This window comes from Leptonotus elevatus, chromosome 1 (genome assembly GCF_054856555.1).
Source record: "Leptonotus elevatus isolate MCC_2025b chromosome 1, RoL_Lele_1.0, whole genome shotgun sequence".
NCBI lineage: Eukaryota > Metazoa > Chordata > Actinopteri > Syngnathiformes > Syngnathidae > Leptonotus > Leptonotus elevatus.
This window is the reverse complement of record NC_141239.1, coordinates 24,044,300-24,116,388: the sequence shown is the minus strand read 5'-3', so window position 1 is coordinate 24,116,388 and position 72,089 is coordinate 24,044,300. Positions and strand designations below refer to the sequence as shown.

General features: G+C 39.2%; 4 protein-coding genes across 5 annotated transcripts in view; 2 read left to right on the top strand and 2 right to left on the bottom strand.

The window, feature by feature from the left end:
* vac14 (vac14 homolog (S. cerevisiae)) overlaps positions 1-973 on the top strand; it is a 4,281-nt gene extending 3,308 nt beyond the window's left edge. The window contains exon 1 of the mRNA XM_086057713.1: positions 1-973. This exon is cut by the window's left edge and continues 3,308 nt beyond it. The gene's annotated coding sequence lies outside the window, so the exon portion shown is untranslated.
* Positions 974-6,371: 5,398 nt separating this feature from the next.
* On the top strand, positions 6,372-11,269 carry trim35-13 (tripartite motif containing 35-13). The gene is made up of 6 exons (XM_086083163.1): positions 6,372-6,696; positions 8,218-8,313; positions 9,754-9,984; positions 10,091-10,113; positions 10,193-10,311; positions 10,562-11,269. The coding sequence occupies exons 1-6, from the start codon at positions 6,487-6,489 to the stop codon at positions 11,095-11,097; spliced, it is 1,215 nt and encodes a 404-aa protein (XP_085939289.1). The 5' UTR covers positions 6,372-6,486; the 3' UTR covers positions 11,098-11,269.
* A 1,376-nt stretch (positions 11,270-12,645) lies between these two features.
* On the bottom strand, positions 12,646-28,160 carry slc27a1a (solute carrier family 27 member 1a). Of its 2 annotated transcripts, none has more exons than XM_086086071.1 (13): positions 28,011-28,160; positions 25,465-25,632; positions 23,368-23,762; positions 23,112-23,279; positions 19,195-19,264; positions 19,012-19,103; positions 18,819-18,928; positions 16,567-16,776; positions 16,359-16,485; positions 16,143-16,280; positions 15,867-16,031; positions 14,629-14,775; positions 12,646-14,555 (listed from the first exon to the last, which is right to left on the bottom strand). In XM_086086071.1, the coding sequence occupies exons 2-13, from the start codon at positions 25,629-25,631 to the stop codon at positions 14,398-14,400; spliced, it is 1,947 nt and encodes a 648-aa protein (XP_085942197.1). In that variant the 5' UTR covers position 25,632; positions 28,011-28,160; the 3' UTR covers positions 12,646-14,397. The 2 variants fall into 2 exon arrangements, with proteins under 2 accessions (XP_085942197.1, XP_085942188.1); XM_086086062.1 differs by lacking the exon at positions 28,011-28,160 and adding an exon at positions 26,222-26,669.
* A 1,989-nt stretch (positions 28,161-30,149) lies between these two features.
* adgre5a (adhesion G protein-coupled receptor E5a) lies at positions 30,150-45,166 on the bottom strand. The gene is made up of 19 exons (XM_086078273.1): positions 45,012-45,166; positions 42,130-42,210; positions 40,810-40,971; positions 40,597-40,719; positions 39,176-39,322; positions 38,228-38,353; positions 38,101-38,144; positions 37,922-38,026; positions 37,390-37,543; positions 35,427-35,549; positions 35,150-35,340; positions 33,854-34,018; positions 33,455-33,649; positions 32,744-32,961; positions 32,595-32,655; positions 31,617-31,708; positions 31,322-31,490; positions 31,143-31,235; positions 30,150-30,559 (listed from the first exon to the last, which is right to left on the bottom strand). Exons 1-19 carry the CDS (start codon positions 45,040-45,042, stop codon positions 30,518-30,520), a joined length of 2,322 nt encoding a protein of 773 aa, XP_085934399.1. The 5' UTR covers positions 45,043-45,166; the 3' UTR covers positions 30,150-30,517.
* Between the last annotated feature and the right edge of the window lie 26,923 nt (positions 45,167-72,089).

Sequence of the window (72,089 nt, the reverse complement as noted above, 5' to 3'; positions counted from 1 at the left end):
AAAATATTGTATTTTTTTTTAACAAACAATAATTTATTCTTATCTCCAAACCATACTACTTTAATAAAAAAAAAAAAATTCTTTAAAGTATGACTCTATTCTCCTAATACTACAACGTTCATCTCAGATATGACTAAATCCTCCGAACATTATTGGCAAAAAGAGGAAAAAAATAATGCTTAAAAAAAAAAATATATATATATATATATATATTATTTATTTTTTAAATACAACTTAAGTTAGGTGTAATTTTCCTCTTTTTAGTGTGGCCCTAACACATCTTTGTAATTTTATCTTTTTTTTTGCACTAAATGGCATGTAGAAAACAAAATCACTGGCATTCAACGACTATCAATAATTCAATACATTTGTCAATGTTTGTTTTTGTGTGTTGCAGTGGTGTATTGACTAAAAAATTCAAGTAAGTGGGTTGCCCTAATGTTACAAACTCCTTAATATGACCAAGTCTTACATTGCTACTGTTCGTATTGCGGACAGAATGTCAACTGTCGTAACTAGTCGTAACACAATCATGTGTTTTCCTGTCAGGAGGTACAGAATATATGTATATTTTTTTTCCTTCCTCTAAATTATTGTTCCATTGATTTCAAGTGAAACCAACACACATTTCATTCCAAGTAGTCCACATTGGTTATTTAATGAGCACAATGATGATGATTTATTGTAATGTGAGCTACACACAAAGCGTCACATGTCCAGAGCTGTGACTTTTCCAGTTAAGACGCGGCATATGTTCTTGCTATGCCTTTTGTTGTTACACACACTGCTAGCTTTACAGTTACAGCTGGCATAACATTATTCACTGTTTGTTTTTTTAATCCTAATATATTTCTTGGAGCTTTGCACTCCTTTTGTCGTCATTTGTCACCAATAAAACTGAACCCCACATGATGAGAGACGTGCTCTTCTTAATCAAATAGCAAATAAAACTCTGGAAAGTCAGGTGCAACCAGTTCAGATGTTTCTGTTACTGTACATTTAGTCCTTAACTACTATGTTCATTATTTTCTCATGGATTTAACACCGTGACTAGCGCATCATTAAGAATCAAAAGGGAAGTGAACAATCGAATGCTTTTGATGTTTTTTTTGTTTGTTTTTTTAGTCAGCCAGTAATTAGTTCATACAAATAAGTCTGTTCAAATGCTAGTTGTTGTTGTTTTTAATGGGATAACACATTCAAATGTGTTTTTACCATTTTGAAACCAAGGTCGGACTTTTTGGCCACAATCTCCAAAACAACTTACCTACGGGGAAGAATGGTTGGGGCAGCATTCTGCTTGGGGGGCTGTTTTTCTTTGAGCTGGAATTGAGGCCTTACACAAGGTGGAAGGAATTAGCAGCAGTTTGAAATAGCAGTCAGCACAAAAATTAAGCCAGGAATCTGATACAAAGCAAAAAATGTCAGAAAAAGGCTCACTAGAACATCTGAAATGTATTTGGGGTTACTCAGAAGGGCTTGAATGTGTTCTGTAGTTAGATACAGCTCCATCAAAACAGAGCATGCATGTCTTTGTCAAGGTAGAAATGTGTTCATACATCTCTTGCGTAGATATCATCGTGCAGGTGTACCTAATGAAGTGGCTGGTGAGTGTGAATGTTGCCACTTCTGTATTGAATGTCACAAGTGGACGAGTGTTGCTATACACTTTTCGTATTTATCCATTATGTCCATCCATCCATTTTCAGGGTAAACCCCAGACTGGTCGCCAGCCAACTACAGGGCAGATATTATAGACAAACAAGAATTCACACCTACTTTTTCACATTGCATATATTTAGTGCCATGGAAACCTTTTGTACCCTTTTCTTAAATGAGTGTGGAAAATCTCTGCAGACCATGAGAAATGTCAGGAAAAGCCTTCTAGAACATCTGAACTTTATTTGGTTCTGCACTGTAAATTTTTTAACCCCGCTTAAATAAAATAAAAAAGAGGTCTAGCTGTCACATCTAAAATATTTGACTTCACAGAAACTAAATTGAGTGACTGATCATGTTGATGTAAACAATAATTCTTCACTTTTTTTCCTTGATTCAAATTATTTTCTTAACATTCTAGTTACGGAACCAAATTAATTTATTTACTTTTAACTGAATTAACACATTCACTTTGACACCAGTCAATTAATTTATGTATAACATTTGATCAAGTTAAAGGTTGAAATACCACTGACTGTCACACCCACCTAAGCGGGGTGAAATTCGTTCTCCGCATTTGACCCATCCACTGACGGAGCAGTGAGCAGGAACAGGGGTTTGCGCTCGGGGATCATTTGGTCATCTAACCTCCCAATTCCAACTCGTAATGCTGAGTGTCAAGAAGAGAGGCAAAAGGGTCCCATTTTTTATAGTATTTTAGTCCGACCCAGCCAGGGATTGAACACACGGCTTCCCGGAATCAGGGCGGACGCTCTACCACTAGTCCACTGAGCTTGTTTAATTCATTTGACTAGAAAAAATCATTTGTATTGTCCATCTTATAAACCTGATGCAAAATGACACTTTTAATTGGAAGGCAATCAAAAACTTTATTTGGGGTCCTTTGGACGTATATTTAGTTCCTGTCAATGCAAAATAAATGGTTTTCACAGTCAAATCAATAAATGTATCCTGTTTTGAATGGAAATTATTACTTTCAATGAACAACTGCATGTAACAAATTTTTACAGTGTGTTTAGAAACATTTGAAATGGTGGCACGTATGTGCTGACTCCCATTCAACGACTTTATACTCACACCCCCAGTTATAAGTGTGCGGTAAATTCTGTAGAGTAAATATTACTCTAAACAGAGTCTATTTACACTTGGAAGAGAGTAAATTTTACTCAAAGTATTTTTAGTGTGTACAAGAGAATTTGCCTATCCCATGAAAAAACCTATTACAGTTTTTTTCACTCAGAAATGTCACTAAATTTTACTAGTTTATTTAAATAAATAAAAAGTCACTAAAGGGTTGACGAACAAACCCACAACATCAGGTTGGGAGACAGCCAATCTACTCCCGCTCCTCCTGTGTATTACGTATATCGCTCGTGTCAGCTGGAATCTTTGCACCTCCAAGACCAAAAACATTGTTTTTGATCTCCTTTTGGATATGAACAAACAGTAGGAGTGGCATAATTCAGGTGGTAAAGCGGCAGTCTCCCAATATGAAGGTTGTGAGTTTGTTCCTCAACCCTTGTGTAATATAAAAAAATAAAAAAAATAATAAACTCATAAAATGTAGTTACAAATTCCTTCTAAAATTGACTTTCTGAGTGATTTTTTTTTACTAGGTTGTTGTCATGGGATAAGCCAATTCTCTTGTACCACTAGAAATACTTTAGTAAAATTTACTCTGAATATTTTACTCTTTTCCAAGTATAAATTTTACTTTTACCAAATTTACACTTGGAAGAGAGTCAAATATTCAGAGTAAAATTTGCTCTGTTTAGATTCAAATGCTTTACAGAAGTTACTGTGTGGGTGTGCACACTTTTGCAACCACATTATCTCAGTTATATTTTTACTTCCCCTCTCAAAACGAGTTGTAGGAGTTATAGGTCACATTAACGGTGGCAAAATAAAATAAAATAAAGATTTATCTTGGTTACCTCGTTTTTATGTCAATATATCTTGCTGATTGGCTGAGAGACATCACATGGTTCTACTGCCTCCGTGCGACTCCAACGACTAAATATGGTCCCTCGTTCTATATAAAGGACGAGTGTATCGGAAACACATGAATGCTTGTGTACAGGGCGACCACATGGGGACGTACTGCACCCCTGATCCCGGCATGTACAGTACTGCACGTGTGCGTATGCGGGCATCTGTCGGCTCCCATCAGTTAGCAGCGCCACGACATTAGCTCTGAACTTCTGCCCTGTCACCCGTGCGGACAAGACGACAGACGACTAATTTGGTCGGCAGATTAAGCTTTCACCGGCAGAATGCACCAGAAGTACCCCTATCGGACACATGTAACCTGGAAGGCTTCATCACATTAGCATGCGTTTGGCGCTGACGTCGCCACATTAAAAACAAGCGTGGGTGACCTAAAGTTAGGACTAAATAGTTTATAGACGACACTGCATTGTTTTTGCTTCACCTGCCTGGTTTTAAAGCGGCGGGCAAGTCCTTAAATAGCACTTTGTCGCCGCATGTTCGCGTCCTATTTTAGGTTAGCGCGTCAGTCCCAGTAATTTGCTTCCACAACAAAATACCGGATTACAGTTCGCGTCAATGCAAAAATGCATGAACGAATGTGATCCAATACCAGCACCTTCTGCTCCAAGTGCTATTGCAGAGCGGTAATAACTGAAGAACAGGCTTATTCATTGTCATTGTGGTTTAAAGGTGGAGAATAACTGCACTGTACAATATGTTGTTTCTCATATTTTGTTGACCTCATTTACAGTGGACACAAAAAAGTCTGCACACCCCTGTTCTTGCCATCTTTATGAAACAAGACCTAAAGAAGACATTTGTCAATGTGGGGAGAAATATGAGCAGTTCCAACAAGCATTCAGTGTTGGCTAAAATTATATTCAAATCAGAAATTAGTTTGTTTTGAATGTCATTCTTAATGTTTTAATGTTTTTTAGGAAGGAACCACAAATAGTGATTTTTTTTTTTTACTGGTGCCCATTTTTTCTAAATGAAAATAATATATTTTAAGTATTTAAAAATATATTTTTTAAATGCTCAGCACCAGCAACCATTTATTTCGGCAATTTTTTATTTATTTTTTATTAATAATTTATCAATAAGAGATGGGTGACTACCGATACCAGGTACAGGGAGTCCTCAAGTTCCGAGTTCCGTTCCTACGCTGGCGATGTAACCCAAATTCGCATTTCCCCGTTAAAGTCGACATTTACATCAAAAACTTATTTGTGAGACCCGGAAGACGCCGGAACCAATATTTTGTGTTTCGGCACGGACATTCATTGCTGACAGACGGCAGAGCGGCGCTAATTCAAGCTTCAACACGGAAATGTGACGCGCCTGACGCCGACCTGCTGATGCCCGTCCGTTGCTGGAGGTAACAAAAACACAACTTTAAATCACATTAAAATGAGGTGATTACTGTGGGAAATTAACAAAAAAGAAGGTGCTACAGACAAGGCGCGGGCGCCGTAAAGTCGAAACGACGTAGGTCGCATGCGACGTAGCTTGAGGACTCCCTGTATTGTATTGGGCAGATACTCTGCCTTATTTGAAGGTATCGGTACTCGCGACGACGGCCGATCCCTCATGTGGCAGTTTTATGATGAGGAACTAGAAATTGCAAATGATAGGAATAGAAAATAACCATTAATTCCATCCAATTTTAAGGAAAAATGCTATTCTCTCGTTTATCGGTGGGGTTACGTTCCGGGAAATACCCGCACAGTTGATATCCACATCATAACCAGCTTTATTTGTACATTTATTATATATGTTTAAAGTAGTGCGGTCAAAGTTAAGTCGTTAACTCATTGATTAATCACAAAAAATATCGCATTAATCATGTACTAATACAGATTTATCACATTTTTTATTTTAGTTTGTATGACATTCAAAATATTTGTTCTAGTCAAAATATTGGGGTCATTTTTTTCCTTTTAAATTATGCGAATTATTAACTGATTAGAAAAAGAGGAGGATGAGCGTGTGCAGTGGATCAAAAAATGTTGAAGACGTCCTCATAACATTAAATGTCAAAATAATTCAAACATAACAGGTGCCCTTCAAATTTGGCGGGCAAAAAATGTTGATAAAAAAGGCTTTTTAATTAAGCGATTAATCGTGATTAATCGAAATTCTAAGATGTGACAGCTTGTTGTTTGACAGCTCTAGTTAAAAGGCAGTAAAAACCCTCCCTGCACTATACTTTTCTCAGACAGGCATTAACATTTTCTCACATTTCTCTCTTGTTCAAACACTCACATTTTCAAACCTTCATAGATTAAAAAAAGGTACACTACTGTAAAAATAAATAAATAAATAAATATATATATAAATATGTCTTATATGAGCCACGAGTGGTGTGTTGCGCTCCGCCAGCTTTTTCATGACTCTTCTCAAATATCATAGAAGCAATCATTGCAAATATTCCAGCGTCATCAATTCTTCCCTCTGCTGACATACTCTGACACACTACCTCGTGAGCAAAGCCTCTTTGTTCTATTTGGATGCGTGGTGTTTATTCGAGAACGTGCAACACACATAGTCGAACACCGCTGGCCGACATGAGATATGCCTCCGGTCTTAACACTTATTTCGGGGCTTAAAGATGGAGCTTGTCCAGCATTTCGGTGGGCGTGGTGGCATGGGAGGGGCCATCCCCTGCCTTGCTCATGGCCGCCGGACCGCCTCACCACGAGCGTGACCTCGCCAGTCCAAACTCATAGTGGCCACATTGGCTCTTTTACAGGCAGGCTTCCCACAGAGACAGCTGGGCAGGACGCAAGGCGACAGCCCCAGATTCCCTTTCGGCCCATGGATCAAATGGTGCTGGGGAGGGCCCGTGAGGCCTTCACCACAGACAACAGGGCTAAAAGTGACCCCAATGCGTGCAGCGAGCATGGGGAGAAGCTTACGCTCTTCTGCTTGGATGACCTGGAGCCTATCTGCGGGGTGTGCGGGAAGTCCGCGGCCCATCGAGGACACAGGCTCTATCCCATTGGAGAGGGGGCTAATGACTGTAAGGTGAGTGTGGCCACACTTTGAATACATCAGCAACAATGAAAATGAAATTTCATAATCTGCTCGTATAATATGAAATAAGCAATTTATGCACGCACCGTTGGTTTAGGTTAGGAACATTCATGTTGATTTATTAGATGTGGACTTATTCATTTCTTATTCTGTTCATTATTTGCAATTTTACTCTTTTTGTTTTTGGTAAAGATTATTTCATTTTTTACTTGGATAAAAAAAACTAGTTAAAATAAAATATTCTAAAAAGAAAAAAAGTTAAATAAAAAACAATTTTATTATAATTAAATTTTTACTTGGGTAGTAAAAATAAAATATTCTAAAAAGAAAAAAGTAAAATTAAAAATAATTTATTATAATTTTTACATTTATTTGTTTTATATTTTCATATTTTGTTTTGAATTTTGTTATAGTAATTATTTTTGCTTGTTTGTTAATTGATTACTTTTTATTAAAAAATTATACTATTTGCATTTCTTATATTCATTTTTAGTTTTTAATTTTATTTTTATATTTTCTTATTTTATTTTGAATTTGATTAAAAATAATTACACTTTCTCATTCCTTATTTATCTATAGATATATTTCAAACTTTTAAAAATATTTTATTTATATTATTTTCTTATTGTACTATTATTATTAGTATTGTTATTATTATTATTATTATTAATTATTGTACTATTATTGATATTTTACTATTTATTTTACTTCCTTATTAGATTTGGATTATTATTACTTAATAAAAAAACAATATATATATATATATATATATATATATATATATATATATATAAATCAATTGAATTTACTTAATATTTTTATTAAAATACCTTATTTTACTTGATAATTGAAGTTACCTATTATACAATGGATGCACAGAACTATCCATCATATGTTGGAAAAATGCCTGACATTATTGATTATTTTTCCAACACTTAATATATATATATGACAGAGAGAGAGAGAGAGAGAGAGAGAGAGAGAGTATATATATATGACAGAGAGAGAGCGAGAGAGAGAGAGAGAGAGAGAGAGAGATGAATTATTTTACTCACAGGATTAATATATTAAACTGTATGTATTGTATCATCTGGTGTATCGCTCAATCACACAGCCAAGGCGTTTCTTTAATATGTACGATGATGGTTATCAGGGATTATTGCCATTCTAATAATAGATTGATATTTTTGGGTTTAGCGTGGCTGCTAGTGTCCTGAAACTCGAGCCCCTGTGCACTTTTTTTTTTTAATGATAGCTCATCCCATTCTGCCTGCTGGGCCTCGCTCAAGAATGAGAGACCTGCGCCTACTAATGTGAAAAGAATACGCGCTTGGCCCAAGCAGCGCGAGTTCAGCTTTACGCTTGTCACCAGGCCGTGCTTGAGCCTTCCACACAGATGTGACCCATTTATTTGGCGCCGCCGTCCGCCACCATCCACCATGCGCGTCGACAGCTCTGCCGCCCGCGCCACGTGCCGCATACTGACCTTGCTTTCTACTAACTTCCATATAGGAAGAGCTGAAGGGTGCCCTGCTGCCTTTGAAGGAGAAGTTGCAGCAGTACAAGCAAGTCAAACTTGTGTGCGAGGACATGCAGGAGCATGTCAAGGTAGTTTTCCGACGCACAATCGACACAACACACACGCCAATGGTATCGTGGTCAAAGAAATTGACATGCAATAAGGCTAAGTCCAGGGACGTCCATCTGTCTATACGCCAGCTCAGGACAGAGGACCAAAAAGCAGTCGTCTATAATAGCATCACTTCAAACATCATATGAGTGACCCCGGCTAGTGGACTTGAGATACAGCAACTTAGTTTCACAACAAGCAGCAAGTAAATATTCTCCCAAAAAAAGAGGCATAGAGATGTTTGTTGCCATTCTCATCTGAAAGGTACAGTCACTGACTAAACATAAAGAGGATTAAATGTCATGAAGTCTAAAATTACGACAGAGTGTATATTGGAGTAAGTTTTTTTCTGCATTAAGTTAAGAACAATAAAATAAAAAGTGGATGAAAAATGTAGATGTACTTTGTAACAATTTGCCCCAAAATATCTTTACAATAGCCTTTTTATTTGACCATTTATGACAGAATTTTTTTTTAGTTAGTAGATTAACACATTAGCCGTTCAAAATGGGAACGCCTGCAAGCCTCTAGTCTGGCCAATAGTTTTCAGACAGGATTCAGGTTTGGATTTCCCGCCCTCTGTGGATGTCACATCATGTGTGAGTTGGGAATTTTTCAGCCACAGGTGAAAGTAGCGATTCACAATTCACAGAGCCGTATATAGAGAGAGTTTGGCCAACTGTGTCCGAATGTGCACCCTACTCTCTATATAGTGCCCTACTGAGGGGTCACGCCATTTTGTAGTGGCGGCCGAATAATGTCCAGGGAGCGATCATGTCGGGCACTCAAAATTACCCACAATGCACTCTGAAAAGTAGTGAACATCGATGTTTACTCAACCGGGTTGATATAGACCAGAATGCATTACGAGTATGAAAAAAAAACCATGGTGCGAGCGACAGCACAAGCGATGCATTAATATATACTATGGAAATAATGTATGCGGTTTACTTGAAAATATTTACAACAAAGGAACTAAAGTAGTTTTAAAACATTTTCATTCACAAAAATAGTCGAGAGATTTATGCGCCGGTGCGTCGTAACCGTTACGTTGGTCACGTGATATCCGACAAGGAGAAAGTAGTGAGCTGGCTGTCCGAATCGCCAAACTGAATAAGCCATTATATAGTGAATGAGGGGACCAGGGTGGACATTCGTACACAGCCTCGGTTTCAGCAGGTTTCAGCAGGGTAACAAGACGTCCATATGTCATGTGACCAGCAGTTGACCAATCACATGACATGAGTTGACCAACCTCTCTCTATTTACGACTCAAAACAATTCAATTTTCTGCGTCCATTAGCTTTAAACTGGGCGAATAACAGTTCAATCAGAAATTTGAAGAGGGACATATCATCTTAGTTGCAGTGATCTCCCAAACAGCAAAATAAGAATGAGGCACGTCTCTTGTATTACAGAACCAGCTGGAGCACACGGAAACGCTGATCAAGATGGAATTTGAGGCACTCCACCTCTTCCTGAGAGAGCAGGAGACAGCCAGGCTGTCTGCCCTGAGGGCGGAGGAGGCTCACAAGAGCCTGATAATCCGGCAGCGGATTGACGAGTTGGACCAAGAGTTGGCCTCGCTCTCCAACGTGGTCCACTTTGTGGAGAATCAGATGAAAACGCAAGACATCCCCTTCCTTAAGGTAGGGACAGCCAACATTCAAAACGTAACTTTCCTTCTCTGAATTGCAAAAAAACAAAACAAAATTGAAGATGTGAAGTGACAGCTGTGTTCTTTTTCATTCACAGAATTACAAGGACATAGTAAGGAGGTGAGCCTCACGAAAGAACATAACTACAGTTATGAATAAAACACAACATGTCTGATTCATTTTCAATATGTGTTTGCAGAACCTGGATAAACTCCTGCGAGCCCGAAGACATGTCCGGTGCTCTGATTGACGTGGCCAAGCATATTGGCACTCTCAAGTACCAAGTGTGGGAGAAGATGAAGAAAATAGTCAAATACAGTAAGTTATTCATCGAAAACAGCAAATGAACTCAAGCGGTCAGGACACTTCAACATTTCGGCGACAAAAAGTCGCCACGCTTTCACTTTGTAGCCACAGATACTGAACATGTAAAATCAGGGCTCCACCCATTTGGAAATTTTCAAGGCCAATTCCGATTTTTCCAGTCGGGTGGATCTCACTTTATACTCGGAAATTTAATTTTTGTTGTGACGAGGAAAACTGATTGATGTGTCCTCTCCTCTCCAAGGTCCCGTAATTGTGGATCCCAACACGGCCGCCAACTGTTTCATCCTGTCCGAGGACCTGACGGGGGTGCAGAACTCCACGGAGAACTTCAAACTCCCCAACAACCCGGAGCGCTTCGACATCAGCGCCGAGATGCTGGGTGCCGAGGGCTACGCGGAGGGCCGCCACAGCTGGAGCGTGGAGGTGAAGGACAACACCTACTGGGTGGTGGGCGTGGCCAGCGAGTCCATCAACCGCAAGGGCAAGCACGTGCTGACGCCCGCCGAGGGCTTCTGGACAATACGCTTTCGCAACGGCGAGTATAAGGCGTGCACGGCGCCGTGGGAGCCGCTCAACATGAAGGCCAAGCCGGACGTGATCAAGGTGTTGCTGGACATGGACCGAGGCAAGGTGGCCTTTTACAGCCCCCCAGAAAGGGAGCCGCTCTACACCTTCACCGACATCATCACCCCAAAAGCCTTCCCTTACTTTTGCACGGCCTGCAAAGAATACCCGCTGACAATCCTGCCTGCTCGATTGACTCTTTCGACCGACTGATCCCTCCTCACACACGGCCATCCGCAAAAAGACAGCAGCCGAATCAAGACGAAGAATCGAGTCTTTGTTCTTAAACAAGAGACAATTGTGGGAATCCAGCGTTAGCCACAGTGTGGCATTCACAATAAAGTGAAGAAATGCACTCGTATTGAGTTTGAATTTATGTACAGTAGGTAGGGCTGGGCCACTTTGCCTAAAAAAACAAAAATTCAATTTACAAAAAAAAAAATATATATATATAAAAAAAAAAAAAATATATATATATATATATATATATATATATATATATAAATAATATGCTTTTATTTGATCAGTTAACAAAAGTAACCATATTTCTTCTCTTGGAATTAATGTGCAAAACTTCTACCTTGAATCAAATACTTTTGTAAATGTAAATCTATTGTGTTGATGAAGTAGAAAAGTTTTTTTTTGTCAACTTTGTTTTAAAAACTAAACAGTGCTACTCGTGTCCCTCAATATGACACAAATAAATATCACATTTTGGCTTTAATGTAGTAACCGAGCGTTATTTAGTTAGCGTTATTTGATTGGCCAGTCCCCGACTTCCCGAGTCCCCGAGTAAGAAAGTCTTGGCCTGCCGTAAATCGGCTATTTTACCGTGATTAGTCCGCTTCACCAAGTTCACCCCGTTCACCCCTTCTATAGATATCCTTTCACTTTTCAATTTGTTTTGTCACTGAAAATAGACTTATCGGCATTACCAGCCCACTATGCTACATTTCATAAGGATTTTATGTTGCAGATGATGCAGAGGCTGATAAGCGTCAAGGGCACGGCGAGTGAAAGTAAGCTTGTCTTTCATACCGGCAGGGCTGGCCCTATGTGATTTGGTGCCCTAGGCGGAAGTGTAGATTGTAGGCCCCCCTCAAACAACTACAAGTAATACAAATAAATAGCATAAGTACAGTGCAATACAACTGTTTAGTGCAATTTGTGCTGACATTATTAACTACAAAATGTTTTCAAACTATGTACTATAATATATTATAATAGTAATAAAAATAAAGAGGTCAATGACAGACGCCCATTTTGTTAACAATTGACGGGAAACTTTGAAAAATTGATGAAAAGTAACGCTATTTTGATGTTTATTTTTATAGACAATTGTGATTGACTGACATACATGCCTCTACCCTGGGCCCGTTTTTCCTCCTCCTCCTTTCGCTGCTTTCTTAATGCAGTACCTGAGGGCTTGGACCTTTTCATTGTAAAAGTTTTCTATGTATAGACAACAACATAAGCGAGCCACCCATCTATCAATAGCGCTATCACTCTGAGATGATGCGCGACCCCTCCCCCTACTATTCACTGTAAACAGCAGCAGCAGGTCAGATTCAGGGTGCGAGGTCATGATCTCATATTAATTTGGACTAGAAGTCATCAAAAAATTATTATTATATAAAATATATATGCGGTATAATATAGCATATATAAAAAATGTAATGTAATAATGTAAAATAAATAAAATATATATGCTCTATAACATTTTGTAGTATCCTCGGTTGAAATAAAGGTGGTCTCTCCAACTGATGGTTCACAACTTTTATTGAATCTTCCTTTGTGTGAACACACTGTAAGAGCTACAATACAAATTAAAAAAATTGCCATTAATAACTCAAACGGTATGTTTTGTGTATCCTTTTACCATATTTAAGCCATATACTAGGGTGACCATATTCCCATTTCCAAAAAAAGAGGACACTTGCCCCAGCCTTGAAATTGTGGTACCAGTCACAGTTACACAGTCTACTTCACCTCCTATTAGTCACGCAATGCCAACCGGACATTTTCATGAATTTATAAAATCCCCGGATACCCCAACAGGACGTAAGAAAATGGTCTCTCCATCCAAAAGAGGACACATTTGGTCACGCTACCATATACTATAAATGAATTGCCTTAAATTATGACCTTTTATAGCCTTGACAATCTCTTGAGTACAATTTATATTGTAAATAAACATTTTAACCTTGCCTGTTGCCTTTATAAATACCTTAAAACAAAAAGAAACCATACAGAAATACAGATTATTAGTCAATAAAACAGAATCTTGAGCAATAAATATTTACCAAGGAGCGTTAGCACACTCCAGTGGACGAAAACAGTAACGTTTTATTATGCATTTAATCGGCCACAACAAAACACTCGAATTCATTCAAAAATCGATTTATCGCCCAGCCTTAACAGTAGGCATGGAAATTAATGGGAATGAACAGGAATTTACTAAATTGAAGGTTGGCTCTAAGTCGGGAACTTAAACTGAGCTGGGGAAATGTAGATTTAGGATAATCCTGACTAAAACAACCTGATTTCATACAAGTACAGCAATACCTCAACTTAGTTATTGCTGAGTTTGTGGGCAGAGAGGTATCTATTTTGCATGGCGAACTGCAAGTAAGCGAGTTCCTCAGCAAGTAATATAGGATAGAAAAAAAAGATGAATTGCAAAATATGCAACTGCTGAACCAGGTTCCCCATGAGAACAGAGAAACTTTTTTCAACATTCGAACACCGATTAATAACGTCACCGCATAGTGCTAAAAGCCATGGGAGTTATTTTTTGAACATTTCAACCTAAATATTCATGACCTGTTCTATAGAAATGGTAACAAAGCCAGGGTATGAAGGAGTATAATAAAACAATATTGCTAATTATTTTGCAGACACCCAAGTTACGACGCACGGACCAGTTAAATATACCATAAAACAAACTCGAGGCACGTTTTAGGATAGGATATTTAATTGGAAATCACACAAAAGCTGTCATCTGAAGGATGCATATATTAAATCTTTATCACCTGCGGATGTCAATAAATGTTCTAGACGTGTTACATGAAATGAGAGCGCAAAAAGGCGACAATTTCTTTTAAAATGCTTTTCACATAAAATTCCCTAATAACATTTTTTTTGGGGGGCGTAAGGCACGTTAACGATTGTTGCTTTTGAGTCATGTGGACATGAAGATGGATTAGTTTTTTTTCATCCACGGCACTAAAAATATTAGTATGATTTCGCAACCCCCTCCATGGCATCGCTAAACCCAAATTAGAATAACTTCCCTGTGACAAAGTTACTGTCCTCTTATGTCAGGATGACCATTCAAGTATGTGCGGCGAAGGCTCTGTGAGGTGGAAGAGGTAATAAATGCCCTCCCGTGATGCGGCATCTTACTCCTACTGTGTTAAAACAAACAAACAAAAGGAATCACCTGTAACAGTGCTGCCTCAGTGAGTGGTCACGTCAACTTTTCCTGAAGGGTTAAAATTCCAGAATTCCACTTCATAAATTCACTCGGCCCTCCGTTATGGCAGTAAAGAGCTCGTCGTTGATCGCTACGTAGCGGCCAACTTTTACGTTTAAGAAGTAGATCCGGTCGCTTGTGAGTCGTGGGTCATAGCCCTCCTTCTGCAGCCTGGTTTTCTTGATTTTGAAGGTACCTATGGAGGAACGTGGAAGACATAATGTAAGACGCTGTGATTCAGAAAAGGGAACTCATTAGCGGTGTTTTACCTGTGGTGTCGACAGTCGGTGACAGTCGTAGGAACACCGGTCGTGCATAAGGTGGGAGAGCAGTCTGGACCTTCTGCAGGAATGCACCGCAGTCGAAAGTGCCATTGCCGTCCGCAATGGCGGCCATGCCCGCCTTCCCTTCGACATCTGAGCACACACAGGAGAAGGTCAAGTATTGTGACACCTTAAATTTATTTTAAAAAATTCTCGAGAAAGACCTCTCTCAGTTCATCAAAATTCTCCCCAGTCACTACAGGTGTACCCCAGGGCGCTGTCCCGGGACTCCTGCTCTTCATCATCTACCTCTTAACTGTCCAAACTATGGCCATTTGCAGCCCGCCATCCATTTTTCAGTGGCCATGATCCCACCCCCTCAAAAAACAAACAAAAAAAACAAACAATTATATATATATATATATATATATATATATATATACGACACGGCTTGCAAGGCAGTTAATAGGTTTATGTACTCTAGAGATTTTCAAAATATGTAAAGATGCTAATAAATTATTTATGACTAAAATAACAGAATTTGTTAAAAATAAATAAATAAAGATGATTCAATTTTAGAAGCAAATAGTTTATTCCACTTTCTGATCTGTCTCTGATTTATGAAGATATCATATTAGTGATCCTAAATGAAATAATAAAACTAGTAAAAGTTTTAAAAATTGTCATCTTATAGATTTGTCTGCTGTTCATTGCAGGGGTGGATCTAGTCAAGTGGGGTACAGGGGCGAGGGCCACCCCAAAACCTTGAAAAAATCCTCAATTATTTGCCTTATCACCTTTAACAGAAAGTTGATCAAATTGTGTATGTAATACATAGTCGAATGATTTTACAAGTGGCCATTGCATTCTTCTCTTTGGGGGGGCTCTCAAATGTCCACCTCAGACTCTTTTTCTGTAAAAGTAATTTTCTCTTTCATTGCTTTGTGGATGATACGCAGCTCTACCATTCCTGCAAACCTAACATCTCACGTCCAACAGAAGTGTCGTGACTTGTTATCAAAGATGTTGTGTTTTGTGTTTGCTTTACTCATAACAATTCTTGTCACACTTGAATGACTATGTAGTGGTGTAGAGGCATTTCCTCATCATGTCTGGGGTGTCCCATGTTAAAAAAGAAAAAAAAAGAAAAAAAAAGGTTATGGCGCTGAAAATCCGTATGTGTGTATCCCAATAAAGTGTACATACTGTACACTTAAGCAGGACAAAATATATGTTGTGCTTACCTGGCACCGTAACGCCATACACAGCCACATCAGTCTGATCCAAGAGGCTGCTCAGTATGCCTTCCACTTCCGTGGTAGACACGTTCTCTCCTCGCCAGCGGAACGTGTCGCCACTGCGGTCGCGGAAATACATGTATCCTAATTCATCCATCACCAAAACATCACCTACAGGAGACACAGGAAGATCACGGCCACTGCGCTACCTCAAAATGCAATGTTGTCAGGAATGACTATTAGCTGAGTGTATTTTGCTAGAAACAAAATATGACCGCTAACCTGACAAATAGGCTGAGTCGTTTTTCTTGAATACATTTTGGGCTATTTTCTTGTTTGTAGCTTCGTGGTTAACATAACCGTCAAAGCGTCTCAGTGGATCCTGTTGGTCGATGCGGCCAACCAGGAGGCCTGGCTGACCTGGAAAACACATGGGGGGATCCAGTGGGTTCCTTTCAAGACATTTACCACATTGAGCTGAAGAGTCGTATTAGTCACCAGGTTGACAGGGCACGCAAAGACCCCGGCTATCTCGGACCAGCTCCATTGTGTCCTCGTCCACTTTGACCAGACGGATGGGGTAAATGCTGGGCAGAATGCGACTGTTAAATCCACAGGCACCCACCTAGAAATGGAGACTTATTACCGTACATTCATTCATCCATTCTATCAAATGATATACATAAAGGTCGGCGTGAATGTTGACCTTGCCATCCAAGTTGGCGATGCTACAGTTGCACTCGGTCGCGCCGTAGAACTCGCCAATCTGCGCCACGCCAAAACGCTCGGTGAAGGCTTCCCACACGCTTGGACGCAGACCGTTTCCAAACGCCAAGCGAACCTTGTGGGCCTTTTCTGACGGTCGCACCGGCTGAGACAGCAGGTAGCGGCAAATTTCACCTATATACTGGACCACCTACAAGTGAAATGATTCAATAATTAGTGCTGCAGCTAGCAATTTTTTTTAGAATGAGGTTGTCCACAGGATATCCCATGGATACACTTCAGATAAAAGTTGATTTTGCATTTTAAACACAATAACGTGAACGTGAGGTCAGATAAATGTTTCCACTTGGGGTCGCCATTATCACGTTCCGCTTTAACATCTGTGTTTTTGAGCGTGTATGATGAGCCGAGCCTTGTGACTTATGTGGGTGTCAGTGAATGTTACCTTGTTGCTGTTAACAGGCTAAATCATTAGTCAGTCTGTGTGTTGAGAGACTGACTCATCATCAGGTCATCATTAGCAGCTTGTGTATGAATGTGCTTATTTCATGTCCGTTTTTTTTCTTGTCTCTCTATTCAATCAAGTGGTTGAAAGCTATGTGTCTCTCCTTAACCATTTGCAAGAGCAGTACAATACATTCTAACTACTAGAGATAGTAGGCTATATGTGACCGGCTCTGGCAAAAGGGTCCTCGCGTGCCCAAAAAATCAAAAATGAAATTCTACACGTAATTCCCTTTAAAATGATATATAATATATGGACATACCTCAAAAATGGAGAAAGTTACAGCAATTTTAATGTTGGAAGGTTGAAATCCCTAGTTTAGAGAAAAACGGGTTTAAAGTTTTGGTCCTTGCATCTTTCAAATGTCAATAGCAACCAGTACCTTAGGGAAAAGATATGAACCTGACATTTTCCGGAACTGTTAAAATATCAGTGGAAAGTCAATTCCGATCACAAGTAGAGCCATTTTCCGAGATTTGAACCATTTACAAATCTTTAGGAAGTTTGACCTCTCCACAGATGACATCAGCCTCAACTTTGAAGATCACATTCAGCTTACAATTCATCTTCTGAGGCATCAGCCAAAGTTTGGTTATTTTATTCTTGCTCCTTGTGGTATTTTCTTGCTTAAATGAGGTCATATTACCACAGTGGGAAATTTGATTTCATAATTTTATGTCAGATTATTTGCCATTTGATGTAGTGAGTGAGTAATATGGATGTTATGTCTCAAATGCATTTGGTCACATAAAGAAAATGAAAATGTTTTGATGGTTCAACAGTTTTGTTGTTGTCCCAATTAGTCGAATGCGTAATCAAATACTACAAACTGGGAACAAAATAATTCCCACTCCACTTATTTTGGAAGTGTACAAAAATGTGTCACAACCTGTGTCTGTTGCTCTGTCAGTCGTCTGAGCTTTTTTTCTATGCAAAAAATCATACCGAGCCGTTTTTTACGCCAAAACATCAAGGTATGGTACTGGTACCGGTATCCCGTGCAACACTAGATTGTAGTTAAAAAATGGCAAAAATTAATGGCAACTTTGTATTTATACAATTTCTCATTTCTAGTCCCTGATTGTAAAATGGCTGCAGGACGGCGTGTACCGATACCTTAAAATAAGATGGTATTGGCACCGATATCAATACCTGGTATCGGTAGTCACCTATCGTAGTCAGGATGATAGCACCTCTGTCTCATTTTGAGCCAGGAAAACCCCCTGTATTGGTTGTATTTATATCAATCATTTGTGAAGTTACGTTCGAGGCGAGGAACTCAGTGTTACTCGAGGCAGGTTTTTGAGACGCGTTGCTAGCTAAAGTCGGCTAATAAACATTGACGTTGACTAACGATGCACTTTTCCTAATTATTCTGTATTTTCATACACTTCTACTACAATTTTAACTTTTGTGCTGCTGGGAAGGCTATTTTTGGAGAAATCTCAAAATCAACATTTCCCACCTGCTCTATCTGGGGCAGTTACGCAAATTGTTACTTTCCGACATGCGGACCTTTTTGCCAGAGCGTGTCACATATTAAGTTAGCTAATATCAATACCTTCAGTCGGGATTATCAATGTGTTTTTGTGGTACACGTTGCACTTTATACTTATTCCTCGTTAAGTGTGAAATGATGATGACAGGCACAAAAGCCTCAAGCATCACGGTATAAAAAAATTGACTTTAAATGCAAATTATGACTCCTTAAAATGTAAATCTCTTACAGTGCAGTTGTACTTGATACAATCATCCCAGAAGCGACTCGCAGAGAATTTCTTCTTGACGACAACAGTGAGGCCGTTGATCAGACTCTGACCGACACCCATGATGTTACCTGGAAAAAGAGGAACGTTTTCACATCACTTGCGCACCCTAGTGGTGGGAAATCAAGTGCTGACAAAGAATAATCGATTTAACCTGCAGAGTGATAGAGAGGAAGACAGTCATAGATGATGTCATCCTTACGCATACGAAATGCATAGTAACCGAAAGCAGCGATTCTGTAGTACCTGTAGAACACACACTTGTTTTCAGATGTCCATGAATACACGTGCTACTATTTTTTGGGGAAGGGAGGACATTTTGTAAAGAATAACATACCGACTGTGCACGACAATAGCAGCCTTGGGTAGTCCTGTGGTGCCAGAGGTGTAGATGTAAAACAAACTGTCTGCAGAGGAGAAGAAAACAGAGAACCCAGTTACAAATACTCTTAAGTATGAATATGAGCAACAACGTAAACACTAAGCAAATAAGAGCGTACTTGTAGAGAAAACACAATAAAAGATGTGAAAGTCCCTCTTATGAGATCATTTCTAACTCAATCCAACCCGGTCACTCCTAAAGAGAACCTCAACGTCTTCTTAAACTCTGCCTCCTGTCGTCTCTTCAGTGCCACTGCGTCTAAGCTCTACATCATGGCTGGCTTCTAAACCTTTCCCGGATAATCTTCATGTACACAGATTGTAGAGAAACAGTGGCCCAAAAAAATACAAAATGTGCAGCTTCTTGCAACAACAAGTGGCCTCTAGTCCAGCCGTAACTCATATTGTGATCTTTATTTATAAAAGGTGCTTTTTACTTAGCAACCTACCAGCAGCAAAAATCCTGATATTTTAGTTTTGCAATATCGCCTACCCCCAAGCCGTCCTATCTCAAATTTAGCTTGCAAGTCAAATGGCCCGAGCAATGGTTTGTATCTCAAAATTTTTTAAATCGGGCAGTGTTTTTTCAGCAGAGTGGGCAGGCCAACTTGGGTTGTGAAAAATCGGTAGACTTTTTTTTCACGTCGTGCCCGGCAGAAATAAATTTGTCAAGGAAGTCTGTGGTGTCTGCAGGGATCTACACTAACTTTTTCAGTTGGTCGCACCGCACATGATTTGGTTGCACCATTTTTTGGGGAAGGTGCAGCATGACCATATTTGCTGATGCACAGTCGTCTCAATTTGCATACCGTAGGTTCATATGACGTAAGGATTGGCAGTGACTCAAGATATATATTGCATCGTCCCCTTGGGAAAAGCAAAGCTTCACAACCTGGCTAGCATCCTAACCAATGAAATCAGTGTTTGAATTAAATGTACGTGAGCACATTGTCATTGAAGCTCAGATGACTGATGAAAATGAAACGGTTATACTATGACTTTGACTATTATTTGTATTCAGTGTTTTCCTGCTGTTGAAAGGGGACTAATGTAAAGTCACTCCAGTTTTTGGTGGCAAATGCTGTAAGAATTATATATAAGAAAGGAAGGTTTTTCTTTATTTTTGATTCATTTACATATCAACCACTAGAATGGAGAATTGAAGCCTAACTATTAGATTAGGTATTGTAAACACAAGTGACTAGATGTACTATTGATTGTAATTAGGTAAAAATAGCAAAGTGATTTCGCCCTCGTTATTCCTCTTGATATATGTCAGCTTTTATAGATTGATAGAAAGCCCACATTGTTTACATATTTGCAATTTTTTACATTCAATGCATTGATGGACTTCTTTCTGTGTGCATATGAAATGTTCGAATGCATTTGAATGCACCGCACGTCTTGCAAGAGACGTCAATGTTTACATTCCCATTAGCGGCTAACTGCTAACGCCAGAGACTTGTGTCGTATTATACAATGGCGGCGTAATTAAATAGCGGTTTCTTGGTGTCCTTAATAAGTGGTTGAAAATGATTCCGGAATGGCGTTGTGTTGATCGTCGAGAGGCCCCCACCACACGGAGACTCAAGGACACATCTGTCGAGGAAGGACGCATCTGTACTCGCTCCTGCACTCGCTCGTGACTTCTAACTATTTTGTTGACATTGGGATTTTTAACTACATTGTTGCAACATGCCTGGCTAAAAAAGAGCTGACGAGACTAAGGAGATAAAATCTTCTCTAGCAAAACTCCAATAAATGGTCACCGAAATACTTGAAATTAAAAAGAGCATCGAGCAACTTCTGCAGGAAATTCAGCAGTTGAAGAAAAAGACAAGAAAATGATCAACGCATTGTTGCCTTGGAACAAAAAGTGGATGATTTGGAACAGAATCTTTGAATCAACGATGTGATAGTTACAGGTATCCAGATTAAACCGTGACGCGGCCCTCCGGCTCTCACAAGTGCAGTTGATTCTGACCAAGCTTCAGCGAACGAGACTGTAGAACAGCAAGTAACAACTCGATTTAGAGATTTGCGATTAATTGTGTATCCAGCGCACATTCAGATGTGCTTTTCGCTTTGAACTGGAGGCACACGACCACCGGCAATTCTGATCAGGTTTGTTGACAGGAAGATAAAGATTGCTCTTTTGAGGGATCACTACAAACTTAAAGGTAAACATGTCTACGTCAATGAAAATCTCCCAAAACGAAATGCTGATATTGCCAGAAGGGCGCGACAATTGAGAAAAATTTGATTTATCGAAAACACATGGGCAAAAAACGGTAGTTTCTTCATTCAATCATAGGCGTCCGGGAACCGATTTACCAATTCCAAATGATTGCTAGCTGCAATTTATACACAGACATTACTCAAGATGGACTGAGCGAGGAGTGTGCAGACTCTTCACATGGACAGACCGCATAACACTGGTCATAAAGAAGGACCCAGCAGAGTCTACACTTCCTGAGAGTCCTCAGGAAGAACACCATGGACAAAAAGCTGGCCAACAATCGAGAGCCTGCTCACGTACTGCATCTCCACCTGGTACGGGAGCTGCACTGAGGCAGACAGGCTGAGGCTGCAGAGGACTGTCAAGGCAGCACAGTGGATTGTCGGCTGCCCTCTGCCCACCCTGATGGACATCTACACTACCCGATGCCTCACTAGAGCTAAAAACATTATCAAAGACAGGTCCAACCCTGGCTCTCAGCTGCTTGAGCTGTTGCCCTCTATCTCGTTTAATATTTGTACTGTGCATATTCCCATATTTATTATCCTGGAAAGATACTCCACTTTCAAAACCATTTACTGACCTATGCAATACCTTGTACATAGTTAATCGTGCAATTGCACATATTCCTAATTCCTTGTTTTTTATTTTTATTTTATATTGTTTTTCTACTTATGGCACTGAAAAGTAGCTTACCCTAATCTCATTGTACACTGTATAATGAAAATATAGTGCTTTCTATTCTATTCTCTAGTTAATGTATATGACTGATGCATATAGTAAGAATCGATAGGGACGCATTACTAATAAGCCATGGCTTCTACCCGTCAGCCCTTCTTTCGGATGGCAATGTTGCAAATTATGTAACCTGTAATAATGTGTCCGAAAGGAAAAAATGAATAAAACAAAAAAACAAACGGCCACAAAATATCGTGGACCGTAACGCGTCATATTAGAAGACACGCCACCGTAGGCGTCGAGGGTCAATTTCAAAATAAAAGAATACCAACCCTATTGCATTGACGTCTATGTATTAGTTGGTAGCCATTTATTTTGGTTGGCCTTCAGCAGGCAGCGCGTGGTGGCTATCTTGACTCGTCCTCGCACTTGATCCGAACGAGATCCGTTGCATTACATTAAAACGTGCACTTACGCCCAGTGAACTGATGATTTAAAAAATATATATATATATTTTTTTTTTAACCAGAAAACACTGTAAAGTTGACCGCATTTGTGGTAAATTGGTTGCAGTGCTGTCTGGTCACCTTTTTCACCATCCATCCGGCTGCACTACTCTCCAGCTCCCAACTGCTTTAATTGGAAATTTGAAGGAGCGGCGGCTACGATTTTAGGAATGGTGGGGCGCCGGCTAAAACAAAGTATGCAATTATGATATAAAATGAATTGATGTTTAAAAATTAAAGAAAATATTAATATAAAATAAAAAAATACTGTATAATAAAACTGATTTAATATAACATTTAAATTATAAATACAGATGAATAAATAAAAGTATAAAATATATAAAACAATGAATGAATGAATAAATTAATTAATTAATAAACAGAAAATAATAACCGTCTGATTCAATAATTCTAAAAATTAAAGCCAAAAAGCCATGCTGCGCTACTAACCATTCATGCCTTTATGCTTTATACAAGGTAAAGGGTAGTGCCTCGGTGTGGACGCTAAGATCGGATCCAGGGGTGTCGCACCCAGATAGGCCCCGTGATGAGTGTTGAGGTCTCCGGTACAAAACCTCACCATGGACTGACTGAGGGAGGCGCTGATCTCCGACATGGCTGATATGAAGGATAAAGACCAAAAGAAAAGTTGGTCTCGCTGATTGTTTTTTTTTTTCATGTTAAAGTACATTGTTCTCTTTCTTACCATCTGCAAGCTCAGCTCCAAACACAATAGCCCGAGACTGAGACACCCCGATGCAGTGCAGGAGGGAGTCCTTGCGGAGGTTGAAGTTGATGAGAGCAGCTTCCACGCCAACCTTGGCCAAGCCCAGCCAGAGCGCCACTTGCAACGGTCGACTCTCCATAAAGAGGGCCACCACGTCTCCAGTGATCCAGCCTTGACTTCTGCCCCAGTTGGCCACCGAGTTGGATAGTTGGTCCAGTTGGGTGAACGTCCACGATTCCCCTGTCGCCTCGTAGATCAGCGCAATCTTGTTTGGGTGGCGTTTCACCGTCTGAGCAAAAATGGTGACGATGTTGCTCCCGTCGCGCATGTAGCGCCACAGAGCCAGCTTGACTCTTACCAGCACGCACAGGCCACTGAGAAACAGAACAGATGAGGAATTGCCAATACAGTGGTACCTTGATTTAATGAGCTTTGATGATTTTTTTTATTTGCTTGGTTGATGTTTTTTCTTTGTGTAGTTAAGAGAAAGCTTTGAATGCCAGGCTCTCAGAACAGCGAGTTTTTAATAAACTGATCACCAAACTGATCACAAGATGAACAATATATCAATTAATAACTAGTTATTTACTGTATGTACTGTGGAACCTCAGGTTACTTTACTTAATTGGTTACGTGCGCCCATTTGTAACCAGAAAATTTGGCAAACCAAGGTAATGTTTTCCATTGAAATGTATGGAAAAATTCTCATTCATTTTTATTAATCAGTGTGTGGGTAAAAATAAATGTAGTTCATAAGAATGTGAATAGGGGATATGTCACAAAATTACAGAGGTGGGCAGTTGGTCCGTCGCAGACGGATACCCGTTTTTCTGACGAATGACCAACGGCGAGAAACTTAAATTATGTTTTTTTTAAACGGCAGATGTGGGTTTTCGTCTGTCGTGTAATCAATTAACTTTATTTAATCACAACAAACAGGTATGATTGGCTCAGGAGGCTTTTTCTTTAATATAGTTATACGGCGGACCGACAATGACAGGTTGGTGCGGCTTGGAAAAAAAATGGATTGTAGCCTTTATTTGAATTTCTTCATGGTAATTTTTCTGGTATATTAAATAATATATATAAATGCTATGGTAGTAATAGTATTACATGTAGTGCATACATTTTAGCTTTACAGATGCCATGTACGCTTAATAAATAATAATGTATTAAATAATATATATTTCAATTAGTGCTGTCAAAGTTAAAGCGTTAACTGATTAATTGATCACAAAAAATTATCGCAATAATCATAAATTAACGCAGATTAATCGCACTATTAATTTTGACCATAGATTATCCTTTCGCGCGACAGGTAGCAAAGGTTGTGTTTTAGCAATAAACATAATTACATGCATTAAAGTAAAGCATTTAATACATGTTTGCGTATCACATTTAGAATATTTGTTCATGTCAAAATATTGGGGTCATTGATTAACTGATTAGAAAAAGAGGAGGATGAGCATGTGCAGTGGATCAAAAAATGTTGGAAGACGTCCTCATAACTAATTAAATTAAATTAATTAATTAAATGTCAAAAGAATGAACACATAACCAGTGCTCTTCAAATTTGGCGAAATTTTTGTTGTTGATAACAAAGCCTTTATTTATTAAGCGATTAATCAAAATTCTAAAATGTGATTAATCTGATTTAAAAATGTAATCGTTTGACAGCTAATAATTTCAATATAATATTCAATTGTGCATACTAAACAGAGCAAGCAGCCTTTTCAACAACAATTGTACAAATCCTGAAAATGCTACTTGATTAGATATAGTAAGTATATTACAATACAATATGTATAATTATTATCCATCTGGCGTCGCTTTCTCTTAAACGTCAGCTCTACAGATGCCACGTTCATTGTGCAAGGAGCGAGTATTATGATAATTACGTTATTGGCGAAATGCCGCAAAAGATGTCATACTACAGCTAATTACAGCCATCTAGAGGCACCAACTGATATTGTGTTTCTTGAGACATTTGACGCACGGTGCTTATTTTTCAAGGCAGCAATAAACTACATTTTTTGGCACCTTACGCTTACACTGTACATTAGAAGTTTGACTTACGTGATATCTCTCTTTGCAGTCAGCGCCGCAACATAGAAGTACTTCCAGCTGCTAGTACCAAGGTACACAACGAGTCCCGCCAGAATACTCCAGGGCCAGGACACCCCGAAAAGATGCAGCAGCCCCATTGAGCCCAAAGAGGCTGACACACTCGCTGCATTGTGCATTCTAAAAGTAGATATATACGATTACATTAGATTAGATGAATGGTTGTATTAGATGAATGGTTGTATACATGATAGACTGACAGAGATATTGACATAAAAAAAGACAGTCGGATCCGGCAGGTCATGTGGATCAGGGGTGGGCAATCTCTGTCCTCGAGTCCTGCAGGTTTTGGAGGTTTCCCTTTTCCATCACAAGCTGATTCCAATCAACAGGATCGTTATCAGGCTTACACAGAGTTTGCTGATGAGCTGATCGTATATCAGCTGTGTTGGAGAAGGGAAACATCCAAAACCTGCAGGACTCCGGCCCTCGAGGACCGAGTTTGCCCACCCCTGATGTAGATAGATGGATGCATAGCACAATGAATCAATTTTAGCGCACATTAATGTGATGAATATGTAGAAAATAACACTTGTTTGTGTGAGTCTAGGCAAAATTTAGGATGCATTTTTGCTTTTCCCAAAGTTAACCGTCATTTTGAGGTTTGATCCATGACCAAGCGTACTATATAATATAGTAGTAATACAGGTCACGTGTGTTAGCCTAGCTTGCAAACCCCCCAAAAATCGTGTGCATGAACTTAACTTACCTCAAGTAAACACTCAGCGGTGACACCTTTCACCCAATAACCCTCAACTAACCGAAGAGGGTTCACGTCTACGCTTAACTGCTTCCGATAATTACTTTCGATTTGGCGTGGCCCTCCTCAGCGATAAGTGGTCTTCTTCTGGACGGGCGTTGCTTTTTTTTTTTGCTTTTTAATAGTTGTGACACTTTTGCATGTCGCCGGTTCGCGTGGTTGCAGTACAAAAAAGCCGACTGACAATACAAATGGCGTCCGACCTACGTGAGAGTCCCGGAACCAAGTGTGCCGTTTACAACTAGGCGTCCATCGTTTCGGTATCTGAAAGTTAAACTACATCTAAGTGAGCAACATTTAGTTTTTAGGGTGGTCCTGCCTTCATTTTTTTCTCCCCTCTGTTCTCCATGTTGAACAGGGACGTCTCCGATGAAGCCCCGACCTACCATTCCGTGAGCGCGACATATGGAGCTCATCTATTGGTTAACTAAGGTGCTCGTCAAAGCAATGCTCGGTTACTATTGGATCATATTATCAACGCCCCTTTATCCTCTGCCAGACGATGCTGAATGGTACCAATGGCACAGATTACTAAATACTGCACTGTACTAAAATGTTGCGTAAATCTGCTGTACTCTTCTGAAACATTTGACTCATTTGGCGTATGTGCTTGCTGAATATAAAGAGCACCACTCTTAATGAAATTTAGTGAAATGAATGGCGAGGTATTTATTATCCAAAGTGACTGCAAAAAAACATTTGTGTGTGTGTGCGTGTGTGTGTTCACATTAGAATAACATGGTATTGCTGCGAGAAGGACACGTTTTTTCCCTGGAAAAAAAAAGAGACACAATCTCTTATTTAGAGTAATTTACACTAAAATATCAGATCATAACACTGTAGCACCTATACTATAATAATTGAATATAAAGATCAGAAAGTGTATATGAACTGTTTTAACCCGAATTTTGGGTGAACAAGTATTCATGATAAAAGACAAAATTGCTACTCACACTGGTGTATGGAAGGTGCGAATGTTTGGTGGTGGTCGGAGGGGCGGTAGGCGCACACTGGCAGCCACGCTTCTGTCAGCCTGCCCCAGGGCAACTATGGCTACTTAAGTAGCTTACCGCCACCACGGTGTGAATGTGTGAGTGCAAGAATAATGTATCCATTCCATTATAAAGCGTCTTTGAGTGTCTAGAAAATCGCTCTATAAATCCAATGCATTATTATTATTATTACTACTAAACTTATTGCTGTCAAATATTATGACTGTAAATAGGACACCTAAAATGAACATTCAAAACACTGTAGCACGTAAATATAAAAATCACAAAGTGTACGAACAGTTTTATATTGATTTTTGGGTGAACCAATCAGCATTGAATGATCAAATTGTTGACATTGGCTGCTATAGGCTTACCTCTGAGTTTGACACATTCTTCCCATGAAAAATACGTAATATTTAGCTGAGCAATTTGCACTTAAATGTCAATTTGTCACTAAATATGAACATCACCGTTTATGAATTGTTTTAGAGATTTTGAGTGACATCAATCTTAAACACAGATGATCAAAGTTTTTTGTATGTTTTAAAATGTCATTTCAAAACATTATCACATCCAAAAGCAGTTTGTTGTTCACACTAAAATATCAGAAGCATAGCACAACAATGAAGTGACTCGAGCAAACACAGGAAACCAGTGTGACAGCAACCTGTTGCACCACCATTTCGAAATTACTCTCACATACGCTCACATTTCTTTCCTCGATGCCTGGCAGCTTTGGAACATACCTGTATCCTTGTGGCCCACGAAAACAAACCCCAGAGTCCAAAAATGAGTCCTACGTGGTACATTAGTATACAGTAAATGCCTGTGTTCTCCTACTGCAGAGAACAAAAACAACACTGCAGTACGTATTCCATTTACAAGCTAATTTTCTCTAAACATGGGGCGGTTCTGTAACTGAATAGTAAGCTGCTGCTACGTGTTCCACCAGGTTAACAAGTTCTCCACCCCAAGAATGCCTTTTTTGTACATTGTACAATCACAGTACTGGAAATCACACTGCACAGTTGGCCTGTGTGCATTTCTTCTCCAAGTAGCATAGCCTAGCTTGTTTACTTAGCCCTTTGCTTGGAAGGATCGTGTGTTTTTCTTAATTCTTAAAGTTCATAAAGCAGCTCTTGAGGTACAATAATTTTACCAACTCTAGGAACAATCTCAGTTTTATAATACAATACACAATGTAACGTTTCATGTTTCAGGCTGTGCGTCTGCATGTGGTGAGCAACACTTTCAAAAAGTGTCCCTCCCCAGAGCATGTGCGTGTTTGGAAGACAAGCTTTGGCGCTCGTCTATTGGTTATTATGAAAAAGGAGGCACAGAGTCAAATGTGGAAACATTTTGCTTGCATGGCCGAAAAGATATTACAAAATATAGAAGAATTGAAAGCACGACAGGTTAAAGGGTAACTCAACAGGAAGTCAGACTCTTGCTCCACCTCTCACTAAGATTTGAAATCGGTGCTCAAAGGGGGTGTTGCCTGGGTGACCTTTGGGTTGCGAATGGGGAGAGGGTTGGGCGTGGACTGGCTGTGATTGACAGCAGCAACTCGCCAAGAAGGCGTTTAAGGAGGCGTGTACGAAACTGAGCTGGTGGGTGTCGGGGGCGACTACGTCACGATCCACAAGGCAGTGTGCCGCTTCTCGTGTAATGAGAGGACAAACAGCCAAATTGTGTTAATCGCAGTGTTTAACCTTAACTCATTCACTGCCATTGACGGCTATAGATGTCAAAAATTCATTTGAACTATTTCTGTTAGTTAAATTTTTTTTCCCACTTTTGTTAACAAGAGTAAAAAAAAAAGATTGTACATTTAGACCAGATATAAAATTTGTGATTAATCATGAGCGAACTATTAAAGTCATGCGATTAATTACAATTAAAAAATTTAATCGCCTGACACCTTAATTTTAATCTTTTCTTTTTTTGAAAAAATATTATTTTTAAAACGAAAAGAAAAGATGATTAAAAATTCGGTTTTTGAAAAAAATATTATTTAAAAAAAGAAAAGATTATTAGAAACCAGGTCACCAGGCGATAATTTTTTTTATTAATTGTAATTAATCACATTACTTCAATAGTTAACTCACGATTAATCACACATTTTATATCTGTTCTAAATGTACAATAACAACTTTTTTCTAGGTTTTCATACTCTTGTTAAAAGTGGAAAAATGTTAAACAGAAATAGTTCAAATGAATTTTTGTATCTAAAGCCGTCAATGGCAGTGAATGAGTTAAGATGGCACCAAATACACTTGTCTTTGCCCCCAATTCGAGCTTTCAAAAAACATGCACTAAAATCTCAAAAATAATGACCAAGACATGTAGACAGCATGTAGGCACCAGTTTATCAGCAAAAAAAGTTGATTTAGTGTTGAGTTACCTTTTATCAACGGTGTTATATTTAAACAACTTACCTTCAAGTCTCGTGAGTGCTAATTATTTTGTGACAAGCAAATTTTTGCCCCATTGGTTGCATTTGATGAGGCAAATAATCAATATTGTGTATAGGGAATATAAAATTAGAAATAAAATAACAAACATATTTTTAAAAACTAACACATTTAACCGTTTATATTTGATTCTTTTATTTTGTATTTTTAAACCACCAGGGTAAAAAATACAAAAATAAAACAAATATCATGGATAACGTAACTGTTTTCATACCGTGTAAATAATGTAATTTATCAAAACAAACACAATCCAGAGTAGATTTCAGCACAACATGTGGAGCAGGAAAACAAAATGGACACGACACAGTGAATTGCACTACAGCATAGACAGACAAAGAAATGGTGCAAATATACGTGTTTGCTGTAATTTGGAGGAACATTCATACAGTGTGAGTTAAGTCTGACACGCTATGCATGCAGAAAAAAATAGAAATACTTTTATTTACACATTTTACATCCTCTGGGCACTCTGGGGTAGTCAGACATAGTACCTGGAGTAATTTCTCTGGTTTAAACCCAATTTTCCACATACGTACATGGGAGAAATGTGCATGTTGCGTATTATACCCTGGAATTTGAAACTAGGTCATTTGAACAGATCAATTTCTCAATGTAGGCAACAGAACACTGAATTTAAAAGACATAATAACGCTTAACATGTCAATCGCCTGGAATTCAATAGCATATTCAGAATAAGATGAGTAACCAAACTTGATCAATCAACAGACAGCCGGCCAGTGCTTGTGGAATACACACGACAGCGAAATCAGCTTGCCTCTTCAGATGCGCGACTCTCCTGTATCCTGGCTGCTCTTGGATGCCTTGGGGTGGATGACAGGAAGAAAAGAGACAAGCCAATCAGTCACGACTGGACAACTTTATTGCTCGTTCATTATCAGCAAAGGCTGGGCGACTCTGTCAGCAAGATATGAAACACTTTACCTCCATGAGATCTATCGCTCAGGAGCGTGCTTTGACATTTACAACAGACCACAGATATTTGATTCATGCAGTTTTAAAATAACTTATTCGGTTATTGTAATAATTTGTTTTTTCAGCAGTAAAAGTATACAGTAATAGGAATGCATCTGCATATTCATAGTCATCACAGTGTGAAACCTGGGCTTGTTTTGTTGAACACAAAGCTTGCTTGAAAATGCTTGAAAGTGAATAGGAAGCCAACCATTTTGGTTTGAAGCAGACCAGAATTCAATCTTTAGGGCTAGTACTCCTAAGTCCTACTGTGGGGGATTTGCTCAAATGAGACTCATTCAGAAGCAGCTACGCTAGACACTAAACTGTGAAGCTCAACCGACATGGGCAAAGCAATGTGTCAAAGTTCAATGATCACTTCATTTATAGTCACATTGAAAACGAAAACATATATTATGAATGAGTTCTTACGTGCTGTTTGCTGGAAAATGAGCTGAATTCAGAGTAGTTTTTCTTTGGCGGTGAACCGACTCTGGACAGGAGGTTCCCATACTCGTCCCTCACCTAAAATCCACAACACAAAGTTTGAAAGAAGTTCAAATTTTGCTCTTATTTGGCTTTGAGTGCATCTGAATGATATAGTGACTGACCTGCTTGGAGAACAGACAGTGCATCACAAACAGCATGAGGCCCTGGAGGCTAGCGAAGATGGTGAACAGGTAAGACATGAACATGGTGCTCTCCTCAAGTTGGAAGCAGCCAAAAATCCATGTGGTACCTAGCACGCACAGCTGGGCCACTGCAGTGATGGTGAAAGCTCTGCAGGGGGCGACAAAGGAGCGCGGAGGGAGAATTGAGGGGCGCGTGTGAAGCTTCAATCAACACATATTTTTGCACGTTGTTCAAACGTTTTTAATAACACATCATTTACACATGCTGACTTACTTTATTTTCTGTAAGGTGTTTAAGTCAGGATTTAGACTTGAGAATTTCTGAGCCAACTTCCACACCGTGATGAGAAAGAAGAAAATGTTGATCTGGAAAGCAACAATAATTAGATTTTAGACATTATGGAAATTTGTGTACAAAACATTGTTGCATAACAATTGGACTCATTTACATACCAGTGTTTTAAGTGGGCCGGAACGCACTGGTACGGAGCTCGGCACTTCTAAAAAATCTCCCTTGAGCGTTCATGTACTTCTCAACGTGCAAAATGAACGTACTGTCAGCGTCCCCGTACGATGGACAATGCATGTTTTCGGATCCGAAAAAGTTGTTCTGGTGAGCGCCGTTTATCCACGGATTTAAATATAGTATGGAAGTCCTGCGCTCATCACATCACCACGCGCACGCTTAATCCAGTCCTTGTATAGATCTGTGCTTGACGAGAAAAGAGCGCACATGCCGCTGTAAACGTGATGCTAGCTCAATGCTAGCTGACCCGAACGCGTGTGTACAACCACAGCTCTTGAGTTAAGAAAGTGAAATAAAACGCTACCACGCTGTCCTGGCTCAAAGCTTCAAAAAGACCACGGACTCTGGGGTGGATTCGCAGGCTTGATAAACCACGGATGTAAAAACAAAACAAAACTGTGCTACTCATGCTGAAGGGAGAAGTGAAGCTGGCGGCGGCCATCTTGCGTTGTCAAGCATACATTGACTTTTCTGCTGTGTATTTTTCACTTTTTTTTCTTCCTCTACAGCAAAAGTACCACCGCGTGTGGCGTACGGTTGTACCAATAAGTATAAAATAAGTGCGGCAGAAGCTCTAAATACAGATTTCATCAGTAAGAATGTGTATATAAATTTAGTTAGGGGAGTACTGACACTTATGTTTTTCCACTTAAAACACTGTTACATACTAAAAAAAACTCACACAGTAGGTTTCTCACTGTTTTAATTAATTATTGTGGTACTTACGGCAATAATGACGCAAGCTGGGCCCAAAAAACTCCAGATGAATTTCACATTTAACCAACAACTGCAAACACACATTTAACAGCGAACAATTAGTTGCAAGGTGACCCACTGATAAATTGAAAATCCTCATCATGGATTATAATACTTACTATCTCTGGGTGCCGTATCCTTTGGGGTTGACCAAAGCAGAGATGCCGACGATCAGAGCTGGGACGCCATAGCCGCCCGCCATCATATAGAGGGTCCGGAAGTTGGTGTTGAAAACGAAAATGACCATCCGGAAGAGCTGCACACCTTCCAGACACATCCAGCAGAATGCGGCCAAGAAAAAGAAATGCAGCAGGCCGGCAATCACTGCACAGGCACACTAAAGGATGGACACAGAAGCAGTATTGGTCAAATCAGTTAAGCTCATCATTCACTCAAAAAAAGAAGAAGCTGGGTCAAATATGGCCCAATTTGGGTCAAAGATGGACCAATCCACTACATGGATGTATATGATCCAACTTGCAAAAATTTGGGTCACTTTGTATAAAAAAAAAAAATTGGGTTGTTTTATACAAGCCAGCCCCAAAAATGGGCACAACCCAAAACATTTATGTATAAAAAAAAAATCTGATATTGTTTATTTATGTATACAGATTAATTTACTGCTTGATTGTTAAAAAAAATACAAATGAAAAGTACCTTGAAAAAATAACTGCATATTAAATTGCAATCGCAAAATTGATGACGAAAAACAATTGTAATAAGATTATTTTTCAAAATTATTCAGCCCTAGTCCCGTAAAGTCAATCAATGACAATACAGTGAGGCTGTACATGAAGGCAGGAACTTTTTTTTTTTTTTTTTTTACTCACCTGGTTCTCTGTACGAGAGATCCCCACTAGAAAGATGAGGGCGGCGACAAAGAGGCTGATGCACAGGTGCAAGTGTATAGTTGTCCGGGGGCTTTGGATGGAGCGGATGAGAGTGAATGTCAGGATGCAGATGAGCAGGCAAATCAGTGACAGGGACAATCCCACCCATGTCATGACCTGCAACTCGAACGTGGCCTGTCCAGAGGATGAAGAACATCTCTCAGCCTCATGCTGCTAAGCATCTTGAGAAGAGGCTGACTTTGGAATCATTCACGAATTCCCTATCCTTAATATATACAGTATGGCACTCACTACACATTCAATCACCACTACAAAATGACCAACTGTCTATCAAGGACACTAGTGGCTAGGGACACCGAACACAGCCAGAGTGTTTACCTCCACGTCGTAGAGGGCCATGAGCACGGCAAAGGTGCTCAAGTGGTTGCAGGAACACACGGTGAATTCAGAGTTGGATTCTACTGCCGTGCAGCCGCCAGCTGACCAGCTCCCATTCCCCTGGGAAGCGTTCCAGAACACACACACGTGGCGAGACCCGTTTACCTGGAAGAAAAAAAAAGTGCAGTGTATGTACACTAGGGGTGGGAATATTTGAATGTCTCATGATTCGATTCGATTATGATTTTTGGGTGTGCGATTCGATTCAGAATCGATTTTCGATTAAGAGCGATTTTTGATTCACAATGATTTGATTGACAATGATTTTTGCTTCAATTTATAGATGTTCAAGGAATCGTAACGATCTAATCCAGTCTGACTCGCTAATGCTAATTAGTGCGCTACTCGCGGCACTTTTATCATTTAAAAGAACGGCTCCACACTGCAAAAAAACGACTTTTATTGGAATAACTTGATCGTGAGTTTTCCCTTCGACTCTCTAATGTGGCTACAACTTAACAGTGTATCAGACCGCGTGGAACCACACTGCCCCTAAGTGGCCAAATTGGATACAACATGAACAGCGCACCCAATAAAGGCACACACAAATATACACATACTAAATAAGAATCCCGATTCTTATGAGGATCGATTTTTTGGGCACACCCCAAATGTACACACATAATTATGCAAGCACCTTGACCTCCTGTTTTGTGTTTAGGGATGCAAAAATGATGTCATGAAATACAGGACATTGTCACGAACATTTAGTTGCATTTTGTACAAATAAGTATTGTACTGCATTTAGTGGTAAATGCTATCTACATGTCCTAGTTATTTTGACATTTTAGTTGTAGAAAGCTTGAATTTGGCGCCAAAAACTTTGTGTTTGGTGCCATCTTGAGGTTAAACACTTGCATAACCACAATTTGGCTGTTTGTCCTCTCATTACACAAGAAGTCCAGGTGACGTAGTCGCCCTTGCCACCCACCGTACACACCTCCTTAAACGCCTTCTTAGCGAGTTGCTGCTGTCAATCACAGCCAGACCACGCCCAACCCTCTCCCCATTCGCAACCCTACGGTCGTCCAGGCAACACCCCCTTTGAGCGCCCGTTTCAAATCTTAGTGAGGGGTGGAGCAAGAGTCTGACTTCCTGTTGAGTTACCCTTAAAAAGGGATAGATCCATGATGAATGTCTATTTATTTTCAGTATAATTTCCTATAAATTAACATGAGTTTAGGCGCAAATGACACCTTTGTTGCTTCATTTATCATCTTAAGAGTTAATTGTTACCTGTGTCAGGTGGCTAAAAGTTAGGATAACTGGCTTTTCCAGGTGTCTGGTGTTGCCGTTAGTGACAGAGACGGTCACCACTTTGGAGTTGATGACGAAGCTTTCCTTGGCCTGCGGATTCATCCCACTATAGAAGCCATCAGTGAAGGATTCCATGTTTACATAGCTGAGCATTGTCACGCTTGCAAAGCCTGTAACAGTCACAACGTAAACACAACAATCTACAGGACATCTTATGAAAATGAAAGCGGTCGTTGGGTGAAGGCATGAACACCACCTGGGTACTTGGAGGGATCTCCAGAAACCGTTTCAAAGTGGATATTCAACTCAACTGGCTTAGTTGATAATGTGACGATTTCTTGAGGTGGCGTGGATCCTTTGTGGGAAAGCAGCTCCACTTCTGAAGACAAATATGGTAAATATGTCGTGGTCAAGGGGCTGTTTCATACAAATATTATTATTTGTAATCATTATAAAGCATCATTTTTATGAGATGAGAGAGGGATGGGCGATTAATTTGATCAATTATTTCAAGGACGATTAAAAAACAACAACTTTTTTGTGGCTTCTCTAGTTCAGGCTGAACGTCGCTAAAGTTATGTTGCACATTTATACAGTAGAAAAAGAGATTTATCGATTTACTGGAAACTTTTTATCCAAGGTATGCTCTTCCAAGACGCAAATGTTTTGTGGTGAAGTGTTACAACAGACCAGCCAAGATCATTTTATTGTGTTAAATATTTAAAATGTCAATTTATTCAGTGAAATGTTTACAAACTGTACATGTTTTGACAAAAGGAAGCCAAACACTTATTCTTGTCATTTGTGGGTATCAAGATTTTTTTGTTTTGGCGATTATTTCCCTGGTTGATGCAAGTTTAGGCTTGTGAAAAAGTTGTTGGTAAATTTTGTTCCAAAGCTTGTTTGGTAGCAGGAGGAATAAAGCCAAAAGAAAGAAAATTAAAACAAAAACCTAAATTTGATTGTAATAATGTCATTTTTGTTATTTTCTTTTTCTATAAGCAAATATATATATATTTTTTTTTCACAAGTATCTGATTTTTTTCATGCAGTGTGAACGGTACAATTCAATTTTTTTTCACACCAGACCTGGGCCTCTTTCGTATGTGCATATAAATAGGATATGTATGCGATGTGTCTGCACTGTGAACGCTCATCCGCAAGCATCCGATTCATACGTCATCAGAAGCCTGATATGCTCTCTGCGCGGGCGGGAGAGAGTGCTTGGGAAGGATAATACTGACAAGTTTGTGAATATATGCAAAGCATAAAGTTGACGTGTGGCGATAGTAGAAATTCCGCCCTGCAGACTGTCCATCACGAACGGCGATGACGCAACGTCATCTTCGGTAGACTTTTCAATGAAATGAGGAGGTCGAGGAGCGTCCCCTCATTTCCCCCAAATATTTCTATTTCCTCTTCCAACCTCGCTGCTCTGGCAACATGAAATGAAAAAATAAGTCCGACGGATTTCTGTTGCTGTTTGTGAACAGCACGTTCAAAACTGACGCACGAGGAAGCCGAGGATAGCAGCCAACCAGGAGCGAGCGTGAAAACAGTCCACCAACCAGGAGCGCGGGCGTTCGCACTGCCAAATTTACACAATATATACAGACAAGAATCATGAATCGAACTCCTAACACGTCCGCGAAACGAGTCCACCAGTCCACCAATCGGTAGCGTGCGTGGGCACAGCTAAATTTGTATATGACACTGATAAAAATCGCTTGCCTCAGTGGCTTGGCTGGTGGCAAAACGTGACGTCATTGTTTTGGGTGTACTCGACGTGCGCTCTTTGCGCATGCGAGTCGCATCACTGGCGCGTTGTTGTTGTCGTCGCATTTGTTTTTGTAATGTGAACGCTACATAAAAAGATTGGCTTTAACAAAAAGTCAGAATTGGGCATCACGTCCTGCAGTGTGAACGTAGCCTTAGTTGCTCCATAGATGAACCCATTTAATTTTTTACACAAAACCAGATGAAGGGGCAGACCCCGGAAGGGATAGGATTCATTGCCACTTTTTGCACTTTGCAAGCGGGACAAAGACACGCCATCCATTAGGGGGGGAAAAAAGATTGCTTTTTAACTTTATTTTTACCACTATACCTACAGACCTTAGCCCATGGGCTATACATGTCTATGCACAGATTGCACACTAACTTCTGTCGGGGGAAAGTAGTATCATAAAAAAAAAAAAAATCAAATCATACAGTATTACCTGTGTAGGCGGATGATCGGCTTACTCTGGGGGCTTTCATAAAAAGTCCCATCAGCCTCAACACACTCTCCACTAGGTTTAGAAATATGGACACCTTCCGGTTTTCATTAAGGGCGCCGGTGGACAAGAGGTTGTCAATGAGTGTCAAAAGTCTCTGTGAGAAAAAAAAATATTTTAGTTTTGTTAGGGGGGTGCACCTGGCAACTGCTATGAAACTATTTACAACTGAAATAGTGACAACATTTCTCTTCGTAATTGCTCATCAATGTAGACATTTCAGAAAAATATAACATTTTTTAGAGTAACAATTTGTTGTTATTGACATTGTCATCCATTTTGCAATCGGCTTACAAAGTTTTGTCATCTACGTTCACTTAAAGTGTCTCCATACAGCTGAACTGGTTCCTACTCCACCAAGTATATGTTAGGTTGGTGATATAGTAGCAGAGCATTGTTTGACTTATGAGTTCATTACAGATGTACAGTACAGTTTGGCATGCAACTTTAAATGCAAAGATAAGAGCAGAAATACCCAAAGCAGGTCCTGGTCATCCAAGTCTTGTGAATCCTCACCACTGGTCAGGTTCGCACACCTTCTTTTCAGCTGTGTCATCAGGTCTTGCGCAATGGGGCCATTCTAAGTAGGAATCATTTAAAGAGAACGAAATACAAGGAGAGCTTTTGAAGTCTAGTGCTTGTGCTTGGAGTTACCTCTTTCAGATCCTCTGTGTCTTTGAATGCATCGCAGTCTAATGCTGAAGCAAAATGAGTTTTAGTCAATTAAACTGTCCTGAACTCAACAAGGATGCCGGAGGAAAAAAATAAATAAAAATCCTACCTGTGCAACGAGCGGCTTTGTTTCTGTAATTGGTGAACCCTGCATGGCACGCGCAGTAAGGGCCGCCGGCTCCAACGTGGCAGGTTCCATTTCCGCAGTGGTTTGTCTCATTTATTGAACACACGGCTAAAGAAAACACAATCAGATGTCAAAATATCGTTCCTATAGAGACCCTTGCGCAAATGCGGTAGGAAATGGGGAGCTTTATTTATTTAACCCCTTCAGCGCCATAGATGGTCCCAGCGCACATGACATATTCGCATGTCTAAACTAATAAAACACATCATTTGGATGACGTCAACACCTCTCGTTCATGATCACAATTGCAAGTTGATTTGCATGATGTTCATATTAAAAATGTTGCTTATAGGTTTACAACACGCCATATTATTCTGGCGACTAAAAACATGAGATAACCCCCCCAAAAAATATTTCCATGTTGTTCTCATGCGGGAAAAGAGTCAAAATCAGCAAAAATCAATAAATTTAGTAACCAGAAGGTCAGCTGTTCGATCCCTTCTCTCCCTGTGTTGTTGTGTCCTTGGGCAAGGCACTTCACACACATTGCCTCCAGTGCCACTCACAGTGGTGTCTGAAAAGTGTGATTGTTTGGTGGTGGTCGGAGGGGCCGTAGGCGCACACTGGCAGCCGCGCTTCCGTCAGCCTGCCCCACGGCAGCTGTGGCTACTTAATTAGCTTATCGCCACCACAGTGTGAATGTGTGAGTGCATGAATAATGTATCCATTCCTCTGTGAAGCGTCTTTGAGTGTCTAGAAAAGGTACCTACCTATGCCAACAACATATAGTGGCAGGTAGAGCAACTAAATGCTCTGCCACTCGTTAGCAGAAGTTACATAATTCCTCAGTGGATCCACTTTTTGTGTACCCATCGTACGGTGTAACATTTGTCTTGATGACGCACTCCGCAGCCGAATGGCGTTGCTGACCTTCACATGGCTCTTGAGGTAATGTGAAGTTATTTCTGCCAGACTTGGTTGCAAAACCGACGTTGCAGACGCAGTAATAACTGCCAGCCATGTTGACGCACGTCGCATTAGGCCCGCAGATATTTTCCTCCAGACACTCATCCACATCTGTACAGACAAAAATCATCAATCTGTAAACAGGAAAGTCTTCCACATTAGGGCTGCGCAGATCGATCCAAGTATTGATAGACTCGATACTAAAGTGAGTATCAGTATCAGATTGATACCAGAGCGCTAGTATCGATATTTTACATTTATTTATCTATTTTGGTTTCTCAAGGGTCCCTCGTGCAATCGCTTTGTAGCACACCTGCATATGCCGGCCTGCTAATAGCAAATAATTATTTTTACAGTGAATGACATAATATTACAATGAGTCATATTATGCTTTGTTTGAGCTTCTCCAACTATTTGAGCTATGTATTAGTGTAGCAGGACATGTAAGTATAATTTATGTAATGTGTCTAGACCAGAGGAACTTCGGTGGCTTTTTGAGTGCAGAAGAGTAACAGGGACTAAGAATATGAAGACAATTACTACATTGCAAATTTCAATAAGAGCCCAGGTACGGTTTCTTTGAGGATATTATAGTATGTCTAGTTTTGTTCCGAGAGGCCCCGATACTAAATTAAAACAGTGGTATCGGCATCGGCGAGTACTAACAAGTAACATGCCGATGCCATCATTTCCAACGTTAATATAGGACTTTGGATGCAGCATCTTATGTCATTCACTGATGTGTGATTTCCTATTGGCCCTTGAATGCTCTGAACGAATTTCAGGGCAGCTTTTTAATGTCGAAAATCAGGTAAATAGGTATCTTAGTTGGCCGATTCTTCATCGGAATTGGTATCGGAGGCCAAAATACGGTATTGGAACAACACTAATTATGACATATTTAAGAACATAACAAGAAAGTATAATTTGCACCAAAAAAAACAAGTTATTTAATAGGACAAATGATTTAAAATACCATAATATTTTATGAATCTAAAAGTACTTGGTATCGGCGATATTGGCGCCAGTATTTACTTGGTATTGATTGATACCAAAAGCTCAATTATCGCACAGCTCTCTCTGATTCCACATAGAAAACTCCACCTCCAAATTAAGTGTTGCTGCCTACAGGCCATAACATTAGGCACACCTGCATATAAGAATTTCTATAATAATAATAATAATAATAATAATAATAAAGAATTTCTACACTATTGTATGTATTTTATAGCACTTGACTTCACGACTAACTTTGTAAATGCAGAATGTTAGATCCATCTTTGGATTGTGCAAGTGTACTTAATTTAATAGCAAATGCATGCAAATGACAACATTTCAAACTATGCTAAAAAAAAAAAGGGGGGGGGGTGAGAACTACATCTTACCATCGCAGTCAGAATGAACATTGGCAATGTATCCCTTATTGCAACCACAATAGAACATTGGACTGGTGTTAACACAAGGTCGCGATCCACAGATGTCTTTGTTCTCCAAACATTCATTTACATCTGCGGGAAAAAAATAGATAGTAGGTCAAAGCTAAAATGAGCCGTATAAGTAATCTGAAATTAAATTGTATCTTTGAGGAGATGATTTACCGGTACAGGCCAAAGATGATTCAACAGTAAAATTATGTGACTTTATGTTGGTCTGAAAACCCTCGTCACACATGCAGTAGAAACTGCCGAGGGTGTTGTAACAATATGCATTCTTTCCACATGGTCTGATGTTGTCGTCATCGAGGAGGCACTCGTCTTCATCTTTTGGGAAATATGAATTCATGAATGAATTATGCAACAAAAACATTAATGGGGAGTTTTATAATTTCTGCAAAATGCAGCAATGCAACAGTCAAAACATTTGATTTTGGCCACTTGTTGCCAGTGCGTCTCAATTATTTTTTGTTACGCTCCCCTCAGGAAGAAGAAAATGTTCCGCGCCCCCGACCACCAAATCTCTGCTGCAACTATAAATAGTATCATTTGTCTATTACTCTATAAAATTGTAGTTAGTCCACCTCTGCAAAGGAGCTAATACTCCTTGTGCTTTCTCTGACAGTAAGAGCGCCACTGACACCTACGGGATTGGGTGTGCAATTACACGTTATTCGAGTACAAAAAAAAAAGTTCCCTGAGGTCACACGTTCTGTAGTATTCTTATTTGACTTCCTTCCTAATTTCATTTCTCAACGTCCTTTTAGATTATATTTAAAGTTGCGTTTTCAAAGATTCAATAAATGTTTATTTTCTTAAAATTCAAGTGGCTTTCATTGTTATATTAACACACATTTCCCCGACCTGGCACAAAATACAATCCCTGAGGTCCCAGGTTAGCCCACTAAGTCCCAAGACTTGTGAAAATAAGATAAAATAAGTACGAAAAAGAGATAAAGGTTATGTAATGCTCAAGAAGGAAAATTTTGGGCGTTTTGTACTTGAGAAAAAAAGTACCAGTAGTGTTCAACATGAAGGGATGAATATGCAAATTGTGCATTAGGCTATTTTTTATTAGACAGTTTTGAGTAGTTGAGTTTTAGTGGTTGAATAAATGCAAAGTTTTTAAATAATTGAATAATGATTTTATTAATTGTGATTTTAATCCCAATTAAAAAGCAACAACATTAAAAAAAGAAAAAAAAAGATTTTTTTTTTTTGGAACTTAGTTAAAAAGAAAGAAAGAACAATGAACTGAAATAATTCATTTTAAAATGTGAGCTGAATCATGAACTAGTTCACGTAGAAAAATCACTTTCCCAACACTATTCTTGTCACTTGTTGCTAGGAAGAATTCACAAAACACAAGAAAAAAGGGTTAAAGTGTTATCGTGAGAAAATTAATTTAAAAAATCACATTTGTCTCTTGTTGCTAAGTAGACTTCATCTACGGTTGTTTTAATAAATAGAAACAAATGTTCATACCAATGCATTCGCCATCCACCAAATTAAATCCCTTGGGACAGGAGGATTCTGACACCACCAAAATGGACGGCAGGTACAGAGCTGAAAGGGAAACGGCGAGAAATTGCTGTCATCCTCCATTTCATCACCTCCTCACACACGTGTTAAAGTTGCGCCCACCCTTCATCTTCTTGTGGTTCACTCAATCAATTTGAAAGCGCAGCCACAAATATGTCAAATCTTACGTTTGACATGGATTAGTGGCGTGCCAGAGATTTGCCAAAAAGGCACATGCCCTCATTTCTCCACCGTCATTTCCTCAGATTGTTCCCATATACGCTGTGTGCACCATCACTCATTTGCAAGGCCGTGTGGGACTTCCTATGGGCGAGGAAACCACAGCTGGCACTACGGGTGCAAAAGTACATATACGCTATATATATATATATATATATATATATATGTGTATATAACGTTACATCCTCTGCTCACAGTTCACAGTGTGGTTGCCTAAAGCACAGCAGATCAACAACAAGTATTTGCAGATGGGGAGAAAGAGGCCAATTGAACCGCTTTTGACCCCATAAAATGAAGCCACACTCGCCCTCAAATAAAGAAGGCCCGTTTAAACATGTATTACAGCTTTGTGGAAACATTTGCAAATGTGGTTTAAATGTAAAAACGCCTGCTGTAACTCAAGCACTTCATTTCAACACAGTATTAAAAATATAACTCTCAGAATTCTGCCTTTACAAAGATAATAATTCTCAGTTTTGTTTAATTGAACAAAACACTTATTGTAGTTTGCAACAAATGATGGACAAAATGAAAGATTCCATTTTCCTTCGTTTCTAAGTGACATGATGTCATGATATTTTCTAGTGCTTCGTCTTGTTACTTGCTGCATCCAAAAAAATAAAAAATACATTAAATCAGGTTTGTTTGTTTTGTCCCCCGTGGGGATGCAGCCACTATCAGCCGGATTCTGCATGCGATGAGGTCATAGTATATAGATGCCCCCCCGCCACCCCCTCATAAAAAAAGCAGAACAGAGAGCCTTCTCTGTGAGTTGTGTAGATGAGATAGGGAGTTGTTGGATGGAAAGCAGAGTCACACATCCTCCCACTTCCCTTTAGTTTGTTTGATAGCTGGCGCTGTTGCCCATTAGTTGGGCTCCTTAACTACTGGGCAGCATGGTGAATAAAGTTTTGGGGGTTCCATCCTTGGCTCTGACCTTCCTGTGTGGAGTTTGTGTGGTGTCCTCCCATATTTGAGAAACATTCATAATAAGTACAACAAGCACTGTAAACGTGACCATGAGTGGGAATGGTTGTTTGTCTACATGCAGAATCCACCTCGATTGTTCGTGTCCGTGCGTTCACTGTGTTCAATTCATTGATTTGATTTGAGTGGTCGATGCATGTCGTTGTCATATTTATGAACATCCACCACACAAAGCAACATCAATTGCATTACACCACCTGCGCCGCAACTTAGACATGTTTTTAACTGGTCTAAGGTATCGTCAATTGTCAGGTGCAGCAGGGGCGTGCCCACGAAAACACCATTGGTCCCCCAAAACGTCCAGCATGGCTCAGCGAGGCCTCCCAAATTCCCAAACATGGTAAACTAGACTTTTCCCCGGCACAAAAATGAAGATGCATCAGTTTTTATGCCGAGCGCACATGTACTAGTGTACTTTGTCCTCAAAGCAATTATCAATCAAAGCTGTATGATGCATTCACATAAATCTCTGAATTCACTTCACATGGTATTTAAATTTTTATTTATTTTTTTGTCACAAAAAGTATCTATGATGGCTACACAGGTTTAAATATACCTTCTGCAATCTCGTCGAAACACACTTAATTGCAATGCCTTTCAAAGTACACTGCTGGTGATACATCATTTTTGAACCAATCGAGTGCAATTAGCTGAATTCTCAGCACACACCTGGCGATCATTCTCTTCGATGAGAACAATCTGCGTCAGGGTTTTTACTTTCTAGACCGGGAGTTGCCACCTCTGAATGCAAGTACAGCAATTTTCACAAATTTGTTTGGATGAGTTTGGTGTAGAAGACCATTTCTACAGACATCTTGTCTCATGTCATGAAAAAGAAAATTGGAAGCAGTTACAAGCGGCCTGTTAAAAACACGGACCGCTGTTCTGTATAAAAAGCACTGGCATGGAATAGAAGGATGAAGTTGTCTCCTCCATTAAGCTGCCATATGAGGTCGCAACAAAGGTGACTGCTGAATTATATTCTGTGTAGTATTTTCCTGCTTGTACTCTATATTGCTAATTTCATTTTTTTGCAAATCTTTGTGTGCTGGTGCTCGTTTGGGACTGACTGACAGACTTTGTTAGCTGTAACTTTTTCTCCATGATTCCAATCAAGATGGCTCAATGTTTTTTCTTCTCCTATCTAGCAGATGCCTGAAGGTTTTTTTGATCTGCTTTTGGAACTTTTGGAATTAGGCCCAAAAGATTTGGCCTTTACCTTGTCAGACCATAATATATTTTCTCTCATGTATTTTGTAAGATTTTGTTATGGTCTGATGTAACCAAGGTTCAAGTTTTTGTTTTCACTTCTTCCATTGGCCATGTATCCTAACACTTTTGTCCGTATAGAATTTCAAAAGATTCGGCAGGACTCATTACAAGGTAGTCAAACCAAATGATTTTGCCCAGCCACTCGCAAAAACAAAAAACAAAAACAATGATCATCAAGAAAACCACCTATTGAGTAAAAACAAGGATATTTGTCTGATTGTAGCAAATGAAAAAAGCTTTTCCTTAGAGACATGACCAATTCCATTTCAAATGTTTATAGCACTATTGCACTGAAAACAGTTGATTTTCCGTGGAAGCTTCTGTGTAAGAGATCAGTTTTGACTCACCCAGAAGCAGAAGTTTCCTCCACCCTTCCATTGTGACCAGAAAAAAAACAGTCTCAACTTCTCTTCTCTCTTCAGAATCAACTTCGGAGTTTCTGACTCTGACATAAAAGCTTGTGAGGGAGTACTTCTGTGCACATGTGTGGGTGGAGTGAGAAAGTGGGTTCTGTGAGTGTCTATGATGCATGAAGATTTTTTTTGTTTTTTTGGATTTGTACACATCAACACGTCAGCCTCTCGCTTCCCTTCTACATGGTAGTGCTGTGTTCAGGGGGGGCAGATGAGGTCATGAGCTGTTTGGACTCTGCGACCTGTCATTGTTTCATGTGGCCCAATATGATGCTTCGTCCTCCCACTGACAACGTTATTACAGAGACGCAGCTTAACTATGACGATGACATATATATGGCTTTTGCCTCTGATTGCGACAAAGCGAGACAATGTAACAATGGCGCCTTATGTTGAACTTCCCTTCTTCTATTTTCTCATTTGGATTCTCCCTGGAGTATATCTTAATCAAAATATAGACAACCAGAACACAAAAATCACACAGAAGCAGGCTTGGAGAGTAAAGGAATACATGTACTGCCGTTACGTAATCAGATTGCAAAAAAAAAATTCCATTACAGTTACAGGAATTAAAAAAAAAAATCAGATTACAGGTACATTTATTATAAATGGGGATTACTTCGAGGGATTACAATTTCTACGATGAGAAAGAGGGCGAGAGAGACAGAGAGAGCGTGCACGCCCGAGGGGTCTATCTATCAAACTGTGAGGTGTGTTTGCTATCAGTGTCAGTTCGAAAACAGCACATGGCCTTCAATCAATCAATCAACCAATCAATCAATCAATCAATAGCCTACATGCTTTTTTATCACACAAGGATTTTTTCTCTTTGTAGGCTGGGGCACATTGTATAGAATATATATTGAGGTGATATTTATTTTGTCTTCACGAGCATACTCAATATTGGAGTAATCCAAAAGTAATCCAGTTACATTACTTTAATATTATGGTAATTGGATTACGTTACTAACTACATTTTTTAGCAGGTAACTTGTAACTGTAATGGATTACATTTTAAAAGTAACCTTCCCAACCCTGCACAGAAGTGACTTTTAGGGCATTTGGGGAAGAAATCAGAACCAATTTAAAGTAGTCAGAGACTGCTAAAATACATTCTCTGTGGAAGTGGGGCCCTCCAAAACTGCCCAGACTGACAAAACTGATGTTATGAACTTGCACAATGTATCCAAATAGTTTACAATATCTTTAAATACTTTCAGTGGGCTGCCCACAATGTGTTTTTTCCCACCTCTATTCTGCCTATAAACAGTTTTTTCATTGGACTTTTGATGGCCTTAGATTCTGTGGCCAGAGCTTCACTCAATCTAGTTGATAACAATGTATAATATACATTTTATATTGAATACACAACAATGATTTAGTTGCTAAAATAAAGGGCACAAATATACAGATATATTTTCATAGTTCATACATTGCTGCTTTGTGTTTTGTTTTCACCTATTTGCTTTTTTTTTTGTGCTCCAGTGTCTAACGTTTAAGTATTGTTTTGGCACCATCTTGTCTCATCCATCCATCCATTTGCTGCCGCTTATCCGGGGTCGGGTTGCGGGGGCAGCAGCTTTAGCAGCTTTGTCTCATCTTGAAGCAATAAATAAATACATAAATAAATTACCGGTTTGTTAAAGTGAGGGGAGGAGCTTCATACAGGCCTTTGATTTGTCTAATAGAACAGCAGCACTGTTTGGTGGCATTTGTCGTAACCTAATTTGCCACTAAAAGAGCCTGTTGGGCATTTTTTTGTATCTTATTGGCGTATGGGGAATTTATGATTGAACCTTATGAACTCTACCTAGCAACAGGTAGACAAGAAGATTTGGAGGCCTTTGAGAGAATCAAGAACATATTTCTTGAATGCTAAAATGAACCTTTTTTACTTTAAAGTTTTGTAATGAATCACATTAACCTTTTGTAGCCTATGTAGTGTAATGAGAGAGATTGTTGTGTTGTCCTGGTTTGTAGACCTCTAATTAAAGTGCTTGGTACCTCATCAATTATTGTTCTTCCCATATAAATGCCAAACATAGCCTTTGAAAAAACATACAGTATTACCCGCCATGCAGTTTAAATGAAAGATTTAAAATGTGACATGAAGTGAAGAGGAACCTTCTGAAACAAGAAGGGGACATAAAGTTCTTCTACTTTTGCTACCATTTGTACCTTGTGAGAATTTGCCTACTGCACTTATTATGGTTGAGAAAAGTGGTGCAGTGGTCCCTGGAGAAGTGGGTATATTCTCAATTTTCACCAGTTTTTTTTTTCTTCAAAAGTAGTCCAGTCGTGTAAAAATTAAAAATCTTAAAACTTAACTAAAGCATGTAGTTAGTCTGTAACTGGCAGCGTCCATCCCGGGGATCGAACCCACGTCGTGATCAAATATCCCGTATACGAGGGCAAATCAGATCGACTTGAGCTAAATTTCTGTGTCTCGGGGGAGCATTTGAATGATTGTTTTCCTCGGCTTGACCCGCCCTACTCTGCCTCCGATTGGCTCATCAGTCTAATCTAATCAGTTTTAGGCACCATCCAATTAGAGGCAGAGGAGGGTAGGCCGTGGCCATGATTTAGAAGTGGGTAAACATTGACTGTAGAATTTACAAGAAATAACAGACAAAAAAGTTACCAGCTAACTCCTGGAAAATATATTTAATTACTGTAAAAATCTATTACAGTATATTGTGTGTGTGTTTTTTTAACAAAAAAAAAAATAATTATATATATATATATATATATATACTATTATTATTTTTTTTATTAATAATTATATTAATTATTAATTAATTAAGTTATATATATATATAAGTTAATATTATTATTAATACTTATATTAATTATTAATATATATATATATATATATATATATATATATATATATATATATATATATATATATATATATATATATATATATATATATATATATATATATATATATATATATATATATATATATATATATATATATATATATATATATATATATATATATATATATATATATATAGGCATGGGGAGAACATGCAAACTCCACCCCGGAAGGCCAAAGCCCAGACTTGACCTCACACCCTCAGCACTAGGAGGCAGATGTGCTAACCAGTCATCCTAGTTGTAAAATCAACCCTTGTTCTGCTCCGGTGACAATACATTATTTGACCGCTAATTATACAGCAAATTACTGTACTTTGTTCTTACCCATAATGCACTTTGTTTCATCTATAATGCATTGCGGTATACAGTTAAATACTGCAAAATAAAAAAAAACAAGATAATGCTGTAAAATTGTACAGAAATTTGTTACAGTGTATACTCAATACTGATTGTAAAAGAAGTGGGTATACTCCGTATACCTGCGTATACCCTGGACTACATAACACTCAGTGACCCTCTGCAAGCATATTGTTGTGCAACTGGAGGTGACAAAACAACCTGCATCTCGCTTTTCTCAACTCCAGCACTGAGTGACAAGGTCATTTGTAGGCCACAATTCCACATCCAGATGTTAACCCACTGAGCTGGCTGGTCATTTTAGGCATGAGATTAATAGACAGCTGTTCTCCAGGGGCAGCAGCAGCTTGAAATTGTGTTGACACAAAAACAATCTTTTAAAAAAAAGGAGGCTTGGTGAGCTGACAGAATTACAGGAAGAATGTTTTCTTCCGATTTGGAAAATGACAACACAAAAGAGCAATTGTGTACATTTATGACTCAAACAAACCTTCCGCAGCTTGAATTGTATATTTTTAATTTTACAGTTAAAGGAGCATTACTCAAAGAGATGGTTCCACGAGTCACAGTTTTTATGCGTAATGGCAAAACAAGACTATTTATGCACTGAATAGCTCCCTGCCTTGTGAGACAGGCATTATAGCATTAAATCATTTGTGAGTAATTCAGGTATCTTAGCCAAAGAGTCTGTCGGGCAGCTCATGAAGGCCGAGCTACTTTGGATAGTCTAGTGGGTGGCCAACATGTCAAAACAAGGCCTCACCGTCAGTGAGGAGGTGGCAGGGTGATGTTTTGGGATGTAATAAAAGGGAGTCTTTAGTTAGTATGCCTGACAGTGTCAAAATGACCTCTGGAAAAAAACGTGGAGTTTATCACCAACAATTTCCTGGCACGGTACAAAAGGAAGTACCATGACTTGTGCAATAACAATCATTTTGAGACAACGTAACATCCACAATCATCCCTTGACCTCAAACCTACTGATAAACTGTGACTTGCTCTAAACATTTTTTTTCTCCTAAATTGGGTCAAAATAGCATTTAAAAAAGATCTCTGGGGAACGACAGGTATGAAATTTTTTTTCATCGGTTGTGCATAATAATTGAGAATATTACAGTACAGTGGTGCTTTGAGACATGAGTTTAAAAAAAAAATCGAATTATGTTGCCCTATGATGACACCAATCAGAACGCATGTCAGTTGTAGGAGAGGCATTTTACCAATAGATCATGCGTATGCTATGCTGCTACATGCTATTTGTGCTTTTTCTCTAGTGAGGCTGGCTGCTCGCTGCCACACTTCATGTATTAGAAAAGGCAATATGCACATTTAGCAGTTTTTATAATGAAATCATGGTCATTATTGAATTAAAAAAGAAAAGCAATACAACACACAGACAAACTAAAAAGGAAAAGATCAATTGTTCAATTATCAATACTATTATTATCATTATTTTTACTAATGCAGGTGTGGCTCTGCCTCTCCTGTCTTCCCTTATAATTCCGAACCCTACAATGTCAAGCCTGAGAGCCATTACCTTTTGTAAATTCTGAATGTTTGATGCCGCTTTTGCATTGGGATCACAACAAAATGGTGCAATTGCTCCTAAGAAACCGTTCAAGGCCTTATCCTGTTATATCATTACCATCTTCCTGCACATACAGAGAGATGGAGCGCTTATATTTCGGACTGTTTTGTGTTTGAGTACTCAAACAATGAGGAGAGACCTCCGTGCAAGTCCAGCTGTCTCAACAACTTCCTGACAAACACAGGGCAGAAAAGGGCTCAGGATGGAGACTGAAACACTCTCTCGTCTGACGCCGGAGGTCTTCGCTCGCGTTTATTTTCAGACTGGCTGTGTCAGTGTAACTGTGACAATTTGCATTTGTCATCACAAGAGAAATAATATCCAAAATTGCACCATTAGTGAATAGTAGACGAAAAAAAAAAAAACGGACGGCGGTGTCATATCCTGCCACTGTTCATAACAAACATTCAAACATAAATTAACTTTCACTCTGAAACGTCCCACTTCTTCTTTTTCTTCTTCTTCTTCTTTTTTTTTTTAAATGTATTTAATATTTCTGATCTTAATGGAAACTATTTGAAACAAAAAACAAACAAACTAAAAGCATTCTGCCTTAAAAATATCCACTTCCATTTTAATGCCTTTGAATTTTTGCTTGCTGTATCTATCTATGTCCATCCGTCCATCCATGTAGCTATAGCTATCTAGCTAGCTTCAAAGGCGACCTTGATGCACCTTTCTTTTGTAATTACATTGAGTTTCCAATTCGAATGACATTTTTGGTTTCATTGTGAAAAGCCTGCCTGTCCAATTTCCGATGTTCACTGAAGTTGTTCAACGGGAGACATGAATCGCTAGCTCATCATTTAGTGTAATTTAGCTTCTAGAAGTTATAATCTCGGAACCTTGCTCTGCAAGATGAATTCTCACGGTATTTGTGAGTTCACAAAACTCCCGAGAATATTGGGGAGAACTCACTTGAGTGAATCACAATGATCAATCTGGCTATATGTCAGGTTAATTATATCGGCGTCGTGTCAAAATGCTCCTGGCATACTTTCAACTATTGTCAACATTCATCCCGCTCGTACGCAAACTTTATTTGCTTGATACTGTAAGAAAACATCACTTCTCACAGCGCCTTTCGTTTTTCTAACACAAGTGCTTCGAAAAGTTTATTTAAGTGTAGACATGTATGGTCTTAGGTGAGAAAGAAATTAAGTAGTGAACTATTGAATTGAAAATACTTGCAGGATAGCTCATGGGCTTTTTCTTGTCAGAATTTGTTTGAGAAGAATCCAGAATTAATTAGGCCCGCTGCATATGAAAGTCTCATTGCTGTGTTGTTTTAATTATAGTTACAGCGTAAATGAAGAACTGTAACACTTTCACTACACAGTAAATTCTGGAGAGTAAATTTGACTCTATTTAGAGTGGGACCAAATAGTTTTAGAGTAATATTTACACTTGGAAGAGAGTAAAATAAAGAATTGAAAAATACATAAATAAAAGTCACTCAAGGGTTGAGGAACAAACTCACAACCTTCAGTTTAGGAGACAGCCGATCGAGGACTTGAGCCACAGAGCTCCTGCTGTGTGCTAGTATATCTCTCCTGTCAGCTGGAATCTTCATTACTCAGAGACCAAAAACATCTTGGAGCTAAGCAAACAGTAGAAGTGGCATGGCTCAGGTGGTACTGCAGCCGTCTCCCAACCGGAAGGTTCCCCAACCCTTTAGTGACTTTTATTTTGTTTTTCAATTCTTTGTTTTACTCTCTTCCAAGTGTAAATATTACTCTAAAACTGAGTCTATTTGGTCCCACTCAAAATAGAGTCAAACTTACTCTACAGAATTTCTTGTGCAGTCACTATCGTCATTTTCCCTCTCTTAGCCATCCATACGCTGCTCTCTGTATGGCCAAAGGGTTTCATCCACATCGCAGCGGATATTTTCCCTTTGCAATGCAGCGAGGAAAAAAAATGGCGTGAATGTCTCAACCATCCTCTACACTGATCCCCTGTGATGCTGGACTAATTTTGACAATTGAACAGATGATTTTGCATATTATGACTTACACACTGAAATCCCGCTGACATGTTTTGGAGAGGACAGCCATTAGACTGAAAAACAAGTAATCCAGTTCAATCAGCAAGATCTGTTCATTTGAAAAATCATGTGCCAATTGTGGGCAGATTGCGCTAACTGTTGGCTGCTACTATAGCCGTTCTTACCTCCTTATGATCTCGCGAATCATCATCATTCGTGACCCGAGTACTGTTCCAATTGAATGTACGCATAAAGTAAGAACACACTGAATACTTGGAGGTTGTTCTCGTCTGCTAGTTAAAACGTTCTGCTATCACGAATATACAGTATTTCCGAGTTGAGGGGAAGTTCACAAGCACACAGCCGTTACAATTTGTAAGGAGACTAGCATTCTTAGGAAGTATGTTCTCAAGTACGTTCTAAGGAAGACCGTACTCTGCGTTCCTCATATTACGAAACGGCCATTGTTTCTTCAATAAAGTGATTGCAAGTGTATCAACAGCGAAGTCTATCCTGGAGCACTTGCGGGGGCATTACAGTACCTTCTAACAAGTGGTGGTAGGCTATATTCAATTAGCTAATGAGGTTTACGTGTTTCGAATTATTTTTGGGGAAAACCAAAAAAAAGTTACAATGGATGATCATGCGAATGGATGCTGAATGCAGTCACAGTGACCCTTTAACAGTGCCTTGGAATAGGACGCTTTGTGCTAAGTTGTTACAATATGTGCAAAATGACATTTCCCTCATTTTAGAATAAATTGTCCTTGCAGAGCGCAGCACAGCGACGGTGCTGATTTAGTCTGTCCACTCTTATACATTCGAGCTGAACCTTTTTATATAATATGTGCCAAAATAAATTTGGAGTATATTGTTGCTCTGTGTAAGACATTGAGCTTTTGTTTTATTGACCTCCTCGGTCCAATGTTCTCAGAGGAAATGACTTGGCTTGTTGTCACACTCAGAAATCAACAGGCTAACTTTGAGGAAGCAGTTTATTGGTTATGTAACTTAATTTTTGTTTTGTTTTGCTTCTATGTTTTCTGACAGTGCCATTGAGGTGGGCATCGAGGGCCGGAGTCCTGCAGGTTTTGCATGTTGCCCTTCTCCAACACAGCTGATATATGATCAGCTCATCAGCAAGCTCTGCATAAGCCTGATAACGATACTGTTGATTGGAATCAGCTTGTGTTGAAAGTGAGAAACCTGCAGGACTCCGGCCCTCGAGGACCGAGATCGCCCACCTCTGGTTTAGAACCTCGAGAGCTACTGTCCTGCATGTTTGAGATGTTTCCACACCTGATTTACATGATCAGCTCATCAGCAAGCTTTGTAGAAGCCTGAAAATGATCTTAATCATTCGAATCAGGTGTGTTGGAGGAATGACACAACTTAAACAGGCAGGACAGCGGCACTCGAGGACCGGGGTTCCCTACACCTGGTTTAGAATGCATTCAATGAATATTAATAAAAACAGATTACATACACATACAGACACAATACAATTTATCACTTGTAATTGTAAAAAAATACACAATAAAATTGTATGCATTCTTAATCGTTTCATGCAATTGATATATTTTTAGTAAATAATTAACATTACTTTTGGATTTTTTTCCCATGTATACAATATGAAAATATATATAATTTAATTCAAATAATTGAAACAAATATTTTTAACTAGATTTACTTTTAAAAAGTAATCAATATAACACAATTTATTAATTATACATATTTTTACTTAATTGATCAATTTAAGTTAATTTACTTATATCTTTTATACTTTTAAAAACTCAATATAAATATGTATAGAATACATTAATAATCATGTTTATTTACACAATTCACAATTACCTAAGTACATATATTATTTTTTTATTTATATGTACACAGTATAAGATAGATTACTTACTACTATTTAGTCAATTTACTTTTACATTTACTTTTCATGAGTTAGTTACTTTCGCTCTTCTGATCTTAGAATCTGCACTCATTCTGTTCAAGAAAAATTCACCTTCTTTGGAGCAATATGTAGGCTATCTTACCTTAAATGTGGAATCAAATTGTACATTTGGCCACAGAGATAGCAAGAGCACCAGCTAGTGGACAAATAGGGTTATACATCCACTGAGAATGGTGACTTGCAAACATGGTCACCCACTCAAATGTATGCATTATTATTTTCTTCTGTTGCATACTGTAACCACACACATAATATATGGCTAGAGATGCAATCGTTTCTTGTAATCTTTTTCAGACCAACAGCAATTTCCAAGCTTGGTTCGGCCCATTTTGTATTAAACTTGTGTGAATTATTGTTGGCGGGCCAACTTAAAAGGAGTCAGTAGTGTATTTCCAGCACAGAGAAAACTATTCTCATCAGGTGCAATGTGGAACAACAAGCTGGAAATTAACCAACTCAGCAAATTCAGCAAGTTATTTCTTTATTTGATTTTTATTTTAATTTTAAATAAAACTCCACAAAACGCTGACCCAAGCATTCTGAACACGATGCACTGGTCCACATGCAGCATAAGCCAGGAGGCGGCTTAAGGCAAAAATGATGGAATATGTTTGCAGAAATATAACATAGTTGCATTGCATTGCTCTCCCGCATCTCTCTGGAGTAGACATTTTTAAAGTGTGCTACATTTGGACATGCTGGATTCAATTAAAAGATTGTACATAGTGGCTGAATGAATTTAGTCATAAATAACGGTGCCCAGTGAGAAGAACCTACAGTTGCATGAAAAGATTGCATGTACTTTCTCTGCATGAGTGATACAGATGATTACCATAGATGGCCAAGATGCTTAGTGGTGCCATCAGAAAAAGCTCAGTGTCGTTCTGCCAGGAAGTACGTGTGGCGTCATGGTCAACAGGTCTATTTTGGCAGTCAGGACATTTTGTACACACAGCTTTGTCAACAACAATAAGGAGACAAGGGTGTGTAGATGTTTTTTGTCCAGCCCATTAAAATGGTACTTTGTTACAGCATTGCCAGCAGGATGGTTAATACAGGTTTTAGGATGGCCGCAGTTTGACCCCGAAACAGATTCTTCATTTCCATGATTTCCTGTTCATTACCGTAAAAGATTGTGTTTGACTTCAGAGGCATAACGAAATAATAATAAAGGGACGAGTGTGTCTTTCTGAGCGCGGATCCACAGTCACGCCTGAGATTGGGCGTTCAGTGTAAAATCTCCCCGAACCAAACTTTTTACATGACTTGCTCCTATTCGGTCCCAGCGGTGCTCAAAGGCTCTGTGTTGAGAAAGTGTGAAAGTTCTGCTCTGCTGGAGCTTTCATCCGCACGGAGAACTTCTCCTCGCCTTGGGCTACAGGGCCAAAACACCCACCGTCACCTGCCATGACTGAGGGAATGTAGGAACCAGAAAGCCAGCCCGACTCAAAGCAAAGCATTTCTGAGCAGAGGGCTGCCAGCAGGAGGCTTACCTTAGGCAAGTTATTCCAATTTAAATAATAACTTCAAAGATATATACAGGTGCATCTCAATAAATTAGAATACAGTACAAAAGATCATTTATTTCAGTAGTTGCATTCAAAAAGTGAGCTCGCGTCATATACAGTAGATACGTTTACTCATCCAAGTCATTATTTCAGAAGGCCGATTCCAAGCTAATTTAAAAAATAGAACATACAGTGCTGCTCAAAAGTTTGTGAACCTCTTGAGCAATTTGGACTTTCCAATTGTTTCAACCTGATTTTGTTGTTCCATCTGAACCATTACATTTCATGTGAAATAACAGGTGTAGGTTTATTAATTCAATGCATTGTTCTTTTTTTGTTTTAATCAATTGTGTAGTCAAAACTTAATTAAAAAAAAAAAGTTTTTGGTCAATTCATGTAGGTGTAAAAGTAAGTGAACCCTGGGCTGCATTGCTTAAAACAAGCAGTCAAGTAGGATCAGGTCGGACAAATTGGTAGCTAAACTAACCACTGAAATGGACCAATGAAATTAAAGGTTTAGCGAAGAAATTGTGCATCACTGACTGAAACAGAGACAAAACCACACCACTTTGGTCTCACCCAGGTGAACCCATACAGGTCAGTCATGCTGACAGGAAGAGAAATCTCAGGGGACCTCAGGAAGTGGATAGTGACAGCACATCTGTCTGGGGAAAGCTATAAAGTCATCTAAAAAAACAAATGGAGCTTCCAATCATTCAAAAATGAATGAAAATGATGAAAATCCCCCAAAATGGAGCACAATCATTCCACTGTGAAGCAAATCATCTGCAAGTAGAGAACACTGAAAACTACTACAATCTTGCCTAGAAGTGGATGACCTTCTAAAAATATCAGCAAGATCCACAAGACAAATGATAATTCAGGTAAAAAGCCAACTCGAACATCACATCGAGAGATTTGCAGACCTCTTTTGCTGCATCGTGAGCACACGTGCATGCTTCAACAATCAGAAGAAAAGTCAATCGACGAGGCTTTCATGGAAGGCTTGCTAGTAGAAGCCTCTGCTCACAAAAAAAGATCAAAGCTGCCCATCTCAACTTTGCCAGAGAGTACCTGGACAAACCTGAAGCTTTTTGGAAGTCCCGTCTGTGGACAGATGAGTCCAAAATTGAACTAAAACAGTCATGTTTGGTGAAAAGTCAACACTGCATACCAGCAAAAGAACCTTCACCCTACAGTGAAGCATGGGGGTGAGAATGTTAAATTCTGGGCTGGCTTTTCATCCTCAGGACCTGGACAACTCCACATAATCCAGGGAATCATGAATTCAGAGGAATATTGTGAAATCCTGGAACATAACCTGAAAGCCGTCTTTGTGAAGTTACATCCTGGTCGACGATGGATCGTGCAACGTGACAATAATCCAAAGCATTCCAGCAATACAACCACGGAATGTCTGAAGAACAACAAGATTCATGTTCTGGACGTGCCCAGTCAAAATCCTGACTTAAATTCTTTGGCGGGACCTGAAGCGGGCAGTTTATGCTCGACGCCCATCCAACCTCTCTCAACTGGCTGCATTTTGCAAGGAAGAGTGACAAAAATCCCCCAAAGTAGATGTGAAAGACTGATAAGTCACTAAAGAAAGTGTTTGGATGAAGTTCTCATTGCAAAAGGAGGTGCAATGTCTGATTAAGTGAGAGGTTCACATACCTTTGCACCCATGAAGTTTTTCTTAAATCAACAACTTTTGTTCAAGAATGAATGACAATATTATTATTCTTTTTGTTCAAGTTCATTATTTTCAATGTCAGAATTGTAGATTTGAGTATGACTAAACATTTAACCAGGTATTTTTAATATTTTAGGCAACAAATCTGACCATGCCTGCAGGGTTCATAAACTTTCGAGCAGCGCTGTATATATATATATATATATATATATATATATATATATATATATATATATATATATATATATATATTTTAAAGTCATAAGATATTTCACTTTGTGTGTGGTGAATCTATTATATAACTTTCACTTTTTGTGATTAAAATATTAAAATGTACTTTGTTTTGCAGTGTTGTGACTACAGTGTGAATTTTTATTTTATTTTTTAACCTGGTAGGAAATTAATGAGTGAATGACTGCCATATTGACATTTTAACATGGATTTTGGTTGACACCGTTAGAGTGGTATAATTAATTAATTTTCTCCCATATGCAGTCCACATGTGACTCACAGGCTAGCTCTGATGTTTTGAGGCTAAAATAATAATAATAATAATAATAATGATAATGCATTTAATTAGTCATTTACATTTCAAAGAAATCTCAAAGTGCTTCAGAGGAAGGGTAAAACAAATTAGAATAAATAAAACTGTTAAAAAACATAAAATTTTGCCCCAGAAAATGAATAATGAATTAGTATTATTTGATTAAATGATCCAATTAAAATGTATTGCACATAGGTTAAAAAATGTACTGAGACAAATATTTCTTGATCTAGCTCTTATGGAAGCTTCTACAAGTGTTCTTAATGTTGTGCACAGTGATTGTAATCCCTTTAATAGCTCCCTCGTAACTATCTTCACTGGAGCAGTCACCTCCTGAATGCCGGGTCCGTACAACTTGCAAGTTTATAGCATTGAATTAAATTTGCACAAATATTTCATGATGCGCTGTTTACTAACGAGCCCTTCAGGCTATTAGCTGGATTAATCTAATAAAATGTATGCTTTGTTAGATCTATAAGATTCATCGTGTTTGAATAATGGTACTATAAACAAGATTATTGATATTCTTACCCAGTCCTGTATTAACTATATCTATGGATTTTTAAATTAGCTACAAAATTAAGACATAAAACACTACAAATTGATAGCAGTAACGCTTTTGTTATTGTATACATATCACTTTTGACTGTAAAGACGATATTTGAAGACATCGCAAAGCGCTAACGGCGCCATCACTCCCACGTGGCCATGCAATGCGCCTAATGTGGATTCCAGAAAGCCCATTTGTCTAAAAGTGAGCCCCTCTGGACCCGTTAAACACCACTAAGTTAATAATCACAGACTGATGTACTTCATATTGTTTTGAAAGACACTTGAAATTGATTGCCGTCATTTGTAAGCGTGTACAGAATAAATGTTATGCGGGCGGGATTTAGTTTGGAGGTGAATGAATAATTGCAAAACGTCTGCTTGGCTCCCGGGATAAATGAAAGCTCTTTGACTCGATATCTTTGGAATCGTTATTTAGCAATTATTTAGCATTATTTTACATATATTTTGCATCCGTGAGTGCGAGGCAGCTTAACAGCACTGCAGTCACACATCTTCACCAAAGTCCACGTGTGCAGAAAGAAACTTAGGTTCATTTGGTCCAAATGTTATGCTGACTCTGAAAAAACTTTGTGTACTTCTTCTTATACGTATACGTAGTGTGTTATTCATGATCATTTTAGCCACTGAAAACGGAAATGGGCTATTTCTCTTTTCCTTTTGTGGAAGACTGATTTAAAGTTTTAAGGCTGCAAAAATGAAAAAAAAAAAAAGGATTTACTGCATATCTGTTACGAGCAAGAATTAAGTATTCAGTGAAAAACTACTGGACTGAGTAATTATTTCGAAGACTACTTTTACTTTTATTTGAGTCCTATTACTTTAAAGAAACCATCTAAAGGAGCTATTTACTAACTAACTAACCAACTAACTAACTGTTTTTGCTTCTTATCCACCTCCCACTGACTATAGCAATGAGAAGTTTACCACCCTACTTTATGGGTTATTTCATATAATGATTTTGAAGCTGTTATTATAGACTAGTGCAGCAGTTCTCAACCTTTTTTCAGTGAAATATTTTTTTTCCAGCCAAGTGCCCCCCCTAACCAGCGCAAAGCATTTCTGATTGAATTATTATTATTATTTTTTAATTCTTTGTTACTTTGGAACTCCCTTTGTATTTATGTGGTCTCTTGAACTATTTGGAAATAAAAATAATAACAAAAAAAGAAGGAATAAATAATTAATTAAATTATAATTAAAGATAGACATAAAATGATCAACATTAAGTGTCTTTTGGGATCATAGTAAAACTGAAAAAAAGAAAGAAAAGCCAACTGAATTTTAAATAAAGTTTTCAAGTGACTGACAGGTGATTCTAGATTGCTATGACAAATTGGGTCAAACCCATTCTTTTTAGGACACCCAAATTGAATACCTTTCTGAATATAAAATACATGTTATGAACTTATATTTTTCCGAAATATTAACATGTACTTTTGAAACATATTTTAATATCTCACTTGGAGTGCCTTCACGTGCCCCCAGGGGACCACGTACCCCCATTTGAGAACCACTGGGCTTGTGTTCCAATCCACAATGCAGCTGTCATCCACTGCACACCCCCAAATGCAATTTCCAAGTGTACTGTATGCTGTGTGAGGCCTGTTGTGGAGGCTTTCCACCAGCAGGATGCACTGCAGTCCCTTCACACATCCAATCGAGGAGTATGGAGCAGTGTTTTCTAGTGGCACCAAGGGGAATATTTATGTGTGCGTGCGTGTGCAAGATAGAGAAAATGAATACCATTCTTCACATAAATGAATATCCGCAGTCAAATTAGAGTTTGGAGAAATGACGGAGATTATCTTGTTGCTTAATGCTTAATTGAAGTCATCTTCTAATTAGCTCAGCGGCTATTATTGTCGTCCCACTTGCCAACATTTTCACATTCCTAAATCTTCCACAATATAATTTTTGCCCCTAGAAAGACACTTCAAGCGGCTGCATTAGGTAGAATTCCAATCTGCGTCCTCTTGTTGCAGCTTCACTCACCGTGACCCCTTTTCTTTTATTTTTACCCAGCTGAACATTCATTTAGCTTAGAGCTAAATCTCTTGAATTAATGTAATGTCATTCTTTTTTATTTTCTTTTTTTTAGCTCCCTCCTCCCTCATTACATACTATCTTAGTCTTAGTCGTATTACCTTTTTCACAAGGCTAAATTAAGTTCACTTGGCTAAAGCTGCAGCATGTAATTCTGCTGGCTGAATAACAGAATACATTTTGAGTGGTAAAACTGCCTCGGCAACGAAAATAGTGACATTACAGCAGCACAACTCAGGGTTAGGCTTCTAAGAATTTGACAAAAAAAGAACACTGTCAACAAAGGTTCACTTTGATTTTTTTTGAAAAAAGGAATAGTTCACCATCACAAAAAAAGCAGTACATTTTTGTTCTTGGTTGAATCACTCAAGACAGCAACCAATAGTTCTACAACCAGTTGTTTAAACATTTCTTGATGTTGGTGAATACTCACTTGAGGAGCGAAGGCTTAACTGACAATTGTCGGAGTGCCATTTGGTATTTCCTTGTTCACCTATTTCTTAGTTTGAAGGATACTGTCCTGGTTTTTGATTCCATGTTTGACTGTTTCATTCATGAATGAGATTCTTGCAATCCTGGAAAGAGAATGAATTGCTTATTGGTCAAACCGTTGCCATCATAAAACCTGAATGAACTGTACAGCTAGCTAAATACAATGGAACCACTAAGGTAGAAAACAATGCTATGAGGTTTATCCGAAGCACGATGATTGCTAGTTGAAAACTTTACCCAACGTATGGCTGCTGGGTTGAACTGGTGCTGCTTTACCGTTCTGAGGTTTGGGATTTTAATCTCCGCTCCGTCCTTCCCATGTGGAGTTTACATGTCCTCCCTATGCTTGCATGGGTTTTCTCCAGGTACTCCAGCTTCTTCCCACTCAAGCGATCAATATCAATGAAAAAAGATAGAATGTTCAATAAACTTTAAACACCACTGGATATGTACATTTGATAGAATTAAAGAAGTTCCCCAAGACGTGCTAGCTCTGGTGTAAAATGGCTCCGACCGACCCTCAGGCTTAGCACACTACCGTAAATCCATAATCAGGTAAGTAAAACAATAAAATAAGTCACATTCAATAATGGGTCCACTAGCAAGTTAAATGAGACCTTAGACGGTGGTTCAACTGAATTGAGTGCGCTCCAAGAGAGTATTAGTTTGTGAAATGTTTTGAGCTTCTATACTTTGTAACGCGCGGTGGCTGATCAGCCATGGGCGCCGCTGCTGGATAGCAAAAAAATTGGAGAGCAAACAAAGGGACTGGAAGTCCAAAGGTTTATTAATGAGAAAAAGTCGGCTTCTTGGTGCTACCACGCGTCATGATTACGCGTACAAGTCCACGGCATCAAATACACTGATGGCCAAGCGAAAAGATGCTGCATAGGCATAACAAAAACAAGGAGGCGCCACCTTGTGGTACGGTGCCATACTGCAGATTGTTACAACTTGCAGTGTATGAACAGTAATGAAGGTTAATGTAACTATCAACGCTACTGCTTTGGGGTAGCATCTTTACATTATCTGCAAATATGCCTTTACGGCACTTAGGGGAGCACAGATGGAAACATTACACATTAAAGTGTACACAACAACAGTGCAATTAGTACATTTGTTTTTCTACCAGATATTTTGAATGGTATTTTTTCCTCTGGATTGTTGTGTTTTATTGTAGTTTAACTTGAACCCATTTTACACTTTTTTTCTTATTTCGAATGGGTTAAAAAAAAAAAATTCTTGGGTTTATTTTTTTAAATTATTGATATTGACTAATATGAAATACTTAGATCATGATACATTTTTCAGCCCTCTCACCCGGCACTGAGTTACAGCCAATGTTTTAAGTAACTTTTAAACAAGTAAAACACTGCTATTACTAAATAAATAAATAAACAAATAAATAAATAAACAAACAAACATAATTTAGTAAGTTTTTTACTTTTTGTATTTACAGAGCATAAAAGTCTGCACACCCTTGTTTAAATGTTTTTGTGTTGTAAAAAAAGAAAGAAAGATTGAAATAAACATTCTCAAAACTTTTTTTTATCCACAATTAATGTGGCATGTAACGTGTACAAAATGTTATGAAATCTTTTCGAGAGGGGAAGTAAAAATAAACTGAAATAATGTGGTTGCAAAAATATGTACGCCCTCTTGTAACTGGATGTGGCAGTGTTCAGAATAGCTAATCATATTTAAAGTTATCAAAACGGAAGTTAGCAGACACCTGCCGTTATTTAAAGTGCCTCTGATTAACCCCAAATGAATTTAGGAAATTCTTGTAGGCTTTTTTTCTGACATTGTTTAGTTGTTCTTTCAAGCAGAACGCTGGCAGTTTTGTGCTAAACATTGACTGGTATTTGCAACTTTCCATCATTTCCTCATCATTGGCCAAGGCTACGGACAGCCCCGAAGCATGATACTGCCAACACCTTGCTTCGTTATAGGGATGGTCATCTTTTAATGATGAGCGTTATTCTGTTTTTCAACAACATAGCACCATGGCTAAAAAATTCAAACTTGGTTCATCGGACCATAAAAAAACAAAAAATATATACATTTGTGAAGCCAAGATTGAAATAAGGTGGAGAAAGTTTGTAAATGATTTATCTTGGTCTCATTAGTTTTTTTCATATCGCATTAAAAACTATAGATGTATTCCAGTCACTCTACCTGATGATTTTATGATTTTGAGACCCATGACATTAACGTCAGTGTAGACCCCTAAAACTTCGTCAGGCACCATCACACAGCCCTCCCTTCCACCCCCACCCCCCTTCCACCTCTCTTTGAATTATTGAGCTTTTTCTCTCAAGGAGAGCGTTTTCCCCTCGTCACACGAGTGGGCCGCCGTCAAATCTGCTTCACCGCTCTTTCACCCATGTCTGCGGCCACCTCAACGTCGCCTCGTGACATTGACGGACTCGCTCGCACGTCCCCGGCTCCCCGTTTCGCTTGCTCCCTCTCAATCTTATTCTAAGCCCCCCCCCCCCACCCAACCCCGCTAACCCCTTTCTTTTAATCTCTCTCGCTTGCCCGTGCAGTCTCAATCTTTTTTTCTCTCCCTTCACTTCTCCGCGTCCTCCTTCCTCGGCTCTGTTTCTCTGTAATGTCACGGCCCATAGATGGATGTCATTGAGTTGATGAAGGAAGAAATGAGTCAAGGGAGGGAGTGGGTGTTGAGAGAGGGTTGGTGTGCAGAGGCAAAAGGCCTGATGTGCAGCGGGGGGGGTGCCTAATGTAGAATGCTCCATGCATTGCCATTCAGACACATTGCAGTTAGTGCGCCACCACTTGCAATGAAGGCCATTCAGAGCGGTGCTTGTATGTGCGCAGGCTAATGGTATTCCATTACAATCCCCCAAAGGAGCTCTCTTTGTGCAAACGCATGCATTGTCGTACTGTGTTATTATGCAACGCTATTAGGTCACCTGGAACCAAGTGCATTGACTGGAAGATAATATATGTCGGTGCAACAACACTGATAGTTGTGTAGTTCCATCTTTTCCTCGTGGATGGTCAAGTCATTGAGGAGGAAAGAAGAACAAAGAACAATGACACATTTTATACTCTGCTCTGTTTTCCATCACTGAGAGCAATGAAGCAAATTTTCGAGGAGTCAGCGTAATCGGCACTGGTGGCAGTACATGTAATCCGAAACCTCATCAAGGACACATTTTGGCTCGGCGCAATTACAACATCTCAAAAGTCGATGGGAGCTGACTATTAAATACAATGATTTTCCACGTGTCATCTCCCTTTATCGCTATTGTCGCTCTGCGGAATCGATCCAATCAGCGGCAAAGCACAGAAGGCAAACTTTCAAATACAAGAAACACAATTCACATTGACAACAGTAAACATTTCACCGCTCTCTCACCGCAACATTTTGAGGAGCGAAGGTGTCATTGCGAAAAGGCTTTGTACGTGAAATTTGTGTTTGAGCAAGAGTCAGATGTGTGCTGAGCCACGACGAGCATGCATCTCGTGGGACGCGCTTCGGGAAAGCCTCCCACTGCTTTTCAAACTGACGAACAAACACCCCCCCCCCCCCCCCCACACACACACACACACACACACACACACACACACACACACACACACACACACACACACACAGAGCAATTAAACACGGAAAGTGGCAACCACTTGTTTCTCTTTCATATAAAGTACAGTATGTGAACACATGGCCATTACACCTCTCGGAACAGCTTTTCAAATTAACTTTCTACAGCATTTCTAGGATTTTTCCCCCCAGTAAATATATTTGTCAATATAGTAGATGTTGTGTAGAAGATGTGTGTTTCTGTTAGGGCTTAGCGATTATTTGCTGGAAGGCAATCAGAGTTGATTATATCAAACATTTCCAAAGATATGGTGCTCATTTATATGTTGGCTCTAAAATAATGCTCAATGATTTCAGATGTACCTTTTTATAATTAGAAAAAGCAAAATACGGAGTGTCACTGGAATAATAGTGTTTTGCCAACAGCCTCTCAAAATATTCACACTCTCGCACATTTCCTCATCTACTTCTTCTTGACAAACACACCATGTTTTTGTCGTTCATTAAAAAACTATACAATATCTGATGGGGTTGCGGTTTTTCTATTGCTGTACGTCGGCCGATGCATTGGTGCGTGACTGAGTCATCAACTGGATTTTTTTTCTTTTCTGTGATGCGTCACTTAAGTCATCAAAAATGTAATAAATAAATGGACCAGCTGAGTAATTTGATGGTTCATTTGATTATGTTAACTTGTTAGAATTATACACTTTTTTTTTCTCTTATTATGTATGAAGAAAAAATATGTACTTTTGTTACTTCTGGGGAAGTTGATGCAGGTAAATGCTTTGAGCGTGACAGGCAAAGAGAATGTCATTGTTATTCGCTTTTCATTTCAGTGAAAGTTGATTAAAATTCGAAATGGCATTTTTGTGAAATAAGACTTTATTTCATGGCTATATTGCCCGGGCTTACTTTCCGTGTTGACAGTCATGGTTGAGAGACGTCAAAAAGCAGGAGTTAGTAAAAATAGGTCCAACTGTGGCATGTGATGTGGGAAGGAAGTTGGTAGGTTGACTCTGCCGCCATTATTAGTTGAGCTCTGTTAGACCATGTAATAGCCTCACATTATAATGGGCAGTCACTTTTCCAAGAGAAGACTTTGCCCAGTGTGATATCCTGATATGGATGAGATTCATCGTACAGCAAAACACGTAGCATGGATGGCTGTGTGTATTTTTTTTTCTTGGTTGAAGTGTTTGCATAAGTGCTGATTTTGCACTTCCAGACCCTTCAGCTCTGCGTTTTTCCGTGCCCTCATCTCATCGCCGCCACGCAGCTTGCCTCTGTGCCCTTTGCCTCAATTCGTCACACATTAGCTTCATATTACCTCCAGTGGTGCTTGCATTGCACCCAAAAGTCGGAAAACAACAAGTTAACGGATGTCAAATCATCAAGAAAACAGAGTTTTGGTTTGGCGTTTCTTTGTGATATAGCCTAAATCTGTTAATCACACATTCATACACTGCAAAAACTAAAATCTTAAGTATGATATAATTTCTAAAATGTAACCTAAATTTGCTTATTTTGATTTGACAAGTTATTTTGACTTAAAAGGAAATTGTCAGGCAAGATCATTCTGCTTATTTTAAGATACTTATTACTTAATTATCTTATTTGATCAAGCAGTCTTGGCGTTGAGTGTTAACAGCCAGTTTTAAATACTGTGAAGATTAAAACAAACATTTCCCACATTTTAAGATGACAACTGACCAACATCAAAGGCCCTGAACTGGGGTTTCATAAATTTGCTTATTTTAAGATTTTGCATAATCTAGTAATAAGATAAATGCGGGGGAGAAAAGTAAGAAAACACACAAGTGCAATATGGTTCATTTCGTTATATTTACTAAGATCATTTTTCCTTGTTTCAGTACCAGCTTAGTGGTCTAGTGGTAGAGTGCCTACCCTCAGATTGCACCTGTTACCTCACCTGCTTGACACTCAGGCTAAGTTATCCAAACGTAAAAAAAAATAATACTCATTAACATTTATCGTCTGGGGCGAATGGTCAGTGGCTGGAAAATGGACTGGGCATTTGGGATGTCAATTCCCGATGGCAAGTGTCAGGTGTCTAGTCATCTCTTTCATTATCCATATATGCTATGTATGAACCAGTATAGCACTGCGGGTTGCAGTCCTCTTTCGGGCTGCATCTAACGAATATTTTAGCATTCAAATATCCTACGGAAAATTATATTGAATAATCAGGTATTCGGATAAAAATAAAATATTTTTTGCTTGGTGAAAGAACAATTATGACCTTAGAGGACATTATAAACCTATTTCCACTTAATTATGATCGACCAACATTCATTTCTAGATAATCACTTTTTTTTTGTTTTTTAATTAAATTTAAATAGTGTTTAGAAGCACATTATTTTCTTCTTTAGAAACATTAGTGAGATTTTAGACAAATCTCTCCCCATAGATTTTGGAATGACCTTCTGTTAAGTATTAGGCAACCTCCCTCTCTATCCACTTCTAAACACTTTTTTAAAACACATCTTTGACTGAACTTTGTTGTATTTTGTCTTAATAATTTATTGATATTTATATTATTTACTTATCTACTTGTGTCATTTATTGATTTGACGTATTCACTTACCCACTTATATTTACTATTATTGATTTGTTTTGTGTTATTTAGTTTTACCTGTCTTTATTCCATAGCTGCTTTTTACTCCATGTACATCACTCTGTACGCAGCAATGGCTGTTTTAGTGCTTTATGAATGAAGTTGAATTGAATAGTTTTTTAGACAAAGTGACTCAACAAGTGTGCAGTCGCTACAGCCGCTAGCACTGTTAGCGCGTGTTAGAGTAGACAATATTAAGTATTGTACTCTTTGCGTGTTCAATTAACTGAATGGTGAGATTCTGGTGAAGAAGTCCCTTTGCAAAGGTATTATAATTATCAGAAGCTTCTGATGACAAAAACTGACGACACTGAAGCCGTGTTCCATCAGATTGTCTCGTCTACTCCGGCACATCATTATTTATTGAAAAGTGGGTGAATACGAAAAGTCTCCTCCCATCAGCCCACAGTACATTTGTTTACAACTCTGTTCAAACAAGAGAATTTCTCTCTCCTCCCTTCTGCAAGTTCCCATAGCTATAAATCAGATTAGAGAAAAACAATAATCAGCCTGTGCCTCCCTTCCGACAGAGACAGGTACCAGACACATACACTCCCTTATTTTCTCAGGAGTGTGAGACAGATACAATAGACAATCCCATTCATTGAGCTCCACAGCTATAACTAAATCCAAAACGGCTAAAATATAAATTGAAACTGAAAAACAATGTTAATAACTTAACACGCGCTAACGCTGTTAGCCGCCTTAAACCCTGGCAACAGGCACCGTGCAATACAATGCCAGCTTAATTAAGTCATTTTTTGGGGGGCTTTAATTGGCGATCGGACGTGCTTTCAGGACAAAGTTGTTATGTTGACGTTGAACAGCCGACACACATTCCGCAAGACGACTCAAGTCATCTGTTGCGCCGCGACAGGCGACACGATACCAAGAACAACTTCAAAATAAAAGCGTTCCAAGGCACTGCGCTCCACATATTATTATGTATGTATTATTTGGTAAGGTAAGGTTAATTTATCTCTCCACATTGGCGGTGTGTTGCCAGACATTGTGTCAAATATCCCCCATAATGTTAACTGTTTACTTCGTTGTAAAATCGGGATTCAGTATGACAAATCGGAGGAAAAGTATGTTCCCTTTGAAATGGGAAGTTGTGTCAAGCATTTCTGACCACAGAGCTGGAGTTGAGCAGTCACTCATCCTCCCTGCTTCTCGGCTGCTCCGAGAACTACCACGAAAGCTAACAGCAGGCTTCACACTAGCTATCAACTGCTAGCTAATGATGCTAAACGCTGTCCTTTCATGGTGTGGAGCTGATGCTCGAAGTCATTATAGACTCCATGGCAAGTATTGTTCTTCAACTTGTCACTCAAGGAGAATGGGGAGTGGGGTAATCACATGACACACCGAGCAAAAAGAGAGAACAGACAGAGAAGAAATCGTAGCTGCTAAACTAACATGAAATGTGAGTAGCGGAACACCAGAATAAGCAATAGGGTGGTACAGTAATTTTTTTTTTTGGAGAAGTCTTGCATCAATGCACAGTAAATACACGGATAATTTAATAAACGGGTGGAGAGAAAATAATACAACAGTGATATAAATGTTTAGCCCAAATCGCCCAGCCCTCCTGAGAGCAGCAAGACCATGGACCACTGCAGCCATGTAAAATTGTAAAATAAAGTACTATAACTAATGTACTTCTGTTGCAAGAACTCCTAAGTCAAGCAGGTACACGGGAGTGGGAAATAAGGCATAATCAAACTCCAGATACCATGTAAATATGTCTCCAAATGTTTGACATGAACAGAGATGCGTTATCAAAAATTGAGGGTCTTACAGTTTTTTTCCTTTAACAGTTTGTCACGGTTGTTAGAAGCCTGTGTATGGAGGCTTAGATCCACTCTGGAGCATAAGCACACGCACATGTGCGCATGCAACCGTCCAGTATATTTATCCATGTAATAAAGCAGCATTGTTCAAAGAGAGAAAATGGAGCGAGTGAATCAACACACGGCCCCGGTGCCAGAGCATTTTATGTGGCATCTGTTTTCCATTCCTTTGCTGGGCACAAAGGGCTGGACGCTTGCCGCTGCAACGCCGCGGCCAATCGGTCTCGGGCCGGGCTGGAGCAATCTGGTGGCTCACGGGGGATGTTTATCAATAAGCAACTGTTGAACTCAGCTGGAGGACTCTTATTGGGTCAGTAGAGATGGAATAATTTCTGTGTATCCTTCCATATTCCGCCACTTCTCTTATCTGGATCCATTATCACCCCCTCGCCCCCCCTCCTCGTTTTTGACATTGTCTCCCTCTTGTTTCCACATTGGTAGTTACTGTAGTACCGCTGGGATCTCATTAAGCCCCTAACTTCAAATAAATAAAACAAACCACGGAGACGAAACAAGGCTTCTATATATTTTACATATAAAAAAGCGGGTCATAAAGAGTTTTCCTTTTCCCTCCGCTGACACCTTTCTCTCGGTCTGCGTTGTCTTGCGGGCCGCGTCTGTCAATTCAATTAATTACAAACAGGCTTCGCTGGCACACACGCGGCATTTGAATTGTGCCAAGGACTTACAAAAAAAACAAGACAAAAACAGGCTGCCTCTTCATGTTCGTGTCTTCTTCCTATTTCCAACGAGACATGGAAATGATGTCCGTCCTTGTTGCCCATCTTGAGCTCCTCCAATCTTCTGTCCATCTGCAAAGGCTCCTAAATTGAGAAATCCGGTTTCGTTCCCAATTAGAAAAGAAAAGACGCCAGATTTGATGAATTATATTCTACAGCATCTACATCTCCGCATGTGTCCCCAAATGGCCCCTTATCCTTTCCCCTTCCGATCCTCTCCATTTTAATATCCCGGGTTGGCGAGCGAGCCAAGACGAATCCGGCAGTGCCTATCAAATGAATGCAGGGGCATAGGAGTCAGCTTCCAGGATTGGGGTCCTGGGCTGGGCCCGGGGGGCCATTGGCGTAGGTCACAGAGAGGAGATGAGCATCCTGGGAAAATGTCTTATTATTGGAATCGATCAGCCGCACAGGCATTGTACCAGCAGACATCAGCGCGTAGAGCGACTGGTGCTGCAAGGACTACCACTGAGGCGGCCAATTTCAGCTAGAAGGGAGTGGTGAGCGATGGGGAATGGGGGTGGGGTGGTGGTGGTGGGGGGGGGGGGTCATGAAAAAGAAGAAGACAAAAAATAGCAGGATAAAAGAAATCTTGATTTTTGACTGAGAGTATTGATTTTTTTTCTTCTTCTGAGCTGGCCTGTTATTAGTTTAGAAGAAAAGAACAGTGGTGGTATGTCAGACTGTGCGTATGTTGTAATAACTTGGCTATGTTCATATGAAAAAGTGTACAGTGGATGATCCGTTCGCCATCATAGAACTTTATTAAATGTATAGGCAATGTTTTAATTAACACATAATTTCTTAAAGCGGAAGGAAATTTTCTTTACAGTATTATGTTGTATGTGCCCCCACTAGTCCAAAACACAGCAATGTGATTAATATTGTGTTGGTGGAATATTAATTCACGACACAATCTACTTGTTTTTATCCATCTCAGGGGGGCGGCCATTTTGCCACTTGCTGTTAACTGAAAACGACATCACAGTTGCTCAGGTAATGACCAACCACGGCTCACCTGTTTTCTGCGATTGGTCATGACCTTCATAAGTTGAGCCGTGATTACCTGAGCTCTGAGCAACTGTGATGTCATTTTCAGTTGCCGCAAGTGGCAAAATGGCCACCCACTGACATGTATAAAAACTGGTGGATTTTGCTGCTTTATTCACATTCCACAAACACAATATTAATCAGAATACCATGTTTAGACTAGTCAGGCTGTAAAGAAAAATTTTGGGTTGACTTTTCCTTTAACTCATTTATTTGCAGCCATTTTCACTGAAGCAACCCCCTTTGCTCCTGGCTGTTTTACTTGATTTTGACAGATTTTGCAAGGCCCACAGAATATTGTGTTCTATTACTATTAAAACATGGAGCCTACCAAAAGAAATATTAGAGTCTCTTCTTTCATCAGGAAAAAAGGTTTATTTGTATATTTTTCCGTTTTGCAGCAATCAGCATTAGAATATAGCTAAGTTTCATCATTATTCACAGATCTGTTTAAAACACTGGGGAAAAGAGCTCGGTGCAACATGGCCCTGGTTGATATCTTATACTCTGCTGCCACCTGCTGGCCGTTTTTTATAATGGCTACCATTCTTCAAACGTCCCTCTTCAATTCAGAGGCTGCGTCAAAGCCTTCTGTATGCTCTAGCATAAAAAAAGACGTATGAATACGTTTCTGGGACCAAGCCTGTAGGCCAAATTTGCACCATATATTAGAGTCTATCATTGTTTTGGAAATCCATCAGGTACTGGGAGTGAACTTTACCTTTAATCACAAGATTGGGACGGGACAGGATAAAAACTTCACGGGAGCATGATTAATTAAATATCTGTTCGGGAAAAAACCTTGGACAGATACACACTTGCGCAGCCATTTGTATTTTTCCATACGCTCTTTTATTTTTATTTTTTTAATGATGACCTCCATAATGGGAGTGGGAATAATTCTGAAAGGGAGCAGGATGGATGGGAGGGGAGTCGTTTACACCGGGAGTGGGACAGGACAGGATTTTTGCTGTGGGAGTGGGATGGGACGAGAGTGAAAATCCATTCCTGTGTCACCCTCATATACATACGGTGCATAATGCACACTTTATCTACAATTGCCCTACAACTGTCTGGCGACCAGTCCAAGTGGTGCCCCGCCTGAGCCGCCTCTTACCAAAAATCAGAGGGGATAAGATGTATTTCACTCATGATCCTAATTAGGCCAAACGCTGTAGAAAATGAATGGACTGGTGGCCACACTTTTTTGAATGCATAATAATTTGTGCTGCCTAACTTGGATGTTATTTGTATATTTGGAGCCGAGCGCGTGTCTATTGGGCTGGTGTATGGGCGCGCACGCTTTGGCGGCTCTGGCAGGTTTGGAGGTGTTGGGATTAGGGGAAGATTAGAGCAGTGATTACACAATATCTCCGCTCTAATGATCCCAACTGTTTGTTCATCTTATCAGCCGCATTGCACCGGATTCCATAAACGACGCTGTTTGAGCGATAACACGCGGATTACGTCTCAGTCCTCCAACTCAAACCAGTTCAGTACACCAGTTGGCGGGTAGGCAGAAAAAG

Coding starts and splice junctions, on each gene's coding strand:
- adgre5a (XM_086078273.1), bottom strand. CDS start 45,042: ATGGAAGGGTGGAGGAAACTTCTGCTTCTGG. Junction 40,972..42,129: donor GGTGGATGGCGAATGCATTG/GTATGAACATTT, acceptor ATTTCCCAAAAG/ATGAAGACGAGTGCCTCCTC. Junction 31,491..31,616: donor AACACCTTACAGAAAATAAA/GTAAGTCAGCAT, acceptor CGCCCCCTGCAG/AGCTTTCACCATCACTGCAG.
- trim35-13 (XM_086083163.1), top strand. CDS start 6,487: ATGGATCAAATGGTGCTGGGGAGGGCCCGTGAGGCCTTCACCACAGAC. Junction 6,697..8,217: donor AGGGGGCTAATGACTGTAAG/GTGAGTGTGGCC, acceptor ACTTCCATATAG/GAAGAGCTGAAGGGTGCCCT. Junction 8,314..9,753: donor ACATGCAGGAGCATGTCAAG/GTAGTTTTCCGA, acceptor CTTGTATTACAG/AACCAGCTGGAGCACACGGA.
- slc27a1a (XM_086086071.1), bottom strand. CDS start 25,631: ATGCACAATGCAGCGAGTGTGTCAGCCTCTTTGGGCTCAATGGGGCTG. Junction 23,763..25,464: donor ACTGCAAAGAGAGATATCAC/GTAAGTCAAACT, acceptor TCTGTTTCTCAG/TGGCCTGTGCGTGCTGGTAA. Junction 19,104..19,194: donor GCTATTGTCGTGCACAGTCG/GTATGTTATTCT, acceptor TGTGTTCTACAG/GTACTACAGAATCGCTGCTT.